Source organism: Stylophora pistillata, chromosome 8 (genome assembly GCF_964205215.1).
Source record: "Stylophora pistillata chromosome 8, jaStyPist1.2, whole genome shotgun sequence".
NCBI classification, from domain to species: domain Eukaryota; kingdom Metazoa; phylum Cnidaria; class Anthozoa; order Scleractinia; family Pocilloporidae; genus Stylophora; species Stylophora pistillata.
This window is the reverse complement of record NC_142526.1, coordinates 4390120-4458773: the sequence shown is the minus strand read 5'-3', so window position 1 is coordinate 4458773 and position 68654 is coordinate 4390120. Positions and strand designations below refer to the sequence as shown.

The window sequence follows — 68654 nt, the reverse complement described above, 5'->3', positions numbered from 1 at the left end:
AACACAACAGGATAACATGCCCACAGTTTCAACCTCCAAACCTCTCAATCCACAGTCTCGCACGCTAATGATAGGCCTCTGTATCTCCAACCCAAGAGTCTTCTATTGAAACTAGTTAACACCCTCTAGTGGATGTGTGTGTGTGTGTGTTTCTTATGGCTAGTCTCATTTATTGCTCCATCTTGTCTGAACAGGTGATATAGTTGCATTGAAGAAATTAAAGATGGAAAGAGAGAAGGAAGGATTTCCAATCACATCTTTGCGGGAAATCAACACTCTGCTGAAAGCACAGCATCCTAACATTGTCACAGTTAGAGTAAGTGTTAGTAATAATTACAAATGCTGCTTTGTCTACAAATGTGGTATGTAATTGCTGAAGAGATTTGTGTAATCAGCCATTTATTGTTACAGTGATGTACATGAATTATATTTTTTGTTATGTTTTAAATAATTGTTACTGAGTGATATGTGACAAAGAATGAAAATATGGAAAATGAAAGAAGGCAGAAATGTTGAGAAGTGAATGTAATTACAATTTAAACCAAGGATTAAAGTTACTTCTTGAATTTATGTAAATAGCTTTCTTTCTATGGTTTTTTCCCTCTTTCTTTAGGAAATTGTTGTAGGCAGCAATATGGATAAGATTTACATTGTAATGGACTATGTTGAACATGATCTGAAAGTTCTTATGGAGCACATGACACAGGGATTCAGAATGGGTGAGCTACTTTTTTTGTTACTGCTTTTATTTCAGTCTGCATATAATGTACGTATGCAGTGTGTTATACACAGAACAAAACTGCTTCATGAGTGACTCCACAGTGTATTTCAGAGGTTGCGCTTGAAAAATATCATGATAGAAATAATTATTGATATTTTTGTTGTAAAATTTCTAAATGTTGTGTGGTACAGGTTAGAATTTTTATTTCATCAGATTAAAAGGACAAAATTTTTTAAGTCTTACGCAGGGCTGTGGTCTAGCAGTGCCCGGTGGCCCCTGGCACCTTACTTTTGCTCTTGGGCGACTCAGGAATGTTAGTTTTCTTGTAAAAAGCATATGCTGGGCACGCTGGATTTCACAGTTTCAGAACACCGGGCTCCTTTCAATTATTCTTAGAGCACAGCCTTGATTATGGCCTGTTAACCTCATTTACATGGTCTCTGTTAATTTCCTTACAGTGAAATTTATCACTCATTATAATAGTAAAGGCCATTTTTTTAATATTCGATGTGGTTGGTACTATTGCATGTATTGGTACTCTCAAAATATCTATTTAAGATTCATTGTTAGACCTAGCAAGACATATATGATGTGTATTACATATTTTCATGTGACAAGTTTTTTTTTTTTTCTTTTTTTGTACATGTAGGTGAAATCAAAACTCTTATGATTCAGCTTCTACGTGCTGTGGCTCATCTCCATGACAACTGGATACTGCACAGGGATCTGAAAGCCTCTAACCTACTGCTCAGTAATAAGGGAATCCTAAAGGTTTGTTAACAACAAAGAATGCCAAACCAACTCAATAGGTATAAAGTAAACTATAATATTAGATGGCATTTGAAAGTAGCATCCTTGTACACAAGCACTATGAGATGCAGTATGTCGATGATCCTATATATCTCAGGGCTCAACACTAACTTTTCAACGTACCAGCCAAGTGGCAATAATTTCAGTTTGTTTACTCGCCGAACTGGCTAGTGGAAATAAAAAACCACTAGCCAAAACTGAATTTCTACTTGTCTGTGGCTAGTTGGCTACTATTAGTGTTGAGCCCTATGTCATACTGTACTTTCATATTTATTGTGGTTTTCGTATCAATTCTTCCAGGTTGGTGACTTTGGACTTGCAAGGGAGTATGGTTCTCCGCTTAAAAATTACACCCCTATTGTGGTTACCCTGTGGTACAGAGCTCCTGAACTCTTGCTAGGCACCAAGGTATTTTCTTCTCAGCACATCAAACTGCAAGCATTTTTTTTCCATAACAAGTAGAAATTAAAGTATTTGGCAACTAAATTTGCAGTGATGTTCTCTAATTTGGTGACTTATGTATGGCAGTCATGTCAGCAAGCGGCAACATTTTAAAGACTTAAAAAAATATATGCTTTTATTATTGCTTTTTTTGTAAAGATTTGCCCTTTTTTTCTCTTATTTTTTTTTAGTGTATTAAGCCTCTAGATATCACATTAACCTCCAAAACCAAGTTGGCTGCAATGCTAATCTCAAAGCCAAGGTGTGGTCAGCAGAATAGTGTGTCCTGCAATTTTGCACAAAAGTTAAGGGTTCTCTCCAGTAGTCCAACACATCTACCTTGGAAATGAACAAGGATGCAAACACATAGTTCAAAATACTTTTCTTTTCATTCTATTGTTACAGTAGTTAATCAATCAAGGAGCAGAATATCAGTTAACATAATTTTATTCATTTATTTTATTTTTTTTTGTGGCTTTTGTTTTAGGAATATTCTACCCCTATAGATCTGTGGTCAGTTGGGTGTGTATTTGCAGAGTTATTGACCATGAAGCCACTGTTTCCTGGAAAATCAGAGATAGACCAGATCAACAGAATATTTAAAGTAAGACAACATTATTACAATGATTAAGTTGCTCTGTTCAAGTTATGCATTCAAGATGGAACAAGTGTGTGATCATTTGTTTTTTAGGAGCTTGGCACACCGAGTGACAAAATTTGGCCCGGTCCTCCCTCGTATTCAGAGCTTCCAGCAGTGCAGAAGGTATTATAATTACTGACAGTTACTATTTTTTGCCTGATCACCTGACTGTACTCCAAGCTGCAACCCTTTTGGTCACAGAGGAAATAATGAAAACATTTTGGTGGCTACAATATTAATAGCACACGTGCATGCAGGGGGTTTTATTAATGCTTTCAGCATGAGGGTTACTGGTTTTCACGAGCGGGCAAAACTTTTTGAACTGAATTTCTTTATGAGATAAACTTTCCTCCAGATTGTCAAACCACGTGGGCAAAACCGTCCTCTCAACTGGTCAATTTCCCTGGTGCCCGACCCTTAATGATACCCCTGTGTATGTAGCCCATTTGGTAACTATGTTCATGTCACAAGCTTCCATTTTGTTCATGTCACAAGCTTCCATTATGTAGTATTTTTTAGTGCATAAAGTAAAATTTATGCCCCAAGCTTTAATCCTTGTGATGTGATCATTATGTAAACCTCCAAAAATGATTACTAGGCAACTTTTTTTCCCCTTGGATTTTTATCTGGCTATTTCACTTCTGAATCAATTTTGGGTCTTTCTAGTTACCATTTTAAGATTTGAATAACATGGAGCTAGTAGCTCTGCTCATGATGTGATTCTTTTTCACTCTAAAGCAGCATCTGGTTTCATTACTCTTCAATCTGTCTTTTTCTGGGAACAATCAAAGTATCAAAGTTTTCCTAGAGCCACTTGGATGTTATGAAGAGTCTCATTCTGAATTTTCAAAACTTGGCTGAAAGGAACCTATTATAACTTATTTTAATTTTATTCTGTAATTAAATGTATTTAACTGCTCTTGCTTTCAGATGACCTTCACTGATTACCCCTACAACAATTTGAGAAACAAATTTGGAGCTTACCTCACAGACAAAGGCTTTGATTTGTTAAACAGGTGAAGCTTTTACTCCTTAGATCTACTTCAAAATTCTCCTTTGTGGCAGCTACTTATTTCTTCAATCTTTATATTGTTTAGAGAATATTTTTTCGTGTTCTATCAAGAAACAGCAGCATCTTTTATTCAATCTTTTTTTCAGTTTCTTGACATACGATCCAGGCAAAAGGATTACTGCTGAGGAAGCTTTAAAGCATGCCTATTTCTCGGTAAGTGCATACTTATCTCATGTAATAACATGTAGAGTGTATCAGTTTCTGTTTTCAAGTGAATTTTTTACCCCATACCACTAAAACAAACAACAAAATTTAATGGATTAATCATAATACAAGCAAAGGAAAAAAGTCGATGGTTCAAGATTTAAGAAAACAAAGGTGATTCCAAATCGTCTACCACACATGCTCTGGTCAACATGATGCATAATTGGCTTGTTAACACTGACGGAAATGGTGCCACGGCAAGAGTAGCCCTACTTGACTTCCGTAAGGCTTTTGACCTTATCGACCATAGTGTTCTCGTTCAAAAACTAGCAACATATTATGATTTTCCAAGTCAAACCAAAAGCTGGATTGTCGACTTTTTGATGGACCGGAAACAAAAAGTCAAACTTGCTCAAGATTGTCACTCTGAATGGCGCTCTGTACCATCCGGCGTCCCCCAGGGAACAAAATTAGGTCCCTGGTTATTTCTCATCATGATTAACGATTTAGACACCCCAGCTGACTTGTGGAAATACGTGGACGACACATCTTGTTCCGAAATAGTTACTAAGGGCAGTGAGAGCAAACTCCAAGAAGCTGTGGATGACCTTTCAAGACAAGCAAGTATCGATGGGTTCCAACTGAATGAGGCCAAGTGCAAAGAACTACGAATTGGATTCTCTAACAGCAACTACGATTTTGAACCCCTAGTCCTAAATGGCAAACCCCTTGAATTAGTCACCAGTGCCAAATTGCTAGGCGTGACCATTAGCCACAATTTAAAGTGGAACATGCACACCTCTGAACTAAGTAGAGAATGTTCCTCTTGTCTCTACTTTTTGAGACAACTCAAGAGATCCGGAGTTGCACCAAGCGAACTTGTGCAATTCTATGTGACATGTATTAGGCCCGTCTTGGAATACGCAAGTCCTGTATTCCACCGTTCTCTACCAAACTACATCAGCGAAGATTTGGAACGGATCCAAAGAAGGGCACTCAGAATCATCTATCCTGACCTGTCATATAGTGTAGCACTAGAAACAGCTGGCCTACTGAAACTTCACGAGAGGAGGGAGAAAATCTCAACCAATCTGTTTGACGAGATAGTCCGTAACCCCACCCATAGACTCCACAGCCTCCTCCCCCAAAGGAAGAGTTGTAGATACGCGCTAAGGCACAAAAGTGATTTCACTCTCCCCATATGCAAAACCGAGCGCTTGAAGAACAGTTTTATTTTTAGCCATATTTATAAGATGTAGATAATTTTCCTTCTTTCTTATTGATGAAGTTGTAATATTTTATACGTCCTATTTATCATCCGTATTTGTAAATATTCCGTAATTCAGCCCATGGCTGCAAGGTGTTTATAATAAAGTATCTATTATCTATCTGATTCCTTTTTAATTGTGAGTCACGAGGGAGAAGCAAAAGTATGAATATCCACTGAATCATGAAAGGTCTGAAAATTCCTTTTTCTTAGGGGCAGAGCTATGTATACCCTTTCTCAGTCTAGTTACTTACCAACAGCATTTAATGACAGTTAAGATTTTTTTTTGTTCCTTTCCACCTCCTTTAGGAATCTCCCCAACCAGTGGACCCCTCCATGTTTCCAACATGGCCTGCCAAGAGTGAAATGGCAAAGAGGCCCAAGAGAAAGGATATTGAACACAGTCCACAAGCCCCTGAGGGAGGGGCTATGTTTGCAAAGCTGGTAAGTGATAAGGGTTTATTGATTCTTGGTCACAGCAAAACTTGTATAATTATGGTTTGATGGTTTGATCTCAGACATGAAGCAAGTCACCCAAGTTAAAGTTCTGTCGTCATCAATGAGTGATCACGATCTTGTTTATGTTACGCCAAGGCTGAAAAAGCATTTATGACCATCAGAAGTTTCAAAAATTACTCCTCGATGAGGTTTAATAACGACATTATAAGAGCACCTTGGTCAGTTCTGGAAAACGATCTTGGCGATAAACTTTATGCCTTTAATTTGTTGTTTAATGAAATTTTGGATAGACATGTACCTTTAAAAACCATTCATCTGCGGGGACGACCGAATCCTTAAATCACCGATGAGATTCACGACCTAATGACAACAAGAGATGACTGGAAACATAAGTTCAAGCAAACTAAAGATCCGTTGGCTTGGTCTAACTACAAGAGCTATTGCCATGAGGTAAAACGGAAAATTCGCCTGGCTGAGAAAGAATTCATGGCACAACAAATCAAAGAAAACAGAAATAACACCAATATCATGTGGAAAGCAATTCGTAGTTGTATCCCTAAAAAATCTGCTTTCCAGAGTTCCTTTTCAGAGGACGTAAATATTGTGGCCAACAAATTTGATAATTTCTTTGTAAACATCAGTAAGAATACAGTTCAGAAAATCAGCACCTTGGCAGAACAATTCCAGTGTGAAGCACACAATTTCCCATTTACCCCTCGGGAATACCCCATGTCTGAACAGTTTGCTTTCGATGCTAATGTGAATATCAACCAAGTACAAAAGATTATCAAATCTATGGCACCAAAATATATATAATAAGTCTCCCAGAATAGATAAAATTCCACCTCATGTTATTAAAGACTGCCTACCTGCCATCCTTCCCTCGATTGCATAGATTATTAATGCCACCTTTCTTTCTGCTCAATTTCCCAATGCTTGGAAAATTGTGGAAGTGACACCTATTTTGAAAGAAGGTGACAGGGAGATTCCTAACAATTATAGGCCTATTTCACTGTTATAATTTGGATATATGAACAAAGTTGAAAACGTAAATTGACCACTGTAACGATTACAAAAGCTGACGTCTCGAGCGTTAGCCCTTTGTTGTTAGCCCTATTTCACTGTTAGCTGTGCTTTCAAAGATTTGTGAGAGAGTTGCCCACAAACAGCTAATATCCTTTTTAACAGCAAACCAATGCTTGTCACCTATGCAGAGCGGTAACAAGAAGTGGAATTCTACCGAGACATCTATCTTGCAAACAACTGATACTATCCTTGAAGCCATAGATAAGAAACAGCTAACTGCCACTGTACAGCTCGACATGAGCAAAGCTTTTGATAGCGTCGCCCAGGGAATCCCCCTGTCAAAGCTTCAGGATATTGGTATGTCGCCTATCGCTATCAAATGGTTTCACAGTTACCTCCAGCCGTGCTATCAAGTTGTTAAAATTCATAATGCTATATCAGACCAACTTCCTATGACTTGCGGAGTGCCACAAGGAAGCATTTTGGGACCGTTGCTGTTTAGTGTCTACTCTAATGATCTTCCGAGTATTCCACGCCACAGCTCCCCCCCCCCCCCCAGTACTACCGTAGATGATACTAAAACTGAAAGAAAATTACAACAGCTGCCATTGCTAAAGACCTGGGAGTAATTCTGGATCCCTGTTTTTGACATATAATGGTCACATAGCTTCAACAGTGTCCAGTTGTATGGCGTGCCTAGGCCAGATTAATCGAGTTAAACATGCCTTTGACTCAAACACCTTAACTGTTGTAATTAATGCCCTAGTCTTTAGCAAGCAATATTATTGTTGTAATGTCTGGAGCAACACCTCAGAGCACAACCTGAGTAGGATCCAAGTAGAACAAAATTTCGCGGCCCATATCGTCAGCAATTCAAGGAAATACGACCACATTTCCCCCATCCTTAAAGAGTTAAAGTGGCTACCTGTAAGACAGCAGTTGTATTATCACCACGCAATAATGGCCTTTAAATGCATGACTGGGTGCGCACCAGACTCTTTACTTCCTAAATATACCCAAAGAGCTACCATCACTAAGCATACAACGAGGAACTCCCAGATGCTAAATATTCCTTTGATAAAACCGCCACAGGACAAAGAACTTTCTACTTCAGGAATGTCAAACTCTAGAACTCATTAGATCCTATTCTTAAGTTGAAACCGACAGTTAAGGACTTGAAATGTTGCCTGAAGAGAAGTGTTATCTCAAACTTTTTAGACACTTAATTGCTTTAATTTGTTTTTGTTATTTAATTTATTTTTTAATTAATTAATTTGATTATGTTATTTATTTATTAGTTAACTAACTCTTTAATTTAATAATATAGTTTTAATTATTTCTTTATTCTGAAAAGCCCATTTGGGACAAATAAAGTATGTATGTATGTATGTATGTATGTATTATTTCTTGGTTGGGATTGGTCTTTTTTATGAATCAAGGTACATATTTGTGATTTGTTGGTTTTAAAAATGACTAAATGATATTTGGGATGATTTTAACTTCTTGGAAGAAAGCATGATTGACTGAGGTAGTGACTGATTAACTGACTGGTTGGCTGACTTTGTTCTTGGCTGATTGACTGGCTGTCTAATTGACTGTCTGATTGATGGACTGATTGATGATTTATTGACTGACAAACTGACAGACTGATTAACTGACTGGTTGGCTAACTGACTGACTGGTTGGCTGACTGACTGACTGGCTAATTGACTGACTAGCTGGCTGATTGACTGGCTGACTGACCATCTGACCAACTGACTGACTGGCTGACTGACTGGCTAACTGACTGACTGTTTGTCTGACTGGCTAAGTAACTGACTGACTGACTTTGTGAGTGACTGATGGACTCACTGACAGACTGACTCACTGGCTGGCTGGCAGTTAGTCTGTCTAACTGCTTGACTGACTGACCACTTGATTGACTGATTATTTTTTTCTCATTTAATAATTTATTAGCAGCATTGTTATCTTATCTTTTGCCATGGCTCTTCTAGTTATTAAAAAACTATTTTAAAGTTCTTAATCATTATTTTGTAGGGTCAAGCTTTTCTCAAAATCTTGTTCATAAGTAAAAATTTAGTTAAACACTGAAATGAGCAGCATTTTGATGAAGATGAGAATCCTTTATTTATTATTTAGCTATCTTGTTGTTGTTGTTGTTTTTTTTTTTCAGGCAGATGAGGGTGACAGTGGTAGTGGCAGCTTGGGATTCCGCATGCCAACTTCCAAGAAAGGATCTGCTGCTGTTGCTGGATTCACTCTGAAATTTTAGTTGCTTTACATTGCATCTGTTCTCTGTTGGCATAAAAACCCAAAAATGTTTGTATATTTCATTGTAAATATTTCCTCTGTTAAGGTAGAAAAAATAAATGATTTGCATTACTAGTTTGGTTACTGGTTGTTTCATACCTGTGGTTGTTTTGTACACAGACCTTTCATACCCAGCTAGAACTTGTCCCACCCAAACAGTTGAGTTGTTTCGTACCCAAACAGTTGTGTCATTTTGTACCCAGCTCGGTCTTTTGGTATGCAAACTAAACCATGCAATGAGAGTGAAGAAAAGATCATGTAGGAAATATTATGCATTTGATAGACACTAAAATTATGAGAAATGGATGGGAGAATTAATACTGAGGAATTAGGAAAATGGATAGATGCTGTTATTATGTTCACAACAATTGTGATGAAGGTAATGGCTGGGAAGTATGTACTTTGAATCAGTAGTTACAGTTGACACGCATCTAAATTCTCCTCAAAACATCACCCGTCAATCACACAGTAAGGTCACAAGAAAAAAGGAAATGATCACCAGCTAGAGAAGCTCTTGATTGTGACACATAATTCTCTATTTGCTACAGTGGAAGATATACAAAGAACAGTACAGAGAATGCATACTGATGAAGGGGCTAAAATGTCTTTTTCCTAATCAATACAAAACCAGAAAACACTCAGACCAATTTACCAAACACAACATAGTTGTTGCCATTGTTTTTCAAAGAGAGAGGCTTTCTAAGGCTAATATTCTGAAATTTTTAAGTATACCAGGCAAGTAATTTTTTTATTTCCAAACAACTATTTTTGTACTTTTTCTGGATCAACAGAGGTTTAGCACTTAAATTCCTAGAAGTGAATAACAAGTAATTTCTCTGATATTCGTACATTATCCAGCAAACAGGTAATGAGAATACTTAGTCTTATCAGGTAGAAGTTGTCTTCTTGATCTAACATGGAATTCTCGTCACTAATTTACAAGGATATGTATAGCGGCCAGAAGGGAGGATCAACAATCAGATGCTGGCAGTTAGAAAGTTAAAAGCAACCTAGGAACCCACCTTCAGTTCTACCCTTGCAGAAGGAAGACTAAAATGAAACAGGTAATGCATATAGGAAAAACACTTTGGAAAAATATATTTTTTTTGTGCTGCCTCTGATGGAATGTCACATTAAGATCAAGCTGGTGTGCTTATTTGGCTGAGAACTTTATAGTAATCTAGCTCTGTTCTCATTTAGTCCACAGGGACGGTGGACACCCGGTCATTTGCTTCGCACGGAGAAACCACGCGCGAGGCACGTGCTTATCTCCCCTCGAATCCGATAAACTTCGTGTTGTCGCGCGAGAAATCTGTGACGTCTTACTTTGTTTGAGCAAAACATTACAACAATCAGGTGATTTTTCCGTGCAGGACTTCACGATCCTGATCAGCTGACCTCAATTCGACCAATCAAATGCTAGTACCAGCTTCACTTGAAGTTCGATGTGCAAGACCGGTTTTCCGTACATTGCATTTTACCAGCGAAAGTGGCACGATCGGTCTGTTGGCTGTGATAGGTAAGTTATCCAGCTCAGAATACGTTTTTTTAGTTACAATTAATCCAGGCCGTTTTGCCTTAGTTCAACATTTTCTTTGCCTGATCAAAGATTGTTTATTTTTAATTTCTCAGGAAAAACATTTATTCACAATGGTAGTCAAGATTGGGATAAACGGGTGAGGAGAAACTGTGCGCTCTTTCTTCTGCTTAATGTAATGTCAGCTCGTTTTCATTACTTTAAATCACTCCCCTGATTTGTTCTTGCAGATTTGGCCGCATTGGACGACTTGTTATGCGTGCCTCGCTGTCAGAGAATGCTGTCCAAGTTGTCGCTGTAAACGATCCCTTTATCGACCTCGACTATATGGTAAGCCAAGCCAAGCCATCTGCAACAGAACTCCAATATCACTGCAGCAATCTTGCATGATTTAAGACGTGATCATGTTTTTTTTTTTTTTTTTTTCATATCAGACAGATTTTGTCATTGCTAAGTCACTTCAGCGTTGTGTTCCTTTATTGCTTCACAAGATGATGAGCTCGCCTAAAGCAGTCTTGTTCGAGAAATCTTCATTTGAACTTACAATGAAAAAGCATGTCTTTTTTAAAAATTTATGCAGATCTTGTGGTTAAAGTTTTGTGGCTGAATTGCATTTTGTCGAGATCGGCCTGCCCGCAGAAAAATATGTTCAGTGCCCTTTTGATCTCAGATCAGTCGTGTTTTTTCTATTTTTCGATTTGCCTGCAAGGTCATCCAAAGTTGTCTGTCCAGCGAACGCCAGATGAGATTTGCTCATGGCGTCAAACGTGCACAGTTTTTATCAGTCTTGTCGACAAAGGACAAACTTTGATATTGGTGTATTATACTAAGTGATAAAACTGAATGCCTTCATGTCCTAGTCGTTGATGTTCACGCGAAACAATGTCAATGTTGTAGAAGAGTTTTGGACGTCATTTGCGCCAATTTTCGATCTTATTGTGAAATCATTTATTTAGGTTGGAAAATTCCTTCTAGGAACTCTAATTTTTGGGATCCAAACTTGTGATTTTGCTTCATAGGGCTCAGTTGAAAATGTAGGGCAATTTTTCATGCAAGTATCAAATGTACTCTGGGATTGCTGTGCTTTTGCTTTTGCTTTTGCTTTTCTTTGACTTTCAATTGGTCCAAGAACCCTGCACTACTTTTCTCAACCAATCAAATTCAAATTTACAACCAAATGCCCTTTGGTTTTGCGATCGCAACTCAGGTACTTTTTTTTTTTTTTTTTTTTACTTCAAGTCTTCTTTGGAAACTAGTATTCTGGTTAGCCATTGTGATTTCTTCAGTTGTGACTTAAGGACACTCAGTCACAAAGGCACCCTTTTGAGAGTTTTAGTTTAGATGCAGAAAAGGTGCACCCCTTTAGTTTGCTTGTTTTTGTCTATCAATGAAAGCACCATTCTTAAAATTATTTTAATTTGAAAGAGGAAGTGCTTGTGTGGATGGTTTAGTAATTTGCTTCGGATTTTTTATTCACAAGGTCTACATGTTCAAGTTTGACTCGACCCACGGTAGATTCAAAGGAACAGTAGAAGCAAAGGATGGTAAACTGGTAATCAATGGAAACCCAATCTCTGTGCATGCCAAAAGAGATCCTTCTGAAATCCAATGGGGTGCCGATGGTGCTCAATATGTGGTCGAGTCCACTGGTGTTTTTACTACTGTAGAAAAGGCTAGTGCACACCTTAAGGGCGGTGCCAAGAGGGTAATCATCTCTGCACCTTCAGCTGATGCCCCTATGTTTGTGATGGGAGTAAATGAAGACAAGTATGACCCAAGCAAGATGACCATTATCAGGTATGTTGAAGTGCAGGAGTCAACGGGTAAAGGAATTGGAAACCCAAAGTATAGCAATTAAGTTACCTTACTGTTACTTTTCTTTTTTTTTCGCGGGACTTTATTTCCATGACTGGCCGAAAATTGGGACATTGAAGACCTGTGTAAACAAGTTTTTGCTAAAATTAACCATGCAACATTTATTACACTAGACTAGTAGTGAGGGAAAGTGTCATGTTCTCAAAAGATAGGGAAGGGCAAGAGTTGTTTTTAGGAAGGTGAAGGCTGAGTCAACTTTTCCTTGTGAGGATCCCCTTGAAGAAATTGGAAATTCCCTTCAGCTGTGAGTGTGAATAGTAGGTGTCATGTACTCTTTTTTAGTTCTGCTTTGTTGCTAAGGAACATGTAAAGCAGTAAATGGTTTGAACCCGAGGGTAACATGTGAAGGTGTAGTCTGATCGTCCGGGTGAGTGTAGTCCTGAGAAGGACTGTTGTTGGTGGTAGTGACTGACATTTCGACAACCTGTGCGGAAGTCATCATCAGAGTCAAGTGAATGATTGTTGTCAGTAGAATGTTCTTATTCCAGTTCGTGTGAAATGATCGGTTGGTTTTGCCATGATGTTATTGGCTGTAAGACTCAAGTGACGTAAGTCGGTCGTGATTGGTCTGTTTCGATCTGTCGGTAAAGTTAGGTCGTTCTTTTTCGGTCGTTTGTGATGTTTGTCGCGAATGAGTCGTTTGTATGGAGCGCAGGCAGTTGTTGACATCTGTTTAGGGGAGTCTGTTCTAAGTTAGTAAACCAGCTTTCCAGAGTCAGTCGTTGAAAATAGTCAGTGCTGTACATGTAAAACATGAACATGAAACGGAACATGTAAAACTGATTCTATCCCACAGTAATGCATCTTGCACCACCAATTGCCTTGCCCCAGTGGCAAAAGTGTTGAATGACCAATTTGGCATAGAAGAAGGACTTATGACAACCATCCATGCTGTGACTGCAACACAGAAGACAGTAGATGGTCCAAGTGGCAAGGTAAGGTCATTTCATCTTATTCAGGATTGTGGCAAGGGGGGGGGGGGGGAGTCTTGAGTTTAACTGGCGAAGGAACAACTTGTGTGAAGGCCTTAAACTTTTTCCACAGACTAAGAAACACTTGTGCCAAAGTGCTTATGATAAAGGCCTACCTACAGGCCTTAAAAAAAAAAAAACTGTTCTACTGTCAAACTTAAGCAACCCCAAGAACAATAATAATTATGGTATGATTTGTAACATTTTATTAACAAAGAGACAAATTTCACAGAATTCACTGCACTCCTAGCTGTAACTTAATAATAAGGGGCATCTAAATTTGCAGGGAAAGTCGCCAGTCAGTGACCTGTGTTTGGCATCTTTGCTGCAGCAGTCTGCATGTTCTCTGTTACATTCCCAATACATTTTCTGTAGTATGTACACAGGGAATTTGTCTAAGAGTCAAGAGCTTCTTGAGTTTGTGATCAGTCCTTTTATTGTCATGAACATGTCCTTTTATTGTCATGAACATGTCCTTTTATTGTCATGAACATGTCCTTTTATTGTCATGAACATGTCCTTTTATTGTCATGAACATGTCCTTTTATTGTCATGAACATGTCCTTTTATTGTCATGAACATGTCCTTTTATTGTCATGAACATGTTTGATTCGGGGTTAAGACTGTCGGGAGAAAGTAGATGCCTTTTACTCTAGTGTGAAGGGATTAATTCTTACTGTATGTCTTTTCAGAAATGGCGTGATGGCCGTGGAGCCTATCAGAATGTGATACCAGCTTCCACTGGAGCAGCCAAGGCTGTTGGTAAGGTCATTCCTGAACTGAATGGCAAGTTGACTGGAATGGCTTTCCGTGTACCTGTGCCTGACGTGTCAGTGGTGGACCTCACTTGCCGTTTGAAGAAACCTGTAAGTGGATTGAACGAGTTGTTTTGTTTGTTTGTTTGTTTGCTTTGTTTTTATTGTCTTTGTTGTGAGATCCTGTATTGGGAGATTTGGTTTTATCAACAAGTTGATAATGTAACTTGGCCACCATAAAGAGTTTTAAAGCTGATCTTCAGAGTATTAGTCCTTCATCAGAGCAATAGCTCTTTGTCATTCACCCTGACAAAGGGCTAATGCTCAAAATGTTAGCTTTGAAATTCTTTACAATGGCCATGTTACATTATCAACTTAGTTGATAAAACCAAAACTAACAAATGGTAAACACTACAGCATACACTATTGAGTTATGGATGCACATTGGAGGTTGCTAAGTATGAAAGAAGCATAAGAGTTGTGTAGTGTACACTGTGGCGTTAAACATTTGTTTTTATAACCTAACATTGATACAATGTAGCAAAAGAGTTTTCTTTTATTTAACAAATCTTACATGACCAGAAAAAACAAGCACGCAGAAAAATAGTCTTTGCATTTGCTCACTTCAGCAGCTTGCACCCATGGGCAAATGGGGAACTTTAAATTTAACAATCAGAGTGTGTGCTTTACTTTGGTTATGTTGTAATTACCTTTAAAGCAGCAGTTTACACTATCATTCATCTATTCCTCTCCAAGCGTTTCCAAGATTATTTCGCACTATTCAAATTAATACAGTACAAGATGACTTATATAACTAGGTAAAGAAGATAATGAGAAGTAGCTATCATGCAGATTTGTAGATGTGTGCACAGTGACCAAAGTAGCCGTAGCTTTCTTGTTGGTCACTGTCCCATTTAAGGAAATAGAGAGGTCCAAGATACAAGTGTCAGGTAATAATAAATTAGGGTATTAAGAAAGTAGTTCTTATTGTTACATGACTCGGGCAGTCAGAGGGCCAATAACTATTATCAACCAGTCAAAATGCTGTATTGTCAGTGAATACTCTCTCAGTATTGGACCAGGCACTGTCCCGAATGATACCAAACTTGTGTCCCTTTGAACTTCAAAGGGACACAATAAATTAATAAATCTCTTATTAACCAAGCTTGCTCGGGACCGTACTGGAAGAATATCGGCCCTCTGTCTTTTTTGTGTGGACCTCGCTGTGCTCTGTCCGTACTGTCAAGACCTCGGGCCAATTTTCTCCCAGTACGGCCCTTGCGCTTGGGTGATAATATATATATATATAATCCACGTGGGAAAGACCCATTTGCCCATCTCTGTGAATTTAACAGCCTGAATTCATTCTTAGACTCAATATGAGGACATCAAAGCGGCTATGAAGAAAATGTCTGAAGATGCAGCAATGTCAAGATACCTTGGATACACTGAGGAGGAGGTGGTCTCCAGTGATTTCATTGGAGACACTCACTCAACCATTTTTGATGCCAAAGCTGGAATTCAATTGAGTCCAACTTTTGTGAAAATTGTTGCCTGGTAAGATTCTATTTTTCTAACTTCTCAGTGGTTGAATGAAATGTTTGCCAAAAGTTTGTTAACTCCATCATATTCCCACAAATTTGGTAAACATCTCTTGAGACAACCAAATACCCAGTACCATAATTTTTCATTTTTCTCCTTAATTTCAATTACCAAAAAAGTCCTTGTGTGGGTTTCAACAAGTTCATCTCTGGTGGTTTGTTAGTTACACTCATGGATGCCTAGCAAACTCGGTGACTTTCTGCCACAGCACCGAATTTCTAGATTCTGGAGTATCATAGCTGATTAATTCAGCCTCGTTCATCTTTGGTTGTTAGTTAGTTACACTCACAGGAGCCTAGCTAACTCAGTCATTTTCCCCCTCAAGCACTGAATTTCCAGATTCTCAATTGTCAAAGCTGATTCATATTGAGCCTTGTTTATCTCTGGTGGTTAGTTAGATACACTCACGGGTGCTTAGCAAACTTAGTGATTTCCCCCTCAAGCACAGAATTTCCAGATTCTGGACTATTACAGCTGATTAACTGAGCTTTATGTAGTCTGTGCTGAAGCCTATCAGCGCACCCAGATGGAGCACATCTCAATTGTCAAGTTCAGTCAACTGGGATTGTTACTACTGCCCCCTCTTTTTCCCTTTCCCCCCCGCTCCCCCCCACATGGGATGTTAGTCTATGAATTATTTTAAAGGGAACCTCTACTCTTTTAAAAAATGGCGCTCAAATTTTTCCAATCGTACTTCTCAATAGATGTGGCATAAAAATTTGCCTTAACAAGCGGTCTGATTTTTTTATCATTTTCAAAGAACGGTCTTACGGCCGCTTAGAATTTCCTGCGGCCGCCATCTTGAATGATGCGCAGTGCACTCTGGGCTGAGACGTGTGATGGTTGCTCGGTACACTCGCCGTTAAGTGTTTCCCTTTAATGTGACAAGCTCTAGAATAAGGTTTGCTAGTTGTGGTCCACTAGTCCTTGAAGAGTTCAGTGATGCTTGTGTCTGAATTCTGGAGGGAATGACGATAACTTCGGAGCTTGAGGGACACCTGTGAGTGTCATGGAAGTCTCTGTATTCCTACTATCTGACCCTCACCAACGAGTAGTATGCCTAAGGTTTCTATCATTTCTTAACAGAAGTTCCTTAAGATATCTTTACCACAGTTGGCAGTAATGTCGTGATCTGATTGGTCAATTTGTCGATGAGAGCACAGACAACGCTACTTGCGTCAACGTGTCACGCATAGTAAAAAAAGTTTTATTTGAAGTCGATATGGTGGTAGTAAACAAATTAAGAAAGGTTTCACGTGGTCTGTACTCTTATCGACAACGATATTTTGGACTGCGCCTGGTGACTCCACAACATTTTGACCACTGTGAGGACGAATAAAAATTGTTGTAAGCGCGCCACGTGGAATTCTGGGACGTGCACCTCACAACGGACTTTGTCGGAAAGGAATGACTCTTCGTAACTTTTATAATTCTCTTTGTTTGTCAGGTATGATAACGAATATGGCTACAGTCACAGAGTAGTGGACTTGATCAAGTACATTGCCAGCAAAGAATGATTAAGCATTGTGTTGGAAAACCAAAGGCCTTGTTTTCAATTACTGCCAAGTTGGAGGAAACTCAGGGAAAAAGTGTTTGAATTTAGTGTTAGCACCAGGAAAATCTGTTTCTCTTGAAGGCATGAACTGACCTCAGTCTGGTAGAATTATGATTTCTTAGCTGTGATTAGCTCAGAAGCCTCACGGGAACATAAATGTGTGTTTGTCTGATGTTAAAATCATTAGGGAAAAACTGGAGACTGTGTGATTGATGTTGTGATAGTAATATTGTCTGTATTAGGTGCCCAGCTATAAAGCTGTATTAAATTTGATAGTCATCCTGGTCACAAAATGTTTTTTTCCCTATTGGTTTATTCGATAAAATTATTTTAAAAAGCCATCTCCTTAATTATTAGTTAGCAGTGATGTCGCAATCCGATTTGCCGTTGTCGATAAGAATACAGACAACGCTTCCCGCGTCAACGTGTCACGCACTGGTCACGCGCTGAAAAAATCGTTTTACTTGACGTCGATATTGTGGTCGAGAACACGTCAAAAGACAAATCTGCTGTGGACTCACTCGGCTACGCCTCGTAAGTCAATAACATTTTGACCTCTGTAATGACAAATATCGTTGTGGACAAGAGTACAGACTACGCTAAACTGCTGCTGATTTGTTAAACCTTAAAACCCCTAAGAATGACCATCCAATTTCTGTCTCTACTATATTACTACTAAATCATTCATTGAGATCGTGAGAAATGAAGTAAATGATCACAAGCTAAGAAGCTTCGACTGTTAAATAAATTCTCCTTGTCAGCACCTAAGAAAGCGTACAGAAAACAGTACAGAGAATATTGTTACAGATGGTTAGGTTGTGAAGTTCTAATTGAAGGAACCTCGATTATCTGGGTTTTTTAGTTATCCGGACGCGTTCCTCTGCACCTAATTTTTCACGAGTATCAATTGGTTACATTCGAGATGTGAATCAACTTTTTCCCATCGAACAAAGCAGGCGTTCTGAAACAATACTTACCCTATTTCGTCAATACAGCTTCAAAGAAAGATAGAATTAGCGACGAGGGTACGCTCTAGCAGCTTGAAACTGATTGACATCTGAATTACGAGCTCGTTATTTTTGGCTTGAGAATGGACAACAGAACCTCCAGCAGCCACTCAGTAAAAGAGAAAAAAAAAATTATTCACAAAGTTTAAGGACCTATGAAAGGTGCCTAGTAACCAGCTTGTCAATTGTCATTATACAATCTGTAAACAGTTTATTTCTCCATCTCATTATCCCCACCGAAGAAAAATAATAGTTCGTGTGTTCGTCTATCAGTTTTGAAATCAGCACCTTAAGGAGTTACACAGGAGATCTAAAAAAATCAAGAAATCAGTGTTTTTTGGTTTCGACAGTTCAATTTTTTAGGAGGTTCAATGCGTGTTTAGACGTTCCTTCAATTAGAACGGTTTGGGGAGCTATTGAATGATTCCCCCATCGGTGAACAAAATGGGAAGGAATGAATGTGCGCGGTTGTGGGTCTCTTCGCAGGACATCGACTGAGGTTTGCAAATCGGAGAATCTTAGTAAAGTTATTTTTTACCCGCCAATGAATCTTCTTATCTCGAATAGGTCAAAATGGTTCTTTTTTAGATCGAAGGTTGTCAATGGTTAAACTTGCGGACAGTCTCTCTAGCTTTTCCATCTTTCTTTCCAAGGTGGCGGGTTCGTCGATCACGGAATGACCGGGAAAGTACTCGGGGCGAGTTTTAAAGGGTCTCAAATGCAAGCGCCACTCGTTGCGCCTAGAGTAATATGCGTAATCCCGGCTGATGGCCGGGCAACTCTCAGTCCAACCCCTGAGAACGCCCGTAAAAGTTTAGGAACCGCGCCCGTCTATCATTAAAAGGAAAAGGATGTAATCAACTCGTCGTTTACGCTCCTATTCAACTGACCGCCATTAAATCATTTCATTTAAAAGGTGACATTTGCGAAATAAAGAAATTATTATCATCGCGTCTGAAGACGAACATGAATTGAATTTTGTTTCCCATCTACTTAATTTGAAGGCTTTTCTTCTGTAGCGCACATTTGAAAACTTAGCTGTTCTAATTACGGCTCGTAAATTTCTTTTCTAGGGAAAGCCATTTACTTTATTACAGTTGATTTGCGCTGACCGTACTTCCAAACGTAGGTCGTTGGCTAAAAGAAAATAAAAAGATTCATTTATGAAGCCTTCTAGTTGTAATTTGCAGTTAATATCCACGCATTATTATATAGCTGTGTCTCACAAGGACTGGGAACTACTGAATTCACGAATTTGATTGGCTGAAATCGATACTGAAAGCGGTCTAGATTTTCCCATCTAGACCGGAATCTAGACCGGTCTAGAAAGAAAGGTACAAAGACGACAAAAAATTGGCATATAAGACACAGCCATATAATAAACATCTTCTTAACCGAGCCAGGTCGGTCTGTGTGGGAGAATCTTGACCTCGGTCGCTGGTACAGACCTCACTGCGTGAGGCGACCTCGGTCAAGATTGGGGACCTTACGCAACCACGACGGCGACGGCAACGAGGACGTGGAAAAACAAGAGATCTAATTGGCAGAACAACAGCTCAGCACGTGCGTTTTGAAACTTTGTACATTTCTTAGCCGTCCTATGCAAAACAACAACGTGAAATCGCCAAAATTTGCGTCGTCTGCAAACCGAAACCGCAACGGCAAATTATTTTAACTTCCATTTGGAACTCAACGCTACTTTTATACGTCATGCTGAAGTTGAGCTGTGGCGCTGTGTGAGACAGTAAGCTCCTGCAACCATTTTTGAAATTCTAACTAAGAGTAGAAATTCATTTTTTAATCGAAGTCTTCCTTGGCGTTGCCGTCCTGATTGCGTAAGGTCCCTATTCTCCCATACAGACCTCCTGCTCGGTTAGTAAGAACTAGATATTCGAGTAACGTTCGGTTGATAAGAAATTTGCAAGCCCTGCTCTCGCTTCCCCAGAAAAAAAATTCTTTTTTATTTTTGTTAACTTTGTTAATGGCACGAATCTGAGGGTGTCAGTTGAAAAAGATTAAACGCGTCAAGCACATCTTAGGCCTAAATACATTACCAAAACGTGAGAAATCAGATAAATTATATTTTGACACCAAAAAGAGCCTTTTACCTGGATACTTGCTTTCAATTTAAATTCATTTTCGAATTTTATTTTCATAATTTTAATTAACATGTTTTGAAGATGGTAATTAGGGTCCAATTTTGGTCCATTTAAGACCCACAGATCACATGGCAAAATTAAAAGAGGTTGAAACCTATTTTTATTTGAGCGATTGAATAAAATGCGTCGAGCTCGTTAGAAAACGAGTTACCATTGTGCTGTGTGAGAAATGTCATCTGCAGCTGGCTTTCATCAGCACATTTGTAAAGAGGTCCCACCTCAGAGCGGCTGAAAAAATATAATTAACGAATCATGACCTAATGACGGAGGTAATAAACTTGACGTTCATTAGTTTGTAACCCTGAAGGCAAGATAGCAGTAATCAGAGGTTGCGCCCCTAGCAGATGACGATTTCTTTCAAATCTCGTTATTTTATTGTGTGGGGATGCACTCTTTTATCTAGATAAGCTAAGCTTATCTGAAAAATCGATTTCTATCTTTAATAAGTTGATCGAACTTTGATGTGTTTTTGCCTCCCGTAGAATTCACAATTTGTGGCCGAATTTGCATTTTGAGTTGACCTTGCTGAAGATTGCGAAACAGCGAGTGGCGCCAATCTCCCAACAGGATATAAGTCAAGGTTAGAAACCGTGTAGATGATATTTTCTATTTTTTCCAAGATTAATTAATTAGTAGAATGAAAAGAGGAAGGCGCATTTGAAAAAGGTAAGTGTTTAAATTTCCCCGCAGGGGAACTTAAATTGTTAATTTTACTTGATTAAAAGTAAGGGCTATGTTGGAATAATAATTTGTTAACTTACCATGGTGAAAGAATCGAGGAAAGTAAATAAGTTTTCATCAAATCATTAAACCAGTGAAAAGTCTCAAATTGTCAATATGATTTTTCTTGGTTACATATACAAAAATCGCGGTCTACTGAAACTTAAAACCGAGATCTTACCTTGATTCTTTAACCTCTTAAAACGTTTACAAATTTTCTCTTCTTTTTTCCCTCAAATTGAAATATCTTTTTACTTCCGATGCGTTTAATATCGCAATTATCTTCTGAAGAGTTGATTATTTCCTGGGCCGAAGTTTCGAATATCTCCCTGTGGAGATGTGATTCAGGAATAAATCATTGTCACATTTTGTCAGCTCCGACCAGATTGTAACCTTGGAATAAGGCAGCTGTCATTTTATCCAATCTGAGTTTCATTAAGGTAACTTTTTTCGAATGATATCGCTGTTAGAATGGCAGTGGAATCAGCTGTTTCTTGATAGTGAACTTACTATATGTGAGGACTGCTTAAAGCGCCTATGAAGTAAAAATTTTTTTTGCCCTGTTTGTTTGCTTATGTCTTGATGAACACAGCTAAGCGATTTTGACCGACCAAAAGAACTTTCTTGCATTATTTTTTGAACCTCAAAGTTTGGATTTTTCAAACTGAAATGGGTTCATTTTGCGCGCGGTCAGATCTCATCTTAAAAAGGAAGTGACTTAGTTGGTGGTTCTGAAGACAACAAACAAAAGCTTAAACAAAGCGCCAGAACCACCAACTACGTCATCAGAGCCACCAAAAAGCCGATTTAAATTTATTTTCTTGAAATTTCTTTTGTCATTCCTTAATAAGGACATAATAAGCTACAAAATTATGCAAAAAAAAAAAATTACTTTATAAGCACTTTAAAAGAGAAATAAATTACCTTGAAATGCAATATTGTCTCCTGTATACAAACGCATAATACGATAATAAGAAGCAATAGGAAATTTCCTACGTGGACCCATCAATTATGGTTTGCGGAAAGAAATTCAGAAAATCTTTGCAATCAAGAATCTATTATTTTTCCTTTTTTTTTTTTTGTTCCTTTCGGTCTCATTTTTTTCACTCTCTTTTTCTTTTTTTTTTTTTCGTTTTCACATGTGATTTACTGACAATCTGTGATCAAGCAATAAAACTGTTTGCGCACTTTTGTACATGAAAGTGTTCACATGGTTATGTTGAGTTATATGCATTATCGACACCATAAATGAAGTGTACGCCGATTTATCGAGAATTGCTTAAAAATTAAAAAAAAAAAGACTCTTAGCAATGACAATAATTATCGGAAACTCATCGACGTTAAACTTAACTTTAATGAAAACCGGTAAAACGATACCAAACACTGCAGGACATTTGGGACAAGAAGGTGAATAACATTTGATATTTTGTTTGCTTTCTTTTCTTAAGACACATCCTAGTGTAAACATCAGAACAACGCTCATAAGGTTTGTTTTCAAGATCGCATGAGGGCACTGACTAATGTGTTGTCAAAGGATAATGATTTTGATAGAAAGCGTAACGATTTTCCTCGATAAAACTCAGCTTCGAGGATTCTCTACATAGCCTTATACGCAATCTATCTTGTTCAAACCGTTTCTCAATTAATTTTCAGGTGTGTGAAAAAGATGCTTCTAGTTCTTCGACATCGTTCAACAACAGCTTTGTTTGTGGCATTTTACGCAACAGTCCTTTTTCACGATGAAGTCGAAAGCGCTCAAAGCAGCGTCTCAGGTAATCCAGGCTACATAACATAATCTTATCATTTTAATTAACAATCCTGCTTTATCAGATACAGTTATAGTTGTGAAAGGATGTAAAATTTTGAAAGCAGACCATTGCAAGATATCGACTTATGCCCTCTGGTAAGGTGAGATTTTTGTCAAAACTGAAGTGAAATTTTTCCAAAGTTTTGATTTTTTTCGGTTTGTCTCTTAACTAATCACGGGCCTCTTTCGACCGTTTTAGATTCCTTATTTTAGTTTTGACTTGAAAGTGTAAAACTTGTCACTGTAAGTTTTCATCTCTGGCAAGCATGCGCAGTGGCTCTTTATCCCCATTTGTTTCAGCCCATCTGCCTCTACTTCCTTCACCTTCGGCTGGCAGGAATCCTACGTCCCTATCATCTTCTCCAGAGGGTTCGTCACATTCTCCTCCAGTATCTTTAGTTGACGGAGGGTCTCTATCTCGTCTGCCTTCATCTCCCTCATTGTCGTCTGTTGGGGATCCTCCTTCCCCACCATCTCTTCCAGCCGATGGCCACCTACCTTCAATTCCTTCACCGTCACCGGGTGGGAATCCTCCGCAACCACCATTACCTTCTCCGGATGGGCAGCCGTTGGCTGTCGGTGGACCTCCATCTCCACCATCTCTTTCAGCTGGTGAGGATCCACCTGTAACACCTTTACCTCCCCCACCTTCATCTGATGGGAATCCGCCGTTACTACCATTACCACCTCCAGATGGGGAGCCACTAGCTGGCGGTGGGCCTCCATCTCCAGGCCTTTCAGCCGATGACCACTTACCTTCACCTCCTTCATTGCCGTCTGGCGAGAATCCTCCGTCCCCACCATCTTCTTGCTCAATTGGTCGTCCACCTTCGCCACCAGGTGGGAATCCCACCCAAACACCGCGTGCACCTACCTTACTACCACGTCCTCGACCACTACTTCCCCAACCACCACTTCCACGGCCGCCACCACAACTCCCAACATTGCAGCCACAATCACCACTACAGCAATTACCATCAACGTCCGTACCGACGACTCCACTATCTTCTGAATCTCCAACTTCATCGAGCGGGAATCTGACCGGTGGTACCTTACCCAGTTTAGTTGTTTCTCCGACTGCACCTGCCCCTGACTACTTCATCCTTAATTCTTTACGCCTCATTTGCAGTCCAAATGAAATCCCAACCAATGGTAAGGCAAAAATTCAAGTCTCACTCAGGAAACACTATAGTCTTTTATGCATTTGCTTAAGCACATTATGTACGTGTAATATTCAAGAGGAAATTTGGGACCTTCTAGAATGCCTTGCCAGTAATCTGTGGCCATGAATTTGGAGTGAAGGTTTTATTCATTTCCTCAACTGTTCAACGTATATTGCAAAACGAGTTAAAAATATATTGTTTGTTTGTTTACATCCTTAGCCTCCATAGATCCAAAATGGATTGAGAGTGTTCGACGTTTTATACTCCGATGTTTCCGAAGCTATGATAACTATAAGAGATTTACCTGCAAAAATCGCTGTGGCAACGACGACAGATTGGAAAATGTTTCTATACCCGTATTTAGTAGGTTTATACCCCTATGCTACTGTGATAGGCTTTGTGACAGCTTTGGTGACTGCTGCTACGACTTCGATGTAATGTAAGCTTTCTTCCTTTTTTATTGTTCGTTGATTTGACTGTGTGTTGTTTGATACTAGGTCGCAGTGCAAAAAAAGGTAAGTGACAGTGGCTGCTTTAAGGTGTGCACTGTTTACGGTAGTAAATAGATGATTACTGATTATGATCTGCTTCCTACTGACTGAATCATTTCAAGTCACATTGAACGAAAAAGAGAGTTTTACTAGACGCGTACGTTGTAAAAGTGCAATCACCACATTCATGTACCGTGCAAGTAAACCTTACATGATATTTTTATCCTGCTCACATTTCATTTATTTAACGATTTGATCAACCATGTTGACATGAAAATATCGACTGGATTTAGCCATAGACGACTTCCTACAGCACAAAATTGCATGAATGATGCACTTTTGATCGAATGATCTTGAATACTTACACCACCTCCACAGTCAATAAGGTGTAAATCCAAACCTATCCACGACCTGCTCATAACTATGTTTTCCCGCGCTACAGACAATTTCTTGAATTAACTTTTGTCTTTTATTTTTAAATTTTGTCGGGTCTTTGTGGTTTCTTCTTTCTGTGATTGAGCGCTGTGATGACTTTGTTCATGGAATTATGACATTCTATTAAAAGGCACCACGCATGCAATTTTTGATAATTTTTTAATGTGCTGTCAGAAGTTTTAGTTCTCTAATTTATGTCATGGTTTCCTTCATAGTTGTCGTGCGCAAGTGAATCCTGAAAGAAGCACTTTAAGTGCAACTGAAACCTGCTTCGCTTTAAAAGACAACCCACTTAGGCCCATTTACAACGGTTACGCTGTCTGGAGTACATGTCCTCAAAAATGGGAAGAAAACGAAACGCGAAAAAAATGTGAGAACGAAGATCAAAGTGAACTCCTGATAAGTTTGCCGGTTTTCGACGAAGACAATTTCAAAACGTATAAAAACATATTTTGTGCAAGATGTAATGGAGCTGTAAACACGACTTACTGGAGGCTTAGTTTTGTCTGCTCTTCATGGTTCAACTTTACCGCATCGAATATTTCCACTAATGTGAACACTTTGCTAAACAACTGTTCGCTGGACATATCACCGCAAGATTTCCAGCAAAGCTCATTGAAACGATGCATTCCTCGGTTTCAAGATTGTCAAGTAGTGAGTCAACAAAAAAACCAATCTCACTGCCAAATGGAGTGCCTGCGGTACGCTTTCCCAGTGTGTTTGAATTCGGCGGGAATACTACGTTTTCGAAACCCACAATGCGCATTGTGTAATGGCTTCAAACCTGTTGATCTCCAAAATGAATGTGAATCTGGGAGTGCTCCGAATCTTCCACCCTTGACCATTTTGTTTGATTTTACTTCCACGTCGAAATGCAAGATTCGGGTAGATGAGATAAAAGAGGGCGTGTTTCAACGGATTGAACGTACCGTAGTTTGTTCTGGTGATGAGTTGTATGATCCTTACGCTGCAAGCTGCAAAAAAGTTGTCTCACTTGAAGATTATGGCGACCGTCAGCTTGATAAGCGCAATAGCTCAGACTATTGGAATCCAAACTGTACTATTGTGACGTTTAACAAAACGGATTTCAAGCAGCTTCCCAACGGATCCATCTATTCGAGTCATTACAGGAAGACTTACAATAACAACACCTACAAATTTATTGACGATAAACTACTGTTATGTGTAAATCTTTCGAGGAACTTTACTGGTACAAATTTGAAGCGCGATTATCAGTGGACTGAGATCAATAGAGCCACGCCAGCATCACTGCAGCTTTTCACTTTTATTGGATCCATACTTTCGATGGTCTCTCTAATTCTTCTGCTTTTGACATACATCATGTTTACTGAGCTCCGCAACCTACCGGGGAAAATCATTATAAACTTGGCCATCTCTCTTCTGCTGCATCAGAGTTGTTTCGTTGCGGGAGGAGAGATTAAAGATCCCGAGACGTGTCTGTCAGTTGCAGTTCTACTCCATTTCTTTGTTCTCTCTTCTTTTACTTGGATGAGCGTAATGGCTTATGATGTGCATCGGATTTTTGCTCCGTTAAGTAAGTTCATTTTCCTGAAAGAGTCCTTGAAATTTTTTTCTGAAAAAGGGTACGAACCTAGTATATGTTTATCACTTGCATTACGAAGATGTGATGAAAATGAGACGTGCTTGGACAACATGCTTCACTGTTGCATCACCCCCTCCAGCCAGGAGCGGGTAATGCAACAGTGACGAAATTCCAGGGTGGGGTGGGTGTGAGGGTAACGGTTTAGGCATCTTGCGATGGTCTATCATCCCTTCGAGTAACCCTTGCAATGCTTGCAATTGCTTCATGGGAGAGAATCTTGGTAAGCCCTTCAAGAGTTAGTGTTCTCCCCAAAGTTTACTCTTATGAATAGACTTTACTCAGTCCCAATTCCTCGAGATGCTTGGACAAGATGCTTCACTGTTGCATCACCCCCTCCAGCCAGGAGCGGGTAATGCAGAAGTGACGAAATTCCAGGGTGGGGTGGGGGTTAGGGTAACGGTTTAGACATCTTGCGATGGTCTATCATCCCTTCGAGTAACCCTTGCAATGCTTGCAATTGCTTCATGGGAGAGAATCTTGGTAAGCCCTTCAAGAGGTAGTGTTCTCCCCAAAGTTTACTCTTATGAATAGACTTTACTCAGTCCCAATTCCTCGAGATATTTGAAAGACATTTCTGCCGCATAGCAGCCAGAGGGAGACGGAGAGAGAGAGAGATCCGTAGCAAGCGAGGTCCTTACTTCGCTGAAGACCTGATGAGTTCTATAGCTCAGTAACTTCCCGATTCAGCCCTCTAATAAATCACTAAGTTAATACTATAACCTACGTTGGTCTTAACGCACTTATCATTATTTCAAAAGAAGGATCGGGAGTTGCAGCGAATCTACATGATGGCGACAAGAAACGTCTTACGGTGTACTGTGTGTATGCCTGGGGAGTTCCGGCTGTGATTGTCGTCACATGTGTCGTAATTGATCATATACAAAGAGGAGCTATCGGATATGGTGAGTTTTTTGCATTGCTAAATTATTGATGCCATTGAGGTATAAACCATCATCGGAGCTCTCGTTGATTCTTTGTACGTAGGGAATGTTTATAAAATTAGTTATTGGCGAGTTCCTTGCATTTCTAAAGCATTGAGGGTTCAGAAAAATTGACCTTTGTTAAAGCTCTAGTTTATTGTTTTTGGTTAGGGAGTACGTTTCCATACCCATATGAGGGACCAATCATTTGAAATTTTTTTCGCTTCGGTGGTGACACGAAGGATTTTTGGGGGATCACATGGTCTTCTTTGGAAGGGGAACAGCCGTTGCTAACATAGTATGAAGGGTGGGACTATAGAAAACTGACTGCCAATTAACTACCAACGAGGGTGTGGGGGGGGGGGAGGGAAGGGAAGAGAAGGGAAGGGAAGGGAAGGGAAGTCAAAAGAATATTAGAGAGCCTTATTGGGAGAACAGGTCAAATTTCATTGTTTCCAAATCAAAATCCTTCAACATCTCACTTTGGCGATAGATTATGTGCGGTCTCAAAATACTATTTTCCTCTCTTACTAAAAACCTTTTGGTATTAAGAATTTGTGAATTTCTTATATTCACAATAGGACAAGGTAAAGAGGAATGTTTTATATCTCAGCCGCTGGCCAAGCTTTATTCGTTTGTTCTGCCCGTCGCTCTAGTCCTGCTCTTCAATCTATTCGCATTCGGACACACTGTGAGTCGCATCGTCAAAACACGAAAGGTATTTGCAGATTTCATCGACGTTTTTTCTTTTAACCACGTTTGACCCTTTAGTAGAAGAAGTTAAGTTAATGGAAAGATTTAACCGATATCAGTATGCATATTTTCGGTACCAAAGAAAAATGAAGTGATATTTTTTTTTTCGCACACGAGGCGCTAAGGAGCCAGGTTTAACTCGTTGGATTCAGTCCTACGGTACTGATGGACAGAGTTTCTGTTACAGTCAACAGCTTCTTTTGTTGATGATCATTTCCTTTATTCTCCTGACCTTAATATTTGATTTAGTGGTGACCCTGTGAGGAGAAATTAGATGCTTGTCACTCTCAAAAGTTGCCAGGTCAAAGTAACCGTCAATGGGAAATAGTACTCTTTCTTAGTGTTCAGGAAATACATGATGTATATCTTTATTGATATAACAAACAGCTGGAAAACTAAGTGGTAATTAGTAAATAATGTAACTTCTTGTAAATGTTTTTTTTTGTTAGAGCAGTTTTCAAAGAACTGTCGAAACCAAATAAATCCCAGCGACCAATCAGAACAAAGGTTAACATCATCCCTGTCCAATGAGAACTCAAAGTAGAAACAGGCAACCTGCTTAAAGCGCGGGAAAATTTGATTGGTTGAGATGGTGATAGCCAGTCCCAGAGCGAAGTAAAGCAAAACCAAAGCAATCTAGCTAGGATCACTTTGAAAAATGCTCTCAATATTTATTTCTTATTCTCTTAAAGGAAACTCAACAAATCACCCATCAGCGACAAAGCAACAGTGTGGCTGTAATTTGCGTCAAAATGGTGTCAGTTGTGGGCTTGACTTGGATTCTTGGAATTGTTGCGAATGTGAAGGCATTGTCGTTCTTATGGTACCCGTATGTGATTATGAACAGTCTTCAAGGTAGGTTTTCTTTTACCATTATATTTACTTCTTCTGTCTCTCCTCTTGGTATCCATCTCAGTGTCCTTGAAAAAGGTGGATATTTTCCATTGTCGTTTCGCGGCTTGGTAGATTTCCATCTCTATTCATCTTCACTTTGGTGAATATTTTGTAGTTATATTTGTGACAATTCTGTGCCACAAAATTTACTCGTGTACGTGGACATTCACACGGAGTTCATGCTTTTCTTACCGAAACATCTAAGCATTACTTGAGGTACATCACATTGCTATATGCCTAGACTTTCACTTAACAAAACGAGCACTGTGATTGATTGATTCTCGGTCACGTGCCCCTGATCTAGTTCAAGTCAAATGTATCCCGATCGGGATACAATTGCGCAGTTGTTGCCCGCGCACCGAATATAACCGCATGCTTTTGCCATATGATTGTTTAAGGGAAAGTCTAAATATATAACAAAGCACTTAATGTATGGTCCCGCGGGAAACTAATTAGTTTTGCCTTTCCTCGAGTCCTGGTGTTTCCCGAAACGAAGTTCAGGGAAACATCAGGACTCCCGGAAAAACAAAACTAACTGTTTCCCTCGGGACCATACATTAAGGGTATATCATTCTCAGGAGCCAGAGACCTTGAACTTAAAAAAAAATTAAATAGAGGAACAGTAGCTAAGGTGTAAAGAAGTTCTGTGGGTGTTTTATAAAATAAGCACGGTTTACCCGTCATCCTCCTACATTTCCTGAATTTTGCTCCTTTTCTTAATTAATAGGGCTATTTATTTTTCTGGCATTCGCTGTGAGTGGAAGAGCTCTAGAGTTGTGCAGAGTTAAACTAAACAAATCGACAAAGAAACCGCCAGCATTGAACCGAGACCAGATGCATTCCAACTGTACTCTGCAGTCCACTGCCAATGTAACTTGTGATTATCAAGATAAACGAGATACTTACATCTAAAAAAAAAGCAAAGACAACAAGTAGATGGATATTGCAGCCTTTAGTGTCGGGCGTGTCTAGTCAGATGTACCTAACTTAAAGTGACAAGCAGAACTAAAATGTGCTCAATTGAGGGCGCGTAAAGTTCGAATTGGTATTCGCACTGGTAATAATGATAATAATTTAGTGATAAAAACGAGAGAAAAAATATGAACGACGTTTCGACCGCTCCACGATCATTTTCAAGTTAGAGTTCATGAGTAAATTTCCGCATATATACGATTTCTGAAACAATAGAATGAAAGTAAAAACCAAGTATTTACATATAAACAATAAAGCTAATAACTAATAACAAAGTGCAAAAACGAGGTGTAGATAAGCGGTGAAAAGGATGAAAATTAATTAATATGAAGTGTTAAGCAAACAGCTTCGCGCGAATAGAATCGCTCTGTTTGTTCAATTTTGGCTTAAGGTCCCGAATAAAAAGCATTTCGAAAATCAAACAATCGAACTTGTTTGAGCATTTCCTCAGGACCCTAAAGTTCTATGCGATTTCACATGGTTCGATTCCATGTTCTCTTACCTGGTTGCCGATTACCGATCGTTTATGCTCCACACGTTGATGTAGGTGTCGGCTTGTAAAGTCGACATAATCTGTATCGCACAGATACACTTAAAGAGATATACAACGTTTTCCTAGTCGACAATTGGAGGTTTAAGTTCCTTAGCTTTGAGCTCATCTTTGATCTTGCGGCTTGTAAAGACAGAATGTACTTCGGTATTTATCTTCCGGCAAGGATCACTAAGTTGTTCGCGTAGTTTGTTTGCTGATCACAGATCCTTGAAGGGCAGGGGCACCCTAACGGGAATTTCACCTGCTTGTTGCGGGGGACGCGTGTAATGATAAAAAAAGGCGTGTAATGATAAAAAATAATAGTAATAATAACAATAATAATTATTATAGTAAAAACTTCATTTGGGGCACAGGTACATAATTTCAGCGCACTTTTCAAATGAAAGAAATAAAGAAATATATAACTTCTGAAAAAAAAACAATACAATAAACTTAATAACTGAGTAAGTAAAAATGTTTCGAGTTTCTTGAAAAAAAAAAAGCTTTTGCACTTTGATGTTTAATGGCAAGTAACTTCAAAGAGTTGGTACAGCTACGGAGAAAGACCGAGCTCCGCCTGTCTGGGTCTGATCGTCAGGTACTTCCAAAAACAGACCTCTCTTTGCATAACGAAGATTTACGGGTGGAGGCCTTTTTTTTCGGGAAAGAGGGGGAGATGGGAGTAATTAATTCCTTTTTGGTCTATACCTAACCCAAATAATTTTACACGAACGGCAAAGCAATAGGAAAACTGAGGAATTCTTTTTACCCCGGCTCCACTTAAGGTGGTAATATGAACAGTACAGTACAGATTAGGGGAGCATTTTACACCGTAACATCGGCATGCATATTCTCCATACTGTTATCGACTCATTTCCTCTGGCACTGGCAAGGAGAGTTTGTTGCAAAATGAAGAGATTCTTAAGTAGGTTGTTATTTTCGTTATTCTCGTGGCCTTCATATGTGAGTCAGGGTTGAAACTGTAAGCAGAAATTAGCTGCTAGACATTCCTAACGTTCAAAGGGTTAATATGTACAGGCTGAGCCGCATACAGCCTGAATGGCTAGTCTAAAAGGGTAGCCTACAATGAAAAGAAAGTTGTGATACGAGTGACACATTCGTATCGCACACCGGTGCATATCAAGAGTATATTCTCTTGTGCATATAAATCCACTTTTACAAGATAACTTGAACATAATAAAAAAAAGAAAACAGGAAAATAAGTAATAACAAGGAGTTAAGTAAATGACGCTAACTTGAATCAGAATTCGGAACTATATTGTGTTTGTTTCTCCCGATGATCTACATTGCGCTCACAATTTCTACGCAAAATAAGTAGAATTATTATCGTTAATCACTCATTTATACTTCCGTCAAACAATAGTTATCTATTGGAAAAAAAACCTTCTGTGAATTTATATTGATGTGCACTCCGAATTGTGATTGGGAATTTTAAAAACCGTTGTAACGTCCATCCCAGTCGTCCGCTGGGAAACGGTCGTTTCGTCTACGAGTAGTTTCGTTATATTAACGAACAGTTCGCAAACGTCTCGGAGCATTTCGCTGACGTCTCATATAGGTCCTTTGGCTAAAGTACTAGAGTCTTAACGGAGTTAGGTTGTTTCAATACAAACTGAAAGTTTATAAAAGGGGTAAGTTTCTAAAGAAACTGTGATACTGCGCCGGTGGAGGTAACAGCGTAAATTGATTTTATCAACTGAGTTGATATTGTAAATTGGCCACCGTGAAGGGTTTGAAAGCTGACGTTTCGAGTATTGGCCCTTTCGTTAGGACGAATGGTGGAATTGTGGATTATGTGTGTTTACATGCAGAAAGTGGAGCTACGCTACGCTATAGGTGGGAACATGGTTACGAGGAAAACAACAATAAATCAGTGGAATACTTCCATAGGTATCGTTGATAGCTATGGCATTAAGAGTACCGATTCAAAAGAGAAACTTTTGTTAAAGAGTTATGCAGCTTTCCGAGCTGCCTTAATGTAAGGAAAGGCCGCAGACTGCCATATATCGATTAGAATGAATATGAAGATTGAAGTGTCTAGCGACTGGTTTTGATGCGTCCTTGTCACTCCTTTCTACATCACGAAAGTTTTCTCGGAATCGTTTACCTAGTCGTCTTCTTGTTTTGCCAATGTATACCTTTTTGCAAAAAGTGCAAGTTATACAGTAGATGACATTAGCGGAGGTACATGTGAAGTGATCAGGAATCTTGATGGATCGTATGAAAAGATGAAGAGGGAAAAGGAAACTTATGGACAACCTAGGCCTCACGTACAACGTGCAGTCGAAGAGTTCCCATATAAAAAAACAGGCAGTGTAGGATAAGCACTAATGTTGTACCGTATAAAGTCAGACGTGTCAGTCGATTGAGGCCAGGTATGCTATTAGATAATTTAGTTTTCCGAGCTTTCGCCGATCTGCGGCATCATCAGGGAATGTAGATGGAATCTTTGAAGTGAAGAGTATATCAGGCAGAGGTGTTTGGCTAGATGGTAGAGGTTCAGCAGACAATAGGACAGAAACGTGACAGGTATGTAAATGCAGTAGAAATAGGTCTATGCAGGAAATAAATAGAGTCAGGGTAAATACTACAGTTAGAATTAAGGATCTTTGAGTTCAGAAAGCTCCTCCCTGATGATACCGTAGATCGACGAAAGCTCGGAAAACTAAATGATCGTAGCATACCTGGCTTCATTTGATTTACAATTCTGACTTCATAACACTATGCTACTCAAGGACAACATCCAACCTTGTACCGTCTGTTAACTGTACAGCATTTTATTTGTCACTTATTTGTACGAAGAAGACAAAACAAAGACGAGACGTTTGTGAATGACCTGAAACGTTTGTTAAACGAACTATGAAACGTCAACGAACTGACCTGAGACGTGTGCGAAATGATCTGAGAATTTGACGAGAACGACTCGTCGGCGAAGTATCAGCAATTTTTTCGTCCCTTGCGTTTCCGCATGACGACAGTTTACTGCTCAGTTCATTCCATAGCACTCTAATTTTCCCAAGGTGTGGTATCCTTCTTCGGGACGGAAACCGTGGTCATAATAGCTTCCCGTATCGCCAAATCTCAACTGAATGACGGGAAGATGGGACTTGTTTGTTAGAAGACCGCTGTCCATCCGCCAAGTCTGTTTATTATCATCGCAGTTACAGACTCACGACGGGTTAACAAACGAGCCGTTCTTTCCACAGGCGCAGCCATGATATACTGGACTTGCCCCATGAAAGTAGGTCATTTCTTCACCGTCACGTGAAACCCACCATGCATATTCATTCCTTCTAATCCCAGAGTCCAGGCACTCGTATTTGATGAACTGTTGACAGTTGGTGGAAAGTTCTGTTAGAACCTTCAATTGAGAAATGCTGACGGGGTTGTAATCGATGTCGAGGGAATATGAACCAACCGGCTCAAAACCATCTACATGTGTCCTGTTCTCGCTGTCATGACTGACAACTGTCACTCCAACACCACCTTTGTCAATCATGTTACAGAAAACAGGAAATGGATTCTCACCAAGAATACCGTCAGGATCAATGAAGTCATCACCACTGACGTCGCTGATGTTGACCTTTACTTTGGTGCAGGTTTCAGGGTAATTGACATAAATAATGGCATTTGTTTGAATTGAGCTGAATGCATTAGACGCACGGCAAGTGTATGTACCATTATGGGTGAAGTTAGCAGATGAAACTGTCAAGTTATTGGAGGAATCAATAACTACGCCTGAGGGTAATGACGAGGTGCCATTAAATACCCACGACATCGTTGGTGTCAGGTCGCTTAAGGCAGAACAAGGCAGCGTGAGACTTTCATCGGCCTTCACTGTTGCATTCGACGGCGATGGGGAATCTGAGAGTTGAATACACTTGGAGGTGAAGTGCAGATGATTTGCTGCCCCGAATGTTTGTGGCAGCACACAGATAGGAACCACTGTCTTGTGTAGAGACGTTCGACAGGGTTAGACTTCGTCCATTTACGAAGCTTCTTGAAGTAGGTAGCAGTCCTTCAGCCTTGCTCCATGTAACTGAATGTGGCAACGGATTACCAGTCGCGTTACAAGTCATGGAAACATTTCTACCCTCCACAGTTTCGATTCTATCAAGACGAACTTGTACTGATGGAAGTCCTGGAATCAAAAACAGCATTTCTTAATAAAGATCGCAAAGTCGGAAACTAAAATAATCATCTAATGCTTCCATGCAAATGACTTATTGTGTTCAATTTTACCGGCATTACTTGTGTTTTTCACTGTTCAGCAACAGCGTAAGATGTACAGTAGTCTACTAATTAACAATTGGTTTATGCTTTAGCGTGCACTATCGACTTATGGAGCACGCGGGAAGTTTGGAGAGCACGAGAGAAGCGTAAGAGTTGCCCGAGGCGATAGCCGAGGGCAACTCTAGCTTCATGAGTGCTTTCCCAACTTCCCACGTGCTCCATAACTCGATAGTGCACAGCTGAAAGCATGAACCAATTGTTTTAGAACATGGCCGGTGGAATTGTGCATCAAATCCGACGCGAAAAACGGACAACAATATCAGTTAAAGCGAATCGTGATGGTGCTGATGCCGAGTATCCTTTTCCTTTGTTTTTCTCTTTTTCTGTCTCATTTAAGAACTCTAGCCCAAGGGAAAAGGTCCAAACATTGTCTTCGTTTTCGGACTAGCAGGCCGAGTTTCTGTTTGTATCCATTATGTTCGCGAAATATATTATATTTCCCCGCGCTAAAAAAGGCCGCTCGCGCGAAAAAAAAAATTTCTGGCGAAGTCGGATTTGCTGACGCTATCAGCGTGCACTATCGGGATTTTGAGCACGCTTGCGTATAATGAATTTGATTGCGCGACTCTGCTAGCTATGTTCTAAAGTACTAACTGGTTTGCTTCTAAACAACCTCTGCGGAGACTTGTTGTAAATAAATAAACAGACGAATCAGTTGATCAACTTACCTTCATTACAGTTTTGTCCCATCAGCCCATTCCTGCACACACAATGATAACCTTTACGGAGAAAGCCAGTTTGACAACTCTGGGTAACTGGGCAAGGCTTTTTAAAACAAACGTTCTGTAAGATAAAGCATAAATTACTACTGTTTGGTCTAAGGTACGGTCGCAAAGCGTGTTTGGTTTTGATACAAAAATCATTTATGCACGACTGACACCAATGTATCTATGCACTTTTGCATTTAAATTGCATGCATGTATTGCGTCCATACACTCAGCCTCAGATGCAATCTTCATTCTTGGATCTATGCATTCATACGTCCAGGAAGTCGCTAAACGAGTTATCTAAGGAATCGTCTCTCAACTGTGCTTTCGTCACCGATCCAGGCAGGGATCAATGCATTTATCACCTATGCATCCACGTATGTATCAATGCATTGAATTTTTATCCTCTCATCCACGTACTCCATTATCGCTTTTATCTATTAATTTCCTGCCACGTGGATTTGGTATGGACCTTAATTCAGTACAAAGGCAATGGAGTTGCTATTAGGTATGGGTTCGAATCCCATCGATGCCTGGCCCCCGTTGTTTGCAAGTTGGACAAGGCTATACACTAAATAACTTGCTTTCCCTGTGACGGCATGGTGGGTTTTGGTCAAAACGTTTCCGCTGGATAGCATTTCATCCGTTGGATGGCGTTATCCGCACTTTGAACAGCTGGGCCTTGCATTTTATCAGGACTCTCCTCTGAGATTTCTCGAATTACATCCCAGAGTTCGGATAACGGCGGCTCACCCTCACCTTAAATGATTTGTAAATAGTTCCATCTCTGTATCTCATATTCAATGGATGAGCAACATCATCGGAATCACTCAATTCACTCAAATATGTCCCATCCGGAAGAGGTTTTTGTGATGAAATTTTGTGGGCCGAGGTTTTAGATTGTATCATATACAGTTATTCTCCGCGTAACAATTCACTTCGCAGGCACTGGCTCATTCTGTCTCCATGGTCTTGAACACGTGACCAATTAGAAAGAAGCCCGTGACTGCCAGATTCATCTCCAGTTGTCGACAATCTTCGTCTAAGACAAAATATAGGATGGGATAACACATTGCAAATGTCTCGAAGAGCTTACAATTATAATCAATCTTATAACTCCCTGTCATGTGCGAAGGCAGACAGGGATGAGCCGGTTACATATCATTTTCCAAATTTTGAGCTTTATGAAGTAATGAATGAGGAATATCAAAGTTTTCTAAATGTTATGTTTTGAATTAATAAATAGGAAGTACTGTGGAAAAGAAAGAGTAAAAAATTGCAAATTTAAAGATCAATCCACCACTGGCAGACAAGTCTAAACAGAAATAGTATTAAAACACGTCCCTGGTTGGGGAAGGCGGGACAGGAGACCGTGGGCAATATGAGATTGTCATCCCTACCCCCTCTCCCTTTACGTTTCATGCCACATAAATGTAATAGCGCTAAAATTTTAGGAGTTAAACTCAAATATAGGGCAAGGAAATCTGTCTTTACATTTGAAACGGTCTGCAAACAAATGAACTATTTTTGAAAGTCGTTAAATTAAAAGCGATTGTAACTTTGTTGCAATTGTTTTCAAGAACACATTTTTTTTTAATCATTATTAATCTGGCTCATTAAAACGTTAAAATTGAAAGGTCGTTTTAGAACACCGTTTAAGATGAAACGTTACGTAGCCTGAATTTAAGCCGGCAAATAATCTGATCAGAGAGGTCGAACAAGATTTGTGATGAGTAGTTTCGAAAAAATTAAAGCCTTGAGTGGTGTTTATGCCACTTTACTCACCTTGCTGGAATGCAGCATAAATACACGTCAGAATTAAAGATAAAAGCAGTACCGATAATTTCATTGTTGAGAACTTCATTTCTCTTCGTTTTGTGAATTTGCCTCTATAACAGTGCGTGCAATGGCAAAATGAAAAGTTAGCAGTGTTAGCTCTGGACAGTTCTCTTTTCAACCAGTTGTGAAATATTTATGGAGTAGTCATTCGTTGTCGCAGTAAGACCCTTGCCTTTATGATGATTTTGGTATTCATAACTTCCTTTTTCGAGAAAAATACACATCGCTGGAAAAAGGCAAATATCCCGACCACGTCTAAGCATTCATGAGCAATTTCCCGTTAAGAGAACATTACGGAAAATTTCATTCTAACACCTCAATAATTTTTAAGGTTTCTGGAGATAAATCAGTATGTTGATTTTAGCGAAAAACAGCTGCCAAATTGGAATGAAGTCCATATTCGGTTTCTTTTATCAATTAATGTTACACAGTTAATTTTAATCAAGAACAGCATTAAGGCATTTACTTACAGCAAATAAACGCTTTTTGGTTGAGAAAACCATGGCTAAAGTCTTCAAGTAACTTGATTGGAAATTGCATGAATAACAATGTGGAACTTCGAACACAGCTTGAAGTCTGAGTTGATGTTGAACGTAAAATAGTGAAATACAATAGAGGACGAAATGTTTTTGTTAAACATGTAGATAAACATGCGATATTAGCTGTCCCGTAGAGAACTCTCTCAAAAAAATTATTAAAGTTAATGATGTCCATAATTATATTTACACTGCATGTGTCTATGCAGTGTAGGTATAGCTATCAGAAAAAACAACGGCTTAAATTGATTTATTATCCCTGCTTATGGGACGAATCATAATCTTTGTAAATGTTCAAAAAACAGTTTGTCGTTTTCGAGTCCTTTATTCATAGAGTCCAGTCCTTCATTCATAGAGTCCAGTCCTTCATTCATAGAGTTGTGCAATTCACTCGCATCGTGCGCAGCGAAGCCCCTTACTTATAAAACATGGCGGAGGGAAAATCTATTTTCTCAACAATCAAATTCAAGTGTCAAGTTTGTTAGTAGCATTTCAGTTTTCCAAGTGTGTGATATCCTTCCTCGTTAATCGCACCAGTGTCACCGAATCTCAACTGAATAACAGGAAGGTCGGATTTGATGGTCAAAAAACCGCTGTCCTCCCGCCATTCATTATCGTTGGCGTCACAGTTACAAGGCCATTTTTGAGTCGGACAGGTGTTAGTCACGTCACATGCACATCCTTCAGTAGCTCCTCCCCAGTAGGTTTTTTTTTCACCGTCACGTGACACCCACCAACTAATTCGACCTAGACGCATTGCAGCATGATGGCATTCATATTTAATGAACTGTTTGCAGCTATTTGAGGTTTCTATCAATCCTTTGATTTGGGAGAGGCTGCTGTCGTAGTACTGAATGCCACGGCGGTAGCCACCAGGTGAATCCCTTCCATTGACGTGGAATCTATCCTCACTGTCATGACTGATAATTGTCACTCCAATACCTCTTTTGTCAGTCATGTTACAGTAAACAGGAAATGGATCCTCGCCAAGAACACCGTCAGGATCAATCACGTAATCGCCACTCACGTCACTGATGTCTGTCTTCACTTTGGCGCAGGTTTCAGGATATTTGACGTAAACGGTGACACTCGTTTGAATAAAATTGAGCGAATTAGTCGCACTGCAAGTGTAGGTACCACCATGGGTGAAATTGGCGGAGGAAACGATCAAGTTATTTGAGGAACCAATTCTTGCATCAGGAGGTAGCGAGACGGTCCCTTTATACATCCACGACATCGTTGGCGTGAGATCGCTTTCAGCGGAACACGGAAGGCTAAGAACTTCATCAGCCTTCACTGTTACATTCAACGGGGGTTTGACGATGAACTTGAGAGCTGAATAGACTTTAAGTCGCGTGGAGGATGACTTTGCACCCCAGATGTTTGTTGCAGCACACACATATGAGCCAGTATCTTGTTTGGTGACGTTTTCCAAAGTTAGATTTACTCCTCGGACGATACTTCTTTTGGAAGGAAGACTTTCTTGAGACCTGCTCCACTTAACTAAGTGTGGAGGAGGAGTACTGATAATATTACACATCATGAAGACTTCTTTGCCTTCCTCAGTCTCGATAAAATCAGGAAGCACTTGCACGGATGGAGGTGCTATAATTTTCACAATTAAAAACAAAATAAAATGAGAACTCTTTATTTCCAAAAAACAAAACATATTACATTAAATATTAAACTTGAATAAGGGGAATAATATGGTAAAACACGGGTGGATCCTTTGATACAAGATACCTTCGGTACAGTTTCTTCCAAAGAGTCCATTGCTGCAAACACAGCGATAACCTTTGCTGCCGAATCCTGTTTGACATCGATGGATCGCAGGACAGGGATTACTTGAACAAAGGTTCTGTGAAATACAGGAAGGTTTTATTTGCATTGGTTCAGATTGCACGAAACGAGAAAGTATAGTCCTTAATTTGCCGTTTTTATTAGTAACTGTTGTTATTCGACATTACACCCACGAAGGGGTTACACGATGAAGCATAACAATATGTTATACATGGACTTGGACGACATGGGATAACATGACATGACATATCCAAAATGGAACGAGGTGACAATGTATGGAGTGCATCAAATAATATGGCATTGCATGACATGACCCAACATGCTGCAATATAGCAAAACATGACGTTAGTGAGAAGAGAATTTAAAAAGAATTTGAGAAGAATTTGCTACCTTTCTCTAAAATCAAAAAATGGTTAGATATTCTAGACTTCTCGGATAGGGACGGGTAAATGGAGGTCCCGTCTCCTTCAGGGTTGGGGGCAGGAGACGTTAATTTCCCACACACGAGATTACTGTGTGATGGATGTCCTCCCCTGGGGTGGGACGAGTGGGTTTACTGGGCCCACTGTGATTGGCGCAAGCTGTTGCGGTGTCCCTGCTTGTCGGCGAAGCTAATAAATTAGAAGTGACATACCCTGACGTGACATGACAAAAATGACACGAAAAAAAATGAAACGGCGTAAGATGATGATACATGACATGACTCGCACGGAAATATAGCAAAGGATATCATGATCTGAAATTGGATGAGATGACAAAACAGGAGAGAAGGAACAACCTTATGCGATATGATATTACATGATATAATCTGGCGTGACATGAACATGTGGCGTAACAAAAGAGGACAGAAGGAACAACCTTATGCGATATCGTATTACATGATATAATGTGGCGTGACATGAACGTGTGGCGTAACAAAAGAGGACAGAAGGAACAACCTTATGCGATATCGTATTACATGATATAATGTGGCGTGACATGAACATGTGGCGTGACAAAAGAGGACAGAGGGAACAACCTTATGCGATATCGTATTACATGATATAATGTGGCGTGACATGAAATGACATGGCATGACATTATTTGTAATCGTGTGACATGACACTTCTGGAATGCTATTGGGTGGCACGACAAGACGTGAAATCGTACGAAACGTCACGCTTCATGTATACGGCATGGCATGTATTTTGTGGTATATTTAGCTTTGAAAATTCTGTCTGATGATATGTAAATACACTACCGAACATACAACCTGGCTTACCTGAAATGATTTATAGACAGCTCCTTCTTCGAATTTGACATCCAAGGGATGTATTTTGTCAGTAGAATTACTCAGTTCACATAGATACCTTCCGTCTGGATACTGTGGTTGTCTAAGGTTGCACGAGACACAATCAGCATCCATAAAACAGTTCACTTTACAAGCGCTGGCTGATTCTATCTCCAGTTTCCTGAACACGTGATTTTCCAGGTAGAAGTCGTGGATCGAAGGATTCATTTTAACTTCTCGACAGTGCCCTAAAAATGAATGAATAAAGACTTATTGGTCAGACACCGCACCACTCGTCCGCGTGTGCCAAGCTTACCTCATGAATTATGAGTTAAACAGAACGATAAAAGATTTTTCATTCGGCTCGGCGAGCAAATGATGAAGAACTTTTGGCTCTCGAATTGACATTATTGCTCTGACTCATCTCAGCCGATTTCTCAGGGCTTAGACTTTTTAGACAATTCAGAATTTCACCAAAATAATTTAATGGGTGGTTGTAATAAATGAGTGGTTATTGATTATGAAGAAGGTGGTTATAATAAATAAATACGTTCTTCTCGAGAGAACGAGCTCATTCATTCCTAACTGCTAAGATTTGGGAGTGTAGATAACCCTGAAATGGAACAGGTCGTCCTGTCAGACCAATAATTCTTCAGCATTGTTGATCTTTCAGTCAACATGTATCACCATATTAAACTGTTTCCCCACTGCGATGGACATTTGTTTTTGTCGGTTCCAGCCTGGCGCGGCCGCTAACCCAGATGCCCTCCTGAGCAAATTTTCAAAATGGCGGACAAGCCAAAGAGATAGATAAGAGAACCAAAGCGATTCTGCAACGAATACTTAGCATACACCCCTGTTAAAAAGGTCATTTCACAGAGAAAAGATACAAAATTGTATGATGTTGAAGTCACGGAGGTTGACAAACCCAACAAGAGACTGAAAATTCACTACATTGGCTACAGTACACGCTTCGATGAGTGGAGACCCTTCGGGGTTCTATCCTCGTGTACCGGTTCACAAGAGCCAATACAAAAGACCAAACAATACACAATAGCTAACCGATAAATCCTAAACAAAGAAAGAACAATGGTAATTCCCATGTGAACCGATACACCAGGACAGAACCCCCTTCGGGGACGGTGAAGCATCTGAATATTTTCCTTCGAAATTGTATAGATTAGGAGGCTGCAACAAAAATTTATTGGACGACGTTTAGGGTAAAAACAGCAATCTAACCTGAAAAAAATATATTTATTCCGACTCTTTAGGAAAATAACTTTACAAATCTTACTTGTTTGTCTCGTAAGTCGACGATGGTGAAGCGCTTTCCAAGCTACCCGATTCTTCTCCCACTGCTTTCACGCTTATAAAACAGGAAACGAGCAAAAGCAGGAAGGTGTGGCTGTTTTGACTAGCCATTTGACGAGGTTCAGTCTGCTCCTTGTTCGACAATTTACATATCAAAACAAAGGAAATTTGTTCCTCTCTTTGATTTTGGCGGTACATATTCAATTTGCGCTTGCGTAAGAGAGAAATCGCCCAAGACTCCTTGCTCGGTCTTGTTTTGACCACGAACGCCTTCTTAATTTTGACGGACCCGCTCGGGAAAAGGTGAAAATGACGAGGGAAAAACTTTACTTTGTAGTACGAAAATACACAAAATGGAAAGCCATGATATTACAGTTCAATATTTCGGTGGTACATTGTTAACTTTTTATACAGAGAGTCGTCAAGATGATATAACATCCAAAAATCGCACTCGATTTGAGTGGGCCGATGAAGTGGGCGTGGTCACGAAATTCAGTAAGAGACTATTTGTACCCCGTGAGTTTGATATGTTGAGTTTACGAGGAAGTGATGATTCGAAGTGGTTGGGTTCCCTTGCTTCTTTTTCATCATTCTAAAAACTTTTTAGCATAATTTTGCAACCAGTTCTTATGCAAGTAATTGACTTTTTTCATCAGTAGTTACTCATACAGGCAGTCTGCTGAGATAACGTGTAGTTTCCACTAATTGAAAAGGAGGATCAAGTTTCGATTAAAACGTAAATGACGGGCAAAACGTATAGTTGTAATAACGTGCATTTACATTTGAGCACAGCATTGGACTCGCAAGCTCACCTTTACTCGACGCCAAGCAATTTCTCCCCAAAAGTGTGAATAGGAACACAACTTGAAACGTTTTCATGATCCCTCTAAGTTATGTTTTTGAAACGATTTGTTCCGAACTGAATGATTCATCTCACCACCTGCTGTCTATGTAAAAATTGGCTTTTTTCCATTTTTCCTCAAAATGGGTCAGTTCTTTTTATTAACTTTTCTCGAAAACAGAGAATAATGAATCTTCCTTCAGTATCATAGGTTACCAAATATTTATGGGGAAAAGAAACCTTTACCTATTAGCGTCAAAGTATGACTGAGCGGTTTCCAGTTTTGAAAAGCTCGCGAAATTTCTAGTTTCCAATCAAAGAAAGGAAAAATAAAGACCAATTACCCACAGCTTGAGGGCGGCTTGTTTTTACGGCCCGAAACAAATGTTGGTAATTGAAATGCGAATTTCAGTTTTTGACTTTGTTCTCTACAATATCGATCTTTTATAAGGACAACGTACTTGAAACTTCAAGCAATGGGCGATATAAGCACGAATCAGTTGCCTTAAGCTAAGCGAATGTTCTATAATTTTGCTTTAAAAAGGGAGATATTGAGCGAAAAAATTGAAATAAACATCATCGGTGATAAGCGATACAAATCTCTATTTTCCATCAAAGATAATTCCTTCGCACTGTGGCCAACAGATAATTTAAAATACATTCTAATAGTGATGCTTTAATGCATGCGATGCTTTAATGTGACAGCGTGATGCTGTTAGTGAGCTTCTATGTGCTAGCTGATGTTTGGCTGTGTAGCCACGTGATGTGGTTCCACTCAATACCAACTAATTGACCCTTGCTCACCATAGAGTCTCCTGTAGCTCAGTGGTTAGAGCATCCGACTAGATCACGGAGGGTCGGGGGTTCAAATCCCATCTGGAAACTCGATTTTTCTCTTATATTAAAAATTGTTTATTTCATCTTTACATGCTTACTTTGGGGGCTGGTTGGCTGCATGTGATGCTTTAATGTGACATCGTGATGCTGTTAGTGAGCTTCTATGCCCTAGCTGATGTTTGGCTGTGTAGCCACGTGATGTGGTTCCAGTAATTAGCCATTTTCAAAACGAGCGGCGGTCTGGGTACGATTTGCCACCCTAGAGGCTCTTGGGATCGTTTGGAGGGACAGCAAGAACATGGTGGACAAGAGCAATGCAACCGTGCGAGACGCTCTCAAGGTTATTCTGACAGAAGAAGATATACCTGGTGCAAAAATTCCTCGCGAAACTGTAGAACAATGTAGCGTCGTTCAATTGAAAAGGTGGTTGCTGTGCAGGGGAGCAAAGACTACGGGAAATAAGAAAGCATTGATAACAAGGTAGGTTCACTCGAGGTGTATATTTTCATTTAGTGGTGTACATATGAGCTTAAATTATATCGAAGGAGAAATTGTGTCGTTTTATTTTGTTTCATTCCAGTCATATATCATGTTCATATTTTTCAGAGTTCAAGATTACATTAAGCATGGACTAGACGTTAAATATCTCCGTGATCCAGACGGTGGACTACACCTTCTCCGCAAGAAGGCTCAACTTGGAGTGCTGGAGGAGGAAGAGCCGCAGCTCAACCAATTCTTTCCAAAAGAAGGATACAAACCTGATTTTAAAGATTTGCCTAAGATAGCTTTTGGAACCGTTTGGCAGTTTATGATTGAAGGAGTTGAAAGTAAAAAACAACTTTCCACTGCAAAGCCCCTAGTCAAGGGATTTAACTTCTTCAAGTCAGGGCATGTTTTATACATTGGACATCTGCACCAAAATGGAAAACATTATGTAAAAAGCCAAGTTCTGCCATCGATGAAAAAAGATAAAGTATACTCTTGTTTTCTGTTAATGTCATCCATAGGTTGTGTGTTAAAAGCACACTGTAAGTGTCCTGCTGGTATTGATGGCCGTTGTAACCATGTGGCATCTACATTGTTTGCCCTTGAACAAAGCTTTAAGGAGACGAAAAGGAAAAATTCGGATGCAGCTGAGTCCTGCACATCTAAGCCTTGTAAATGGAATGTGCCAGGGAAACGCAAGGGTCCAGTGACACCTATCTCTGAGATGAGCTTTGTCAAACATGATTATGCTAAAGAAAAGAAAGCAAAAAGGCCAAAGCTAGCCTCATGTCCAGCACAGAATGGTACCTGTGTATCAGAAAAAAAAGTCTGGCCAAGTGAAAGATTACAAAACTTCCATAAATCTTTAAAAGAATATCAAATGAAATCTGGGAGAGCTGTTGGATGGACACATATTCTTCCTCAAAAGGTAAATAATCTGGAAGAGCCACTCATCTCACCCATCAAATGTCATCCAATATCAGCTGATGAACTAAGAGTGAGATTTGAGAAAGTGAAGAGGAACATTAATTTTGATGAAGAAAAAATAAAGAAAGTAGAAGAGCAAACACGAGGGCAGTCAAACTCAAATTTGTGGCATCATCACAGGCAGCCCAGGATTACTGCTACAAATTGTTACAGAATAGCTGTGCAAAGGGAAACAACATCACCAACAAAAATCATCCAAGATGTCCTTGGTTACAAAAAACCATTTCAGAGTAAATACATGCAAGAAGGACTTGAAATGGAGGACAGGATCATAGCTGCTTACAAATTATTAAAGCAGGGGGAAGGGGTTACTGATATATCCGTAGAAAAATGTGGCTTTTTCATTTCCAAGCATCATGGGTTACTCGGAGCAAGTCCAGACGGATTAGTGTGTGACCCTTCTGCAGAAGACAGTAAGGGTCTTCTTGAAGTGAAATATATTCAGATGGAAAAGCAAGAAAGTCTGGAGGAGGCTCTGCTCCGAAAAGGAATTTGCAAGAAGTTTGAGGAATCTGTGATTTTGAACTCAAGACACAAATATTATTTTCAAGTACAACAGGCAATGTTTGTGGCAGAGCAAAAATGGACTGACTTTGTGGTTATGGGAACAGCCTCTTCCACACCTTTTTGTGAGAGAGTTTATTTCTCACAAGAACACTGGGATAGAATATTCCCAAAACTTGAATCATTTTTTAACTGCTGGATTGTACCAGAACTTTCATATCCTTGTGTGAAATATGGGCTCCCCAAAATTGATGCGCGCATGTTTTGAGAGCTTTTTGTTTTAAGAGTTTTATTCTTTTTCATCTACTAGAAAACTTATAACTGAAGTTGTATTTCTTAACATGTCCAATGTTGAATAATATCATTATACTATACGCTGCATGTTTTGGCAAACCTAGATTTAAATGTGTAGTCAAAGCATTTGCAATGCTAAACCTAAAATGCAAATGACCCAACCTACTATCATTGTGTGATGTAGCTGCTCCCCAAAGTAAGCTGAATTTGAATCACTCATTTGACTCCAATTTCAATACCAATATTATTGTTTGGTCCAAACAAAATTTATTTCATTACACCATTTAATGAAAGTTATTGCAATATGAATGTTTTCGTGTTTCATCATCAACATGTGTCATGACAGTTAACAATATTACATGATAATTTTTAATTTATAAGAGGGGGTTGAAAATTTGACAAAGCACCGACCACTACAAGCATGTCTGATGCAATAGGTGCAATAGTAATTGGTATCTTATGGTCGAAGATGTGCCAGTTCTTTATACGTTCCATGAGCCGCTCCACATGAACTCTTAGGCTAGCAACCACCTTGTTGTGATTTGTTTCATTTGTGGAAAACTGTATCTTCTGTTCTAAAAATTTTGGTATAACAAGGCTTGCACCAACAGAAGCTAATTCATCCTGACAATTGAACCCTTTGTCAGCCAGTACCTGGTCACCAGGATTTAGTCTGTCTAGAAAACCACTAAGAACAGTTATTTCCTTATCTGAGGTTGAACCAGGAAATAAGTCACTCACAAAACATAAAACACCGCTTGGCGTTATGCCCAACAGTGATTTCATGGTGGTTCTTGACTTGTATGATGAAAAACAGGTAGACTGTGAATCAAGAGCAGATGGCCTCTCCATTTCAAATTCCGTGCAATCGACAATGACTGTTACGTTAGGCAACAGTTTCTTAAAACTGTCAGGCCTATAACATTGAAGTACTTCTCTTGGGGGGATGATGATAAGAGGTTCAAATTCCCTCCTCAAAAATGGAATCCAGGCATTTACAATCTTAGAGACAGTTGATCTTGAAACCAAAAATCGATGAGCAAGATCATTCTCAAACAAACCCAGCCTCAAGCGCAGCATAACAAGGGTAAACTCCTGGAATTTAGTAAGTACTCTGGGTCTCCCAACATTACCGTTCGTGGTGGTCCTTTTGTGCCCATAATTAATATTGCTAGAGGCTTGTTCTACAGTTTTGTAACAAAGAATAAAAGCATTGTAATCGGGAAAGCCGGTGTAGAATGCAATATCATCATCTTTATCTTTAAATTTGCTTATGTCAAATCTATTGTTATCTAAAGCATGCTTCAAGCTTTCGATTTCCTTTTGTAATTTGCTGTTCACCTCTTTTATGTTGTTGTTTTCTTTCTCCAACTGCTGAATCTCTCCCTTAAGCTTAACAATTTCTTGTTCTCTTGTTTGCATTCTGTTGTATAAACTGTTTAGTTGGTCTCCAGTAAGTAACGTTTGCATTTCCACACTGGTACTGGTGTCAGCATTAACATTCATATTTTCTGTCTGTTCTTCAAATTTAAAGTTCGCTTCCTGTGGTAATTGAGCAAGTGCTGTTTTTCTTTTTTTGGTTTGCTCTATTTTCTGTACATCTTCGAAACTGGCCCTCTTGCGTTCTCTACGTTGAGCTGTCGGTTTTGTCCATGGAAAAATTGAAGGCAAGTGCGTTCTGCTAAGTTTTTCTCCTCCATCGAAATGAACTGAGCAAATCCGCGTACTCGTAGAATCTAATTTCAGAGTCTCGTTCCTCATAAGAACCACGTACTTTCTACGTATATGAGGGTCTTTTGGAATTCTATAATACTGAAGGTTAGGTGCATTTCTGTAACTATTAGTGCAGCCTGGAATACAGCAGTTATAGTGTGCCATGTTTGTCACACGTCAGCTGTGCGTTTGTTTACCTTCACGCTGTCCCTCCAAACGATCCCAAGAGCCTTTATGGTGGCAAATCGTACCCAGACCGCCGCTCGTTTTGAAAATGGCTAATTGACCCTTGCTCACCATAGAGTCTCCTGTAGCTCAATGGTTAGAGCATCCAACTAGATCACGGAGGGTCGGGGGTTCAAATCCCATCTGGAAGCTCGATTTTTCTCTCATATTAAAAATTTCTTATTTCATTCTAACAGTTAGCGTCAAAAAATTGCCAAAACCCTAACTGAATGGAGAAAAACCCGCTGGCTTTTACGAGCGTGGTCAATGAGCCGAACCATGGGACTACCCAGAAAAAAATTCATGTGATGGTCAAGAAGACCTGAAACAATTCGAACCTCGAATTTCCTAATCTCAAATCCAACGTTTCTCCAATTATAAAGGCTGATAGTTTCGAAAGAAACTGTTTGGGGCTTCGTCGGTGGGAGTAACGAAATAATTTGGATATATCAACAAAGTTGAAATGGTAAATTGGCCACCGTAATGATTACAAAAGCTGACGTTTCGAGCGTTAGCCCTAAAAGCACACACAACCCACAATTCCTCTATTCGCTCCGACGAAGGGCTAACGCTCGAAACGTCAGCTTTTGTAATCATTACGGTGGCCAATTTACCATTTCAACTTTGTTGATATATCCAAATTGTTTCTCCAATTAGCCAAGCTTAACGCCGATCGCTGCGAAGTAAAAGAGAAAATTAAATACGAAATAGTAAATGGTGCGAGAAAATTAATTCCTTCCAGAAACGACAAAATAAACATACTAAATTTAGTCTTCCAGTGTTTCTTCTGGCCAGGAGGTCTTTCACTCGAGAAAATAAAAACAGAATTGTTTTCTCTGGTAAAAAATATTTGGTGAGTAGCCAGCCATGTTAAAAATTCTCGTAAAAAGAATGAAAAAGTTGACACTGGCTAAAAATATATTTTTCTAAAAAATCTTAATGTTTTGGTATACCCTTGATAAAACAACTTTAAGATTTTTTAGAGCCATTAAGAATTTTCTAGAGATTATTGTTACATTTAAAAAATCCCTTCGAGATTTAGTATTATCACGCATCGTGTACCTATACCTTGCAGGACGCCGTTCAGGACATTTGCATTTTTTATCTTTGCTAAAGAAAGCAACAGTATTAGCCGAAACGTCCAGAACAATATATTTATAGCCAGTGTCAACTTTTTAATTCCTTTTACAAAAATTTCTTCCGTTAATGTAAAGCACTTTTATCTGTGATGTTTGTTTTATATTTGTACTCAAACTATAATGCATATGGTCTTTGGCACAAGAATTTTTTGTTCGCATTTTTGTAAGCCATCATTCCTTCTCTCTCCCATTAAAAGAAGCTATTTAGCTGTTTAGCATCAGACAAAACTTTTTACACTGTTCTCCAGTCTCAAACCTGCCCACTGTCAACCTCGTTTCAAGGCTGATGGGTAAAAAACGCTACCTACATACATACATACATACATACATTCATTCATTCATACATACATATATACATACATTCATCCTTTATTTGGTAAAGCAGGTTGAATAAATGGAAGCTATTGCTGATGTGGACCTGCTATCTACTTTACACTATAATAAATTTACATCTAAAAGTATATCCTAATATTAATAATTATAAATACTAATAATACATAAAGAAATATATAAGCTTGAAATGACTGTATAAATAGATATATAAATTGCAATTAAATTACGCAATTTAGACAAGACAAATGGAAAGTAAAAGGAAGATTAATCAAAATGACAAATAATAAACTAAATGTTAATAATATATAAATTCATCACTATTATTACTGGTTGCAGTACAGATTGTGCCAGAAGTAATTTGGTCAATGCAGTTTGAGAATTTCTTAATGTTAGCCTTGAATGAAGATAACTAGGCTTAGACTTTGACTGGCTCGGTAGACAATTCCAAACGATACTAGAACGATGAGTAAACGAATCATGTAAGGCTTTGGATTTAGAGCACATAAGTTCCAATCTTACATTATCTCTTATATTATATGGAATTCTGTACTTTATAAATAAATTATTGATGTCATCAGGAGCTAAGTTATTGAAAGCCTGGTATGCAAAACATAAAATGTAGAGATGTCCATTTTGCCATGCTGAGTACTTCATAGCGGGGCTCCCACGCGCGCTTCGCGCGCGTAGGGCAGAGCCCCATACCCATGGAATATGATCAACCTCTTTTCGTTTGGTTGTCACGTGACTAACCGAGCGTACGCTCGTACGTACGTACGTACCCTCTGTCATGTATGCTATCACGAAAATACCATATGATCAAATTTGAAAATATGGCGTCCGCGCGGCCGACCCTCAAATTTTTCAGGTCGGAGTTTTCGTTCATTTGCGATCGAGTTAGACCTTGTGGAACTCAGAATGTAAAGTAACAATGCTATAGAATGCTCTGCTCGGAAAAGAATGGATATCAAGGTCTTAAAGTTGACAGATCGAATAAGCTCTCGAGTCAACGACACTACGATTCTCTAAGGCGATGCGAATTATGGACGTAAAGTGAGAACCGAACTTTCGGACCTCAAGCAGGGCCTGGCGACAATTTGACGACTCGATGGTCCGGTAAATATTATGTTCGAGTAACAATGTGTTCACAAAGTATTGTTTAATAGAAGATTTTGCGTCAAATCGAGGTTTTTTCAGAATTTTCAACATAACGCTGCGCAATTTCTGGCCTTGAAGGCAAGTAAACAAGGGTCTAAGCATGATGAATTTTACCGCCGGGCTTTGTACACGTAAGAAATTCGTTAGTTTTCCACTTATAACAGCAAATCAAAAACTGTTTTGAATAAATATGTCGTCCCGAAATATTTCTTGGCCATTTTAGTCTTGCTTCCTATTGATAGATTCCATGGAACTTGAGATCTCTTCAATCACGGACAAATTCGCATATTCCATTTTGAAATTTGATCCACATGCCATTTGCACACATGCGAAAATATTTAGCGATTTTTATCTTTCATCTTGATTTTTGAGTTAAAACGTAATATGCACCTATCGCTTTTTGGTCGGAAATAAGTTCTTTAATGCGGTCTTCTTTCACTGGAGCTTGTTTTTCGGAAAATATGATCTTTTAAAAATTTACTGCGCATTGCGTTTGCTTTCTTGGTTTCTTCAAAATTTTGACTTTTCACAGGCACTGAAGAACGAGGATAATAGTTACGAAAACAAAAGTCTCAGGGGGCTACGTGCAGTTTAAACAACAGATTTTCAGTTGAGATAGAATCCTAAAAAACGGATTATCTTTCGGTGAACTTGCGTCACCAAAAATCCACACATTATGGAAACTAGGTGTAAATCGTTCATAGAATTAACGACTTTGTAAAATTTTGCAATCGGGTCTACGTGCCTGTTAGTCAGAGCCTTGAGCGACACTTTTCAGTTTAGAGTACTAGCATTTAAAGATGTGTTTCTAAGATAATAAGATATTTCAACAGGTTGAAAAACGAAGGTCAAATATCAAGGGAAAAGTAAATGATAAGCGACACGCACAGTTAGGTGCATACATGTTTTCGAATAGCGCGAACTGCATAAAACTCACAGGCTCACCTTTGTTCGACGCCAAGCAATTTTCCCCCAAAAGTGCAAGTAGAAACAGAACTTGAAACATTTCCATAATCTCGCAGAGTTTTCTGTTTGGAACGGTATCGAGTGTCAATAGCGAAAAAAATTCATCTTGCATGCACTCTTGCATAGGAAGTGCAAGAAAGTCGCTGTTATTGTCACTTTTGTTTGCGTACCCTTTCGGCCGTCACAACAGTGAATAAATCAATTTATCACCTGCTATCAATAAGAATGCATGGCAATTGGAAAAACGTCAAATTTTACAAGCAAAGCCAACCTCTTTTTTTCGGCTTTACCTTTTGAAATTTTATCAAGCTGTACCGTACAGGCCTGATTTTCGCTATTGCATAAATAGCGCTCTCTACTGCGAGGATCGTGCACCATACGTATCTATAACCGCAGTTCAAAATATGTGAAATTCATATATTCATGTGAGCTGTACTTAATTAGTAACCAGGTACCGGTGTCGGACTGTCTAAGACAGAGTAACTAAATGTTTCTTTTTGTTTTAATTATGTAATGTGCCTCATTTCACAGGGGAAAAGAAGAAAAGAGACAAATTACACACAACTTGAAATCATAAATATTTATACAACCTGAAACATAAATAAAGATAATTACGTTGTTACCAAGATACACGAATATACCAATATACCATTGTAAAAATAATCCATGACGAGTTTTGGAAACCCTCGCTTTCATTACGATAACCTCTAAAGTGTGGCTGAGTTATATTAATGATTTTGTAAGAAAATGATAATTCATTTTATTGTTAAAGGCTTTGCACTAATTCCAATTTTACAGCAGAGAAATTGTTCTAATCGGAAATTGCCTATCTATATCTGATTCCGGTGACGTTTTCCAAGCGGGGGGAATAAGTTTCATTCGTTTTAGAGAAAAAAAAGAAAAGGAAAAATCATAGCTCGAGGAGAAATTCATCTGCTTGTTAAACGAGACTCGAATCGAAGGGATATTCTTCTTCTTTTGTATGGAGTCTGACACTACGCTGAACGCCGACAAGTAAATACAATATATCTGATGTCAAACTTCACAAAATTTTTTATTCCAGAACCAACCAAATCAGCAAATTAAGTTAATCATGCAAAGATTCGTTTATCCAGGGCGTCCTTCAAAAGGAAACATAGATCTATTACTTGAATGCATAGAGTAATGTTATTTTCGCAATTTCTTTTTTTCTCGGTAATCTGCGGGTTGAGGTCTAACTTAACAAGAATGCAGGTTTCTTGTACAATGAGAATTTTGTGCGTGTTATAGATATGGCCTAAAGATCGTTAAATATATAATAAAAATAGCAAACACAACGAAGGATAAAATATTTTTGTTCAGTATGCAAATAAACGAGTCACTGTGGCAATCAGTTGGCGACCATGGCGACCTCTCCCAAACAAAACTTTAATTTTTTTTTTGTGACTGCATTCTCACTGCATGTGCATGCCTTGTGGATGTGGTCACCTAAAAAAAACAGCGTCACCGAACCTCAATTGAGTAACGGGAAGGTCAGATTTGATGGTCAAAAAGCCACTGTCCTCCCGAAAGAAAAAAAAGAACAAATACAAGAAGAAGTAGAAGAGGATCTGAAACGATGTTAAGGATCTCATTCGGTAGGCATAAGCGTGGCATTTTTTAAATGCAGAGGTCTTCTCTTTTCGCTTGAAGCAAAAAAAGATAAAAGGAAATCGTAAGGTAATTAATTTGAACCTCGATATCTGCATTGGGGAAATTACTTAAAAAAAAAAACACAGTTAGTGCAATATAGCTTCGGTACAGTTTCTTCCAAAGAGTCCATCTCTGCACAAGCATCGATAGCCTTTGCTAATGAATCCTGTTTGGCAGAGCTTGATCGAAGAATAGGGATTGCAAAAACAAGGGTTCTGCAAGGAGGAAAAATGTTTCTTTCGTTTTAGTGGCTAATCCGCCAGAAAATATAGGCCATTTCTTATCTCTTTTGTCTATACAAGATAGCTATCTAATGGTATCCAGTGTCTTGCTGTAGTATGTCACATGCACAATTATGACACGGGACATTGAATTGACTTGACAAGACATGACATGACTAGCGTAGTAGGGTGTGGTATTACCTCATCTGACATGGAATAGGATGACAAAACAGGACATGACTGACATATTATGATATGACTTGGTACGACGTCAAATGAGAATGAATGAATGAATGAATGAAGAGAATGAATGAATAAATGAAAAAATTTATTAACGTGTCTTTGAGAAAGTAACTGAGGGTAAAGGTCCCCTCTACTAATAGGGGAATCCTTGTTTACAATATTTGCCTCATTAGCATAAGCAATTCAGTTTCTGATGGAGCTAAAAATAAATCAGTTCTGAATATCGAAAGGTCAAAGTACGATTAACTCGGCCAATGAATACGAGCCTCAAAATTTTACATAGAATTTATGAGCTCATTAGCGCTTTTGCCACCCAGGAATTTTGCAGTTTTTGATGGACTATTTCTCCTTGAATATTACACCCAAAGAGCTAAAAATTTCACCATGTACTGAGGTTTCCTAGCTCTTTAGCTACCTGAAGTCAATTTGTATCTAACATGCTTCCTTCTTTACGCAAAGCCGTATGCAAATGAGTAAAAATGTAAACAATGACGTCAGCATGAATCCGCCTATTGAGGACACGTGCTAACGCTATCTAAAATGGATAGGTAAAATAAATAGATAAATTACCTTATAAAAATTTACAGTCGACATACCTAAAACTTAAAACTTAAAGGGACACGGTCACGGTCTGCGCATGCTCGTGGAGCTGATTGAAAATGTCATCCTGACTTTTTCAAGTTGCATTCACAAATTCAAAATGGCGTCTAGCAGAGGATCCGGACGTGGCGGTAAACGCATTAACTCAGGGCGGTAAACGAAAGGTTGAAGACAGAGGGGAATACAAGAAAGCGTGGCTGAGGAACCATAAGCGTATTCATGTGGAAGAAAAGACATTTAAGTTGTGGATGCAGGAAAAATTTGATGTACGTAGGTTATGAGTCATTCAGCGACAGCGATTTTAGTGATAGGAAAATATAATAATGCTAAATATCATGGAAATTTGTAGCATTTGCGAGGCAGATGTTTATTCTACTACACATTATAATTGGAATACAGGTAAGCCTCAGGCGAACTCTACGGCTTTCATAAATATAGGCAGACGACGACTGCTCTTTCGAATCCTGAAGAAAGGGAATACACAAATTATTTCGTACGCTTTTTGGACATTCGAGCCACAAAAGAAATGAATGTATACAACTTTATATGCGTGTATTCAACTTTAGATGCATACCCTGTTTCTGCAAGGTTTATTGCTTGTTCCACATTTACATTCATCTGTACACAGCACGTTTCTCCCTCTGCACGGGCACCCACGAGAACTATTTTCTTTGCGCTTCGTCGTACAAGCACTTCTACATTTACAAAAGATCACCGAAGGTTCCTCAGTAAAAGAAATTCCCTTTCATGACCAGTGACATCAAGCATAGTTCAATGGCGGTCGGACGTGCAAGTGCTGCTCTGTCAAATATCCTTTTGACTTGCTTGTGGTTTTTATAGTTCTTGTTCTTATCGCTCCGAAACCATACGGTGAAACCATATGACTATACAGATTGTAATGTTTCTTTTGGTTTTCTACGAGAAAACCAGCAAAGATATGGCCATGTGTTCTTCAGTCCGTCGTGTTGTGTCCGCCATTTTGGGAACCTTGCTGTTGTGACAAGAACAACGAAGAAAAGGGCCTTTGCTAAAGGCCCTTTTGCTAAAGGCCTCTGCTCCCATGGAGATATTCATCCTCATCCTGGTCCGAGCCGTGTAAGTCATCGGAATCATGACGGTAACGTGGCTTATAAAAATCGACATCGCAAACCTGATATATCCGTCTTCTATGCTAATTCAAGAAGCTTAGTTAACAAGACGACCCTGTTGGAATTGGAAATTGCTACTTATCGTTATGACATGATGGTCTTCACGGAAACCCATTTAGACAGAACAATAGTAGACAGCCAATTGTTTCCTTCAAATTACGCGGTGTTCAGAAGAGACCGTCCTCACAACGGCCGTGAAGGTGGTGGTGTGTTAATATAATAGCTACGCGGGATACAGTAAAAGTGTTCCAAAGATAAGATCTTCTATGCGATTCCGAATTACTTTTTGTAGACATTCTTGTCTCAGGAAACAGGAAAGTTAACTTGGGGGTCTTTTATAGACCACACAAAAGCGACGTCAATCCTCTTCAGATCTGCAAACAGCCCAAGACAGTGTTCTTTCGACACCTAACTCCGACCTAGTACTCTTGGGAGACTTCAATTTGCTTGAAATAAACTGGGAAACTATCTGTGCCTCAAGGAGCTCAGACCACACCACGCTGTTATGCGAAACTATTTACGACAACTTCCTTACCCAACTAGTGAAGGACTCAACTGGAGAGGAAAGCATCTTAGACCTAGTTCTTGTTTCTTCGCCTGACTTAGTACACGACCTAACCGTTGGTCAACCTTTCTCCGATCACAACTCGATAAATTTTTTTCTATCCAGATCCCCTAACGGGTATCGTAGGTCCGAGAAATTGGCCTACTCCTTCAGAAAGGCAGATTGGGAACATCTTCGGAATCTCTTGAATTACATCCCTTGGCACTGTGCTTTTCTTGAAGACAACATCGACCTTGTTTGGTCTGCATGGACGGATCTACTACTATTGGCTGTTGACGAATGTATTCCAAAACACCAAGTTATAAGATCCACAAATGCACCATGGATTGACAACAACCTTATCAAACTTTGCCGAAAAAAGAAACTACTATACAAGAGGGCTAAAAAGTCGTCTATGGAGTCTCACTGGGTCAATTATCGTAAGTTTAATAATCAGCTAAAAAAGAAATGTAACTCTGGGCGATGGCAGTATATAAACAATTTGACTGAGGAGCTAAAATCCAACACTAGCCCGAAGTCTTTTTGGAATTACGTAAAATCCAAGAGAAATGGATCAAGCGATCTAGTATCCTTGAAGTAAACGATAAGTTTCTAAATGACGGTAATAGTATTGCAAATAGCATGAACCATTATTTTTCGTCTGTATTTACTGTTGAGGATCAAGCTAACATTCCAGTTTTTGATTACGTTACTAACCAGAAATTATGCAGCATTTATTGTTCCCCTGAAGAGATCACAAAAATGCTGAAAAATTTAAATATCTATAAATCCCTAGGGCCAGACGGCATATCGCCACGGATTCTGAAAGAATTTAGTCAGGTGTTATCATCTCCGTTAGCGTTACTTTTGAATACATCTTTTTCGCTAGGTCAGCTACCAACAATGTGGAAAAATGCCAATATTACACTGTTGTACAAAAAAGGGAATAGGAATCTTAGAGAGAACTATCGTCAGATTTCATTAACGTGTATTCTATGCAAAATCGCGGAGAACGTGGTGAGGAATCGAGTCCTTGATTTTTGGTCTGATCAAAATCTTTTCAACCCAGATCAATTCGCGTACCTCAGCGGTAAATCCACTCTATTGCAGTTGTTAGCTTGTTATGATGACTGGGCTAAAGCTAGAAATTGTTCTAAACCTACTGACGTTATCTTTCTAAACATGTCCAAAGCTTTTGATAATGTACCACACGAGCGTTTCTTGCCTAAGCTGAATAGGTACGGTAAAGTGGGCCTTTACTGCAGTGGTTTAAACATTTTTTGACAAACAGAATGCAACGCGTTGTCATTAGAGGAAAGTGTTCGGATTGGACGTCAGTGAAGTCCGGGGTGCCCCAAGGAACAATTCTTGGCCCTATTTTGTTTATCATCTACATAAATGACATCTCAACAGATTTGACATCTACTGTTAAGATTTATGCAGATGATACTAAAATCTACCGAACAATCAGTTCGCCAGATGTTGATATCCCTGCCCTGCAGAGTGACCTAGATCGATTGAGCATATGGGCAAATAAATGGCAAATGCACTTCAATCCGGATAAATGCGAGGTCATGCGTATTACACATAGAAAGGATAAAACTAAACCAATTTACTCGCTGGGGGGGGGGGGGGCGATTTAGGTCGGTAGAGAACACTAAGGACCTTGGAGTAACCATCTCTTCTGACCTGTCCTGGGGCTTGCATGTATCTGCAACGGTAAACAAGGCAAATATGGTACTAGGTATCATAAAGCGGTCCATCGGAACTAATAGCCAGTACCTGTTTTCGCAGCTCTATAAGTCACTGGTCAGGCCCATCCATACTGGAGTATGCGGCTCCTGTTTGGAGCCCGTATTTGATTAAGGATATTACGGCTCTAGAAACGGTTCAACGAAGAGCTTCGCGACTAGCTTTAAGGTAGAAACGAGGCGAAATGAATTACGAACACCGTTGTAGCTTACTAAAATGGCAAACACTAGAAAAACGGAGAGAATTTCTATATCTGGGTTCGATGTTATAAGATAGTTTTTGGTATTGATCACCTCTCTTTCCCAGATCTCTTTGTGTTTGCCAATAAGCGTACAAGAGCTAACCACGACTATAAACTTTACCTGAAAAGAGCGGTTTGTAATTGTTACAAATATTGTTTCTTCATTCGTATTGTGGGGAAATGGAATAGCTTGCCAGGATACATTGTCCACGCCAAATCATTGTCTGTTTTTAAGAGTAGACTTAAAATTTATTTGAATATTTATTGAATATTATGAATCTGTAGCCATTAAATTTTATCTTTTGTATGTTTTTAATCAGGATAATTGTTTTTATACAGGGCTAACCTCACGATTTTCCCTTTTCAGGATGTATTTTTTACATTTGCGTTCTAGCTTCCTGAATAAATGTTATGTTATGTTATGTGTTATGTTCATGAGCATTTGCTTTGGATAAACTTGATTTAAAAGCAAAATATATGCAGAATTCTTTAACTCACCGATATTTCCATAATAGCAGTCGAGCGTGGCAAGTCTCGCAGAGAGTGTATGCTACTGCGCATGTCAACCCGTGACAGTATCCTTTAAGATTATTAACATTATTACGAAGTGCATATAATACAAGTTTTACAGAAAGCAGTGTCAAGAGAACATGAGATGAATATTCATTACAGTTTTGCACAACATTATATAATACAACAAAACAAGGCTTCAAATGACATGGGGTGACATGATCTGACTTGGAATATGTTGACAAAGTATGGAAAGCACGATTTGAAATGGTGCAATATGACATGCTATGTGATTCCAATACTTGAAGTAACTTGAAAGGCGATGAAATGGCCTACGTTATGACACATATTGCTATGCAAGATAGTTACTCGACAAAGCAGGACAGCGTGTCATGTTGTGGAGTTGAGAGACATAGCATAACAAGTTGTAAGATAGTTATACTAACGTGAATGACAATGAAATAGTGACTTGATATCATATGGGATGTGTGATGAAATGGCCTTTGTTATGATACGCATTACCGTGCATGATAGCTACTCGACAAAACAGGACAACATATCATGTTGTGGAATCGGGTGACATGACATAACATTACATGTTGTAAGATAGCAATACTAACATTATTGACAATGGAATAAACTTACATCACCTGACATGAAATAGTATGGAAAAAAAAAAACAGGACATGACTGATATATCATGATAAGATGTCACGCGAGATGAAATTCATGACATGACTGACACAACATTACATGCCATGATACAACAAAGATGGATATGACCTGTTATGGAATTGTATGGAAATGCGACAAAATAGCCATCGTACCTGGAATAACTGATAGACAGCTCCCTTTTCGTGTTTGACATCAAAGAGATGCATTTCGTTCGTAGAATTACTCAGTTCACATAGATACCCTCCGTCTGGATCCCTTGGATATCTCAGGTTGTAAGAGACACAATCTGTCTCCAAATAACAACTCACTTTACAGGCACTGACTGATTCTATCTCCAGCCTTCTTAGCATGTGATTCTCTAAGAAAACGTCGTGGATCGAATGATCCATCTCCACCTGTCTACAGTCCTCTGAGAATGAAGTAAAAGCATCTGTATATCAAACACTGCACCATTCCTGCGCCGAGCATAGTTAATAAACATGATAGGAAAAGTAGAACGAAAGATGTAGTTTGAACTGAGATGCAAGTTGAATTCCGACATAGCTCTGGACCTTCATAGATCTCTTTGTGCTCGAACTGAGACGAAAACCTAGAGATTAAACAAGTTTGCACAAAAAAGAGTACTTAACCAAAAAACCTAAAAGAACTAGTTCACGGGAGGGCGAGCTGTTTCTTTCTTTTTTTAACGGCAACAACGATTTCAGGGTTTAGGAGCACTTTAAACAACAGATGGCCAGATGAGATAAAATTCCTTAAAACTGATGATCTTTAAGTGAACTTATGTCACCTTAAATTTAAACAGAAACACGATGCAAGGCAATTAAACATTCCATTTAAGTCAGTCCAGAAGTAACTAATTTGTGAAATCTTGTAATCGGGTTTGCGCACATGTTTGTAGTAAGTAAGATCTTTTTCACTCACATCCATTGGTAGGTCTTTAGGATAACGTTTCGTTTCTACGATGTGATAAAATACGATCAAACCTCAAGTAAAAAATAACTCATTGGTGTCAGGTATAGTCACTTGTAATCAATTTTGCGCCTAAAATAACACCAGAGCTTAATAACTGTTCACCTTCGTTGAACGCCGCACTATTTTTACCCAAAATTGCAAGAAGAAACAGAATTTGAAACGTTTCCATAATCTTGCAAAGTCCTGATACTGTTTCGAACACGACGTCGATGAAAAATCCTCTCTAGAGCTGTCACAGCAGTAAATAATTACATTAAAATCTATTCTGACTATGTAAGCATGACTGTTAAAAGTGTATCAATTTTTGATAACAGTGTTACCTTTTGCAATGTACAGTGTCTATTGAAAAGGCCAGCTTCTTTAAGTTCTTGTAACTTAATTGGCGACACAAATCATTACGAAGAAATATCTTAAAGTTGTTACCCAGATGTCCAAACAACTCTATATTTCGTTCGTATGATATTAACTTTTCTATATAAAACGTGAAATTCTTTTTCTTTTCTTTCTGTTCATGCGGGGCACCCAATTGTTTGAGGGGTAAAATAAACCCTTACTTGCTAGCAGTATGGAAAAAGTATAGTTGGAGTTTCCAAACATAAAAAAAAAAATTACCAATTACACACGGCTTGAAAACAAGGCCGGTGTATTTACAGCCTGGAACGAAATTTGTTTTCTGAAACGCCAACTAATTAAGACAATTACCTAAATACACAAATGTACAAATTAAAAACAAAAGGTCCATTCCAAGTTTTATAAATACTCATCAGTCGTTTTATACTCACAATCGTACCGTACTCAGTAAATTCGTACCCAGCTTAGATGATTCGTACCCAGACAGTTTAGTCGCTACGTACCAATACTAACAATGCATGCGTGTTTCCATGTTGAGTGCGTTTAAAGCGAGTAAGGTCGGTTTCTTATCACCGCTAATAACAAAGGGAAAAAAAATCACATTTACCTGGCGCAAGTCATTAATTAGCCATAATTATTAAGAGAGACAAAATGGTATCACTCTTCCTTGTGCTAGGCAATAATTTGGTTTTTTAAGCTAAGAGGTCTTAAGGAGATCACTGGTATACGCAACAGAAATCTTATTCGCTCGACTCTTGACCAACTTGTCCTACGAAACAATCAACGTGTGTTCACTGGACTTTTGATCGTCACTGTCTGTTGGGACGGGTACGAATCCACTAAGAACGAAATTTCCGTAGGTACAAAACAACTGGATTCCCTTTGATAAAGAAAACCTTTCTTGTGTGAAGAAGTTATATTTGGAAGAGGGTGAAAATTCATTTTCATAACTCAGGTTTTGCACTAATCCTCTTTTTGCAGTGGAGGAATTGTACTGCTTGGAAAGTGCCTACTTATAAATTCGCGCAATTAACTTTCTTCCTGTCTAGAGTATAGAGCGATCTTCGACATGTTTCAAAGGCCATATTTTTAAATTTTAATGAGAGTCAGTCACCTTCAACTAGACGACTACCTTTTGTGTTTGATTCGGAATACACCCAATCAAACGAAACACCTTATAATTATGCCTGCATAGTTCGAACATGATTGCGTCCCAGTTATCAGACAGAGCGAATTAAAGAATTATCAGAGCAACAGCTGGTTTCCTTTAACAGTCTTCAGATTTACTGCAACAGGAGGTAATTGAAAGAAGGAAGGAAGATCAAATTTGGTTCTCGGATTGTGGCTGCCAGTCCGTTTTGCCATGGTTAGGATTAGGTGTTTGTGACCTTGTCAATAAACGTGGCTTTCCGTCACATTCTGGCCTGTACGGGAAACTGAGAAGGTATCGCAGAGGTCATGGGTTCAAATCCCGTTTAGGCCTGAATTTTTTTTCAGACCTTATTTCTACTACTGCCTACTCACTTTAAGTAGTGTTCATTTCAACGAAGTTCTTTTTCATTAGAATAAGGAAATATTAGAAATTTGGCAAACTCTTTTTAGTTTCTCAAATGAAAAGTGTTTTTCAATAACGGATTAAAATTTTTCGATCCATTCATTAACATCTGTTTGTGATACAAATTAACGAGTTTATTTAAGTGTAAATAAAACTGTAGAGGTAAATTAAATGTTACATAAACCAAACGTTTTTCCGACTGAATGACAGTGACTATTAAAGGACCTTTCAATTTTCGTTCGGCCTGCCAAAGTCGGAAAACTCATATGAATTGCAAATAATCTTTAAAATTAATATTCATATTTGTGCTTAATCTTGCACGTGGATAGAGCTTACGAACTTCAAGAAATCTCCGCGTCTTTTCCTGCTGCTCTGGGACTAAGAAAATATGGTATTTCAACACTGTTACTTCAACTGGACATCTTCCATTCATTCAAGGTCGGTATATGTTGCTTCAAGGTTGTTAAATCGAGTAGTTTCACTTCAAAGACAAGGATCAATGGATGTAATTTTGTCATGGCTTTCCTCGAGGTAAATGATCTACCTCTAAATTCATTTTTAATATAAATACGATGTTCATGTTTCTTGTTGTTGGAAGGAAAATGAAATTGCCTAGTTGACAATAAAAAGGAGTGGTTTGTTACACATAGCACAGTGTAAGACGAATATTTATTCTATCTTGCAACCGCCGCCATGACAATTCTCATTGAACCACGTGACGATTAGGGCGGTAGCGCAAAATTCTGTCAATTTATTCTTATAATTCTTTCAATCTGTTCTTATTTTGTAATGCTATGTGAATTTCTTTACAATTATGGTATCTAAACATTTAATTTTTCTTTAAACCTGTTTGTTTCTCCCTTTCCGATCCCCAACCTCTGCCAAATTATTTGACGTTTTGAAGTCTTTCCTTTATACCGGAGATTTTGTACCATCTTTGAGAAAAGGTCACTGATAATGATACTTCCTTTTATCTCGAATTTATTGTAATACTAAACATCTCGACGTGGTTCCCGGATCGAGAGGTCAGGGTCTGATTAGGTCAAGGCAGGACATCTTGACTATTGCCGTGACTCTTTTTTCCAAAAGTATATTAAAAAAAAATAGAACACATTTTTCCGGGCTCTACAACGTGATAAAGCCACGCGGGATATTGGGGGAACACGAGGAATTCGAAAGCTTATACAGCCCGGAAAAAAAGCATTTCATTGCTTTTATATAAGACAAATCTAACTAAGTGCAGGCTCTATACCTGATATAACTTCTGCTTGGTAACTGAATTGACCAATCAAAGGATGCGTACTTTGTTCGTTATTGGTATTGGTGACCTGTGAGAATAACCTCAGATAGGTGTGCATGTTGTTACAATATTTCTGCTTTACTTTTCTGTACAGGAGAACGTCAAGCCTAGAATGAGGACATCTCAAGGTTAATTAAATTCAGGAAGGGGAAAGAAAACAGGAATCTTCTAACAAGGTTAGTTACTACGATACAAACTAAACTATCTGAGCCTGTAGGTGTGTCAGTATTTAAAGTTTAAACGAAGATCTATTCAAAGAAAGTGTGCCATTCAAAAGTTTTAAATTATGTCAAAGTTGAAGGAAACTTGGAAAAAAAACTGTTTTCTTCCGTCTTGAATTTCTCCCATCTTTGTGTGGTTACAGTGATTTGCAGCAGTCTAGCTACAGCACTTAAACTTCTACTTAAACAATATAACACATTTGTTCGGATCTGTAACGTGTCAAAGCCACGGGGGATGTTGGGAGAACGCAAGGAAAGTGAGTGATTTACAAGCTCACCGAGTTTTTTCCCAACATCCCAAGTGGTTTTATCACATTATAGAGCCCGGAAAAAATGCGTTCTTATTGTTTTTCTGGCGTTGGATTGTTATATGCAGGCTCAACCTTACACGATCTGCTCGGAAACTGAATTGTCAATAGACAATGAAGTGGCTCCAATTGAGTTTTTTCTATCCAGATGTTGATGTGTCATTTGCAATATAAACTATATAACAAAAGAAAGTTGTACATGTATTCACAAAATATATCTTTTCTTTTTGTCCAGGACAGCATGAAGTACAGGACTAGTATATCAAGAAATCAGGAAATTCAAGAGAAGAAAGGAAATGAAACAATAATTTCTAACACGGTTAGTTGTCTTTGTTTTTCTATACAAAAAAACAACTCGGCTTGTAAGTATTGTCTGCATGAATTGCTTAAACCTGGATTTACGATTGTATGAAACGTAAAACAAGGAAAATCACAGAGCTTTTGAACTATTGGTTTGATGAATACATCAATTTGTTTTTGTGTTGATGGAAAAACATGATGTCGGAGAAATGTGGACTCATTCTGGTACATGTTCCAATAATCCTTGAAGAATTCTCTGATTAGTTTGATGCTCTGATAATTTTTGTAAAACTTACTAAATAAACAAAGCTTGAAAGCCTAAAACTGAGTCAAGGTAAAGCCATCAATTCTTAAGGTCCAGTCAAATTCAATATGATCCGGACATTGATACCTACCTAAGATTATTTTCCTATTCTGTCCTTGTTTTAGAATTTGATTTTCCGATAACTTTTGAAAACCAGATCTTTTCTTCTTGATCAATTAAAAATTTGACGCCTAGTCAAGTCAAGGTTCTAAGATATTAGCTTTCGAGGTTAGTCGCAACCAAATTAATAACCATTTATTCTGTTTTGGTGAAGTTTAATCAAACACACGAGTCAGAAATGAGATATTTTCCTTTGACAGACAATAGCAATTCAGTTTCTCAGCTTGATTCAAAATTTGAGATAAAAAGCTCGAGTTAGAATTTGCTCTTAAGCTATTCAATCAAATAGTTTTCCTTCTTTGAAAAAAATATCTGTGCGACTTTTATGTCCTGTGTTACAAGAAAAGTAGGCGGAAAATAGTATTTTTCCACTCTAAGTTAACTACAAATTAAGATAAAACACGGCGTCTGGTCGAAAAATAGAAAGATCCAGGATTACTTCCTATTAAAAAACGGCCATAAAAATCCCAGCAAAATACTGTTCCGTCCTTATTATTAAGATCGTCTTTTCCAATTGCTTTTGTAAGCCAACGTTCCAAATAGCCATGAACTTGGTAAATGAAAATTAAAATGATTACTCATTTTCCATGTAGCCCGGTAATCAAGGGAATATATTCCCTACCCGTTAAATCATCCTATTTTGAAGATTTTCTCTCGCGTATTCCTTTGGTCCAGACTGTCGATTAGTTGATTTTGGTCATTTTATATAAAATGTATTGGCCACTGCAGCTTTGCGATTTAATCATAACATTGTGATTTTTTCCGAACCAGACCCTGTCTTTTATCCGCAGTAATAATCTAAACCGACATGAGAACATTGGCATTACACATGTTTGTTATTAGTGATTCACGTTTTAAAAACCGGAGCGAATTTTTGTAACGGTCCAGTTCATGTTTAAGTAAGCTTCGAAAAGTACGATGTTTTATGTGCCTCCTGTACCAGTGGTTGTTGACATCCGTTGAAATCAGTCTGTTCTATGTTGAAAAATTAACTTTGTTAAGCAGTTGGTTACGTTATTGTCAAGCCATGTTTCTATAAAGTGTCAGTAGTTGTTGACATCTGTTGAAATGAGTCTGTTCTATGTTGGAAACAAGCTTTCTGAAGCAGTTATGTTAATTTTAACCTGTTTCTATAAAGTGGCAGTAGTTGTTTAACATCTGTTGAAATGAGTCTGTTCTATGTTGGAAGCAAGCTTTCTGAAGCAGTTGATTATGTTAATGTCAAGCTGTTTCTATATAAAGTGGCAGTAGCTGTTTAACATCTGTTGAAATGAGTCTGTTCTATGTTGGAAACAGGCTTTCTGAAGCAGTTGATTATGTTAATTTCAAGCTGTTTCTATATGGCTACAGTCACAGAGTTGTGGACTTGATCAAGTACATTGCCAGCAAGGAATGATTAAGCATTGCGTTGGAAAACCAGAAGTCTTGTTTTCAATTACTGCCAAGTTGGAGGAAACTCAGGAAAAGTGCTTGAATTTAGTGCTAGCACCAGGAAAATCTGTTTCTCTAGAAGGCATGAACTGACCTCAGTCTGGTAGAACTATGATTTTTAATTTAATTTAATAATAAGTTCTTATATAGCGCATTAAAATTAAACTCTATGCGCTTTACAATTACAATTAACAAAATTTCAATAAAAATCCTATACATGTAATTTTCGCTACTCTATCTAAACTAATGAATTATTACGTGTTATACATATATTTGACAACGTACGATATCAAAAAAAATCTGGTGGCTTAGTTTTTGAAAAGATAAGTTTTCAATAAGCGTTTAAAGGAGTCAACAGATTCGGCGTTTTTTATGCATTCAGGTAGTTGATTCCACAAATACGGTGCAGCGTAGGAGAATGCTCTTTGCCCATACGTTTTAGTTCGAATTGTTGGGACCTCAAGTAGATTCATGTTTGATGAACCGAGGTTTCGTGCTGGAATATATCGACTAAGAAGTTCAACAAGATAGGTTGGAGCCATGTCATTTAGTGCTTTGTATGTTATCAACAGTATCTTGAATTGAATTCCTTTTGTGACCGGGAGCCAATGAAGTTTCATAAGCATAGGTGTTATACTGTCTCTTGATTTAGCCCCGACTAACAAGCGGGCAGCTGTGTTTTGGATCCGTTGGAATTTTTCGATGTCACAAATCGGTAGACCGTACAATAGGCTATTACAGTAATCAAGTCTCGATGAGATGAAGGCGTGTATCAATCTTTCATTTTGCTGCGTCGAGAGGTATTTACGAACGCGACCAATATTTCTGATTGCTAGAGACGACAATTTACAGATGGAATTTGTATGCGAGCGTAAGTTCATCACAGAATCAAGCATGACGCCTGGGTCTCGGACAGTATTAGATAAATTAATGATATCATCTCCAATATTGATATTACAGAAAGGAGGATTTTTTGAGAAGCGTGAGAGGAAATGAATGATTTCTGTTTTTGAAGGGTTGCACTGCAATCTGTTTTTCTTGGCTCACTCCATGATTGCATTAACACATGATTTCGATCTTTCCATGCCCAGCATTCTGTCAGAGGAGTTTATCTTTATGTAAAGTTGGGAATCATCAGCATATATCATACAGTTTAGGCCATGTTCAGCAACAATGTCTTCTGTAGGCGAGGTATACATTAGAAAGAGTAGTGGACCAAGTACTGATCCCTGGGGTACACCGTAGGAGATATGTCGAGGCTTAGAGATGGAGTGTTTGATCTTCACTGACTGAACACGATGTTCTAGGTATGATTTGAACCATTTTAGTGCGATACCTCCAAATCCGAAACGTTTCTCCATTCTTTCAAGTAATATGTTGTGGTCGATCGTGTCGAACGCAGCGGAAAGGTCTAGCAAAACAAGTACTACTTCTTCTTTTTGATCTACAGCTCTTAGGATGTCATTTGAGACTTTTAGTAAAGCAGTTTCAGTGGAGTAGTATTTGCGGTATGCTGACTGCATCGCTGGAAATAACTGGTTCTCGGCCATATATTTGTATATTTGATTTGCGACCACCCTTTCGATCGTTTTTTGAGAGAAAAGATAGATTTGCAATCGGTCTGTAATTTGAGAGACAGTTCGGGTCCAATGAAGGCTTCTTTAAAGATGGACGTACCAGGGATTGTTTTAACTGATCAGGAAATTCTCCGTTAGCCATGGAGGCGTTGATAATCTTGGTTATAATTGGCGTCAAGTGTGGAATTGACTTTAGGATTCGTGTTGGGATGGGATCCAATTGAAGAGATTTAGTTGGAGATTGAAGAACAAGTTGGTGAACAATATCAGCAGATACAGGTTGAAAAGTTTGGAACGACGAGGTGAGTGGATATTTGACGTTGATGTCGGGTGCTTGGGCAGTATGGGAGTCCGAATCCGATCTCATTTTCTCAATTTTTTTGATAAAAAAATCGTTGAACTTTTCGGTCAATGTATCCAATGAATCATTATTAGGGAGTGCAGCAATGTTCTTTGATAAGAATAGGCGAGATACCATCTTGAATAGTTGTGATTGGTCAGAGGAGCTGATCAGAGTCCGATAATAGTTTGTCTTTGTCGCTGTTAGAAGATCATTGTAGTGTTTGCGGGAATCAATAAATATTTCGTGGTGAATTTGAAGACCAGATGAAATATATCTTCTTTCATGACGACGTTTGTCTTGTTTAGCCTTACGAAGTTCATCGGTATACCAAAGAGAATGCGGTCGCAG

At 38.8% G+C, this 68654-nt stretch overlaps 6 protein-coding genes and 1 pseudogene across 14 annotated transcripts in view; 4 read left to right on the top strand and 3 right to left on the bottom strand.

Moving 5' to 3' along the window:
• The window catches only part of LOC111336857 (uncharacterized), a 13926-nt gene extending 3692 nt beyond the window's left edge, over window positions 1–10234 (top strand). The window contains exons 4-15 of one of the 5 annotated variants that reach the window (XR_015990574.1): window positions 195–316; window positions 614–719; window positions 1371–1492; window positions 1832–1939; window positions 2460–2576; window positions 2664–2735; window positions 3543–3628; window positions 3771–3837; window positions 5405–5539; window positions 8754–8899; window positions 9834–9954; window positions 10091–10234. Coding sequence is in view for 3 of the 5 variants with exons in the window: in XM_088730095.1 (XP_088586221.1) it covers window positions 195–316; window positions 614–719; window positions 1371–1492; window positions 1832–1939; window positions 2460–2576; window positions 2664–2735; window positions 3543–3628; window positions 3771–3837; window positions 5405–5539; window positions 8754–8852 (1034 nt within the window). In the remaining 2 variants the exon portion in view is untranslated. The other 4 variants (XR_015990575.1, XM_088730095.1, XM_088730094.1 and 1 more) reach the window with 4 other exon arrangements.
• Window positions 10235–10293: 59 nt separating this feature from the next.
• Window positions 10294–17478, top strand: LOC111336873 (glyceraldehyde-3-phosphate dehydrogenase). Its single transcript, XM_088730097.1, has 8 exons — window positions 10294–10409; window positions 10523–10566; window positions 10658–10757; window positions 11908–12224; window positions 13099–13237; window positions 13966–14139; window positions 15401–15585; window positions 17078–17478. The coding sequence occupies exons 2-8, from the start codon at window positions 10541–10543 to the stop codon at window positions 17145–17147; spliced, it is 1011 nt and encodes a 336-aa protein (XP_088586223.1). The 5' UTR covers window positions 10294–10409; window positions 10523–10540; the 3' UTR covers window positions 17148–17478.
• A 3161-nt stretch (window positions 17479–20639) lies between these two features.
• On the top strand, window positions 20640–30555 carry LOC148724535 (uncharacterized). Of its 4 annotated transcripts, none has more exons than XM_088731831.1 (9): window positions 20640–20931; window positions 22725–22843; window positions 23179–24030; window positions 24261–24480; window positions 25183–26522; window positions 27350–27493; window positions 28093–28229; window positions 28957–29119; window positions 29886–30555. In XM_088731831.1, exons 2-9 carry the CDS (start codon window positions 22738–22740, stop codon window positions 30068–30070), a joined length of 3147 nt encoding a protein of 1048 aa, XP_088587957.1. In that variant the 5' UTR covers window positions 20640–20931; window positions 22725–22737; the 3' UTR covers window positions 30071–30555. The 4 variants fall into 4 exon arrangements, with proteins under 4 accessions (XP_088587957.1, XP_088587959.1, XP_088587956.1 ...); XM_088731833.1 differs by lacking the exon at window positions 20640–20931 and adding an exon at window positions 22473–22557 and having other exon boundaries at window positions 27353–27493; XM_088731830.1 differs by lacking the exon at window positions 20640–20931 and adding an exon at window positions 22473–22557.
• Window positions 30556–33086: 2531 nt separating this feature from the next.
• Window positions 33087–37826, bottom strand: LOC148724534 (uncharacterized; annotated as a pseudogene). The gene is made up of 4 exons (XR_015991168.1): window positions 36563–37826; window positions 36443–36530; window positions 35645–35759; window positions 33087–34824 (listed from the first exon to the last, which is right to left on the bottom strand). The product of XR_015991168.1 is annotated as an uncharacterized LOC148724534 (transcript).
• Window positions 37827–37939: 113 nt separating this feature from the next.
• Window positions 37940–52139, bottom strand: LOC148724531 (uncharacterized). Its single transcript, XM_088731695.1, has 4 exons — window positions 51899–52139; window positions 41120–41376; window positions 39802–39916; window positions 37940–39663 (listed from the first exon to the last, which is right to left on the bottom strand). Exons 1-4 carry the CDS (start codon window positions 52041–52043, stop codon window positions 38540–38542), a joined length of 1641 nt encoding a protein of 546 aa, XP_088587821.1. The 5' UTR covers window positions 52044–52139; the 3' UTR covers window positions 37940–38539.
• Window positions 44337–46468, top strand: LOC148724533 (uncharacterized). Its single transcript, XM_088730887.1, has 2 exons — window positions 44337–44597; window positions 44724–46468. Exons 1-2 carry the CDS (start codon window positions 44416–44418, stop codon window positions 46360–46362), a joined length of 1821 nt encoding a protein of 606 aa, XP_088587013.1. The 5' UTR covers window positions 44337–44415; the 3' UTR covers window positions 46363–46468.
• Window positions 46633–48391, bottom strand: LOC148724532 (uncharacterized). The gene has a single exon (XM_088730888.1). The coding sequence runs from the start codon at window positions 48264–48266 to the stop codon at window positions 46758–46760; it is 1509 nt and encodes a 502-aa protein (XP_088587014.1). The 5' UTR covers window positions 48267–48391; the 3' UTR covers window positions 46633–46757.
• Window positions 52140–68654: the final 16515 nt, after the last annotated feature.

Coding starts and splice junctions, on each gene's coding strand:
- LOC148724533 (XM_088730887.1), top strand. CDS start 44,416: ATGGTGGACAAGAGCAATGCAACCGTGCGAGACGCTCTCAAGGTTATT. Junction 44,598..44,723: donor AAGAAAGCATTGATAACAAG/GTAGGTTCACTC, acceptor CATATTTTTCAG/AGTTCAAGATTACATTAAGC.
- LOC148724535 (XM_088731831.1), top strand. CDS start 22,738: ATGCTTCTAGTTCTTCGACATCGTTCAACAACAGCTTTGTTTGTGGCA. Junction 24,481..25,182: donor TGCTACGACTTCGATGTAAT/GTAAGCTTTCTT, acceptor TTTCCTTCATAG/TTGTCGTGCGCAAGTGAATC. Junction 27,494..28,092: donor AAGAGGAGCTATCGGATATG/GTGAGTTTTTTG, acceptor TATTCACAATAG/GACAAGGTAAAGAGGAATGT.
- LOC148724531 (XM_088731695.1), bottom strand. CDS start 52,043: ATGCAAGAGTGCATGCAAGATGAATTTTTTTCGCTATTGACACTCGAT. Junction 41,377..51,898: donor TTGCTTGGCGTCGAACAAAG/GTGAGCCTGTGA, acceptor ATTCATTTTTAG/GGCACTGTCGAGAAGTTAAA. Junction 39,917..41,119: donor CTGTCTATAAATCATTTCAG/GTAAGCCAGGTT, acceptor TGTATTTCACAG/AACCTTTGTTCAAGTAATCC.
- LOC111336873 (XM_088730097.1), top strand. CDS start 10,541: ATGGTAGTCAAGATTGGGATAAACGG. Junction 10,567..10,657: donor GTCAAGATTGGGATAAACGG/GTGAGGAGAAAC, acceptor TTGTTCTTGCAG/ATTTGGCCGCATTGGACGAC. Junction 12,225..13,098: donor AGCAAGATGACCATTATCAG/GTATGTTGAAGT, acceptor TCTATCCCACAG/TAATGCATCTTGCACCACCA.
- LOC148724532 (XM_088730888.1), bottom strand. CDS start 48,266: ATGGCACACTATAACTGCTGTATTCCAGGCTGCACTAATAGTTACAGA.